This window comes from Nicotiana tabacum, chromosome 14 (assembly GCF_000715075.1).
Source record: "Nicotiana tabacum cultivar K326 chromosome 14, ASM71507v2, whole genome shotgun sequence".
Classification (NCBI taxonomy): domain Eukaryota; kingdom Viridiplantae; phylum Streptophyta; class Magnoliopsida; order Solanales; family Solanaceae; genus Nicotiana; species Nicotiana tabacum.
Window position 1 is genome coordinate 34,827,286 of NC_134093.1, and position 72,089 is coordinate 34,899,374.

The 72,089-nt window shown below is 38.7% G+C and overlaps 2 protein-coding genes across 2 annotated transcripts; one reads left to right on the top strand and one right to left on the bottom strand.

Moving 5' to 3' along the window:
• The first annotated feature begins 18,266 nt into the window (after positions 1-18,266).
• On the top strand, positions 18,267-47,252 carry LOC142168882 (uncharacterized). The gene is made up of 2 exons (XM_075230051.1): positions 18,267-18,405; positions 46,540-47,252. The coding sequence occupies exons 1-2, from the start codon at positions 18,267-18,269 to the stop codon at positions 47,250-47,252; spliced, it is 852 nt and encodes a 283-aa protein (XP_075086152.1).
• An 11,391-nt stretch (positions 47,253-58,643) lies between these two features.
• LOC107804453 (heat shock factor-binding protein) lies at positions 58,644-66,965 on the bottom strand. Its single transcript, XM_075229484.1, has 5 exons — positions 66,798-66,965; positions 60,601-60,654; positions 59,991-60,014; positions 59,862-59,904; positions 58,644-59,093 (listed from the first exon to the last, which is right to left on the bottom strand). The coding sequence occupies exons 1-5, from the start codon at positions 66,948-66,950 to the stop codon at positions 58,951-58,953; spliced, it is 417 nt and encodes a 138-aa protein (XP_075085585.1). The 5' UTR covers positions 66,951-66,965; the 3' UTR covers positions 58,644-58,950.
• Between the last annotated feature and the right edge of the window lie 5,124 nt (positions 66,966-72,089).

Sequence of the window (72,089 nt, forward strand, 5' to 3'; positions counted from 1 at the left end):
AGATACATCACGGACCTTCCTGCCCGCATAGCTCTTCTGCCTAGACTGCGCTGTGCAAAGCCGCTCCTGAATCAATTTCACCTTATCTAATGCATCCTAGACCAAGTATGTACCCACGAGCCTAGCCTCACCCAGCTCAAACCATCCGACCGGAGATCTACACCTCCTCCTATATAAAGCCTCGTACGGAGCCATCTGAATACTCGACTGATAACTGTTGTTATATGCAAACTCCATGAGTGGCAGAAACTGGTCCCATGAACCCCCAAAGTTAATGACACAAGCGCGCAACATGTCCTCCAATATCGGAATAGTGTGCTCGGACTGCCCGTCCGTCTGAGGGCAAAAAGTTATGCTCAACTCAACCTGAGTACCCAACTCTCGCTGCACGGCCCTCCAGAACTGCGATGTGAACTGAGTACCCCTATATGAAATGATGGAAACTGGGACACCATGCAGGCGAACAATCTCTCGGATGTAAATCTCAGCTAACCGCTCTAAAGTGTAAGTAGTACCAACTGGAATGAAGTGCGCAAACTTGGTCAGCCGATCCACAATAACCCAAATAACATCGAACTTCCTCGAAGTACGTGGGAGCCCAACTACGAAGTCCATGGTGATCCTCTCCCACTTCCACTATGGGATCTCTAATCTCTGAAGCAAGCCACCCGGCCTCTGATGCTCATACTTAACCTGCTGACAGTTGAGACACCGAGCTACAAACCCAACTATATCCTTCTTCATCCGCCTCTACCAATAGTGTTGTCTCAAATCTTGGTACATCTTCGCGGCACCCGGATGGATGGAATACCGCGAGTTGTGGGCCTCCCCAAGAATCAACTCCCGAAGCCCATCTACATTAGGTACACATATCCGGCCCTGCATCCTTAACATGCCGTCATCACCAATAGTCACATCCCTATCATCACCTCTCCGAACCTTGTCCTGAAGAACGAGCAAGTGGGGGGTCATCATACTGACGCTCCCATGGAGATCACACAAGCCAACACCCGACTCGGCTCCGAAATATCCAATCTCACAAACTGGCCCGCTAAGGCCTGAACATCCAATGCCAAAGGTCTCTCTGTTGCCGGAAGATATGCTAAACTCCCCAAACTCTCCGCCCGGCGACTCAAAGCATCGGCCACCACATTGGCCTTCCCCGAATGGTACAAAATAGTGATATCATAGTCCTTAAGAAGCTCCAACCATCTCCGCTGACGCAAATTAAGATCCTTTTGTTTAAATAGATGTTGCAGACTCCGGTGATCAGTATAGATCTCATAATGAGCCCCATACAAATAATGACGCCAAATTTTCAAGGCGTGAACAATGGCTGCTAACTCAAGATCATGGACAGGATAGTTCTTCTCATGGGTCTTCAACTGGCGCGAGGCATAGGCAATCACCCTACCTTCCTGCATCAAAACACAACCAATGCCTATCCTTAAAGTATCACAATACACGGTGTAAGAACCTGAAGCTGATGGCAGAACTAACACTGGAGTTATGGTCAAAGCAGTCTTGAGCTTCTGAAAGCTCTCCTCACACTCATCCGACAACCTGAATGGAGCACCCTTTTGGGTAAATTTGGTCAAGGACGATGCAATAGATGAAAATCCCTCCACAAAGCAATGGTAATAACCCGACAAACCAAGGAAGCTCCTAATCTCCGTGGATGAGGACGGTCTAGGCCAACTCTGCACCGCCTCTATCTTCTTCGGATCCACCTGAATACCCTTACTGGACACCACGTGTCCCAAGAATGCTACTGAACTGAGCCAAAACTCACACTTGGAGAACTTTGCATAAAGCTTCTCCTCCCTCAATCTCTTTAACACAATCCTCAAATGCTGAACATGCTCCTACTGGCTACGAGAGTACACCAGGATGTCATCAATGAATACAACAATGAATGAGTCCAAATAGGGTTGGAATACATTGTTCATCAAATACATGAACATTTCTAGGGCATTGGTCAGCCCAAAAGACATCATTAAGAACTCATAATGGCCATATCGGATCCTGAAAGTGGTCTTAAGAATATCCGAATCCCGAATTTTTAGCTGGTGATAACCGGACCTCAAATCAATCTTGGAGAACACCCTCGCTCCCTGAAGCTGGTCAAACAAATCATCAATACGAGGCAAAGGATACTTGTTCTTGACTGTGACCTTGTTCAACTGCCTGTAATCAATGCGCATCCTCATGGAACCATCCTTCTTCTTTACGAATAGAAGCGGTGCACCCCAAGGTGACACACTAGGTCGAATAAACCCCTTATCAAGGAGTTCTTGAAGTTGTTCTTTCAATTCCTTCAACTCCGCCGGTGCCATACGATACGGTAGAATCAAAATGGGCTGAGTGCCCAGCACCAAATCAATACCGAAGTCAATATCCCTGTCAGGCGGCATGCCCGACAGGTCTGCAGGAAACACATCCGAAAAATCACGTACCACCGAAACAAAATCAATGACAGGAGTCTCTGCACTAACATCCCTCACAAAAGCCAAATAAGATAGGCAACCCTTCTCAACCATGCGCTGAGCTTTCAAATATGAAATCACCCTACTTGGTACATAATCTACAGAACCGCTCCGCTCAACCCTCGAAAATCTCGGCATAGCCAACGTCACCGTCTTAGCGTGATAATCTAGAATAACATGACATGGAGATAACCAATCCATACCCAATATCACATCAAAGTCAACCATACTGAGCAGCAAATGGTCCACTTGGGTCTCCAGACCCCTAATAGTCACCACACATGACCGATATACGCGGTCCAAAATAGTAGTATCGCCCATAGGAGTAGACACATGAACAGATAAAACTAAAGACTCACGAAGCAAATCCAGAAAATGGGCGAAATACGAGAAAACATATGAATACGTGGAATCAAGGTCAAATAATACTGAGGCATCTCTGTGACAAATTGAGACAATACCTGTAATCATAGTATCTGAAGCAATAGCACCTGGTCTGGCAGGGAGGGCATAGAAATAGGCCTGGCCACCCCCTAATCTGCCTCCCCCTCTAGGGCGACCCCTAGCTGACTGGGCAGGTGGTGAAGTAACTGGTGCTGAAGTCGAAGGCTGACTTCTCTGCTGAGATAGACCTCCATGACGACGAGGACACTTCCTCCACATATGCCCAAACTCCCCACACTCAAAGCAACTCCCTGGTGCTAGTGGCGGGAACTGAAGGGAGCCCCGAGCACCGGGATAACTAGTAGAAGAACCTGGCATAGAGGAGCCCTGAACTGGTAGAGCGCGGGACGAACTCTAAGCTAGAAGGGCACTAAGTGATGAGTGGCCCTGATGAGAACTGTGAGAACCATGGCCAGATGATGCACCGCGGTGAAATGGCCGAGCTGACTGAGCCTGTCTAAATGACGACCTCTACTATGCTGAAACTGACCCCTAAAAAAAGGCACCGCTGAATCCACCCTATCCACGAGGCCTCTTGGCCTCCCTCTCAACCCTCTCATGACCGCGAACCATCTCAATCAGCTGAGCAATGTCAACAACCACATCAAAAGTAGCACCCGAAACCCTCTCTCTGGTCATGAGCAACTGTAGCTGATAAGTGAGACCATCAATAAACCTCATGATCCTCTCCCTGTCCATGGGAACAAACCAGATTGCATGACGGGCCAACTCGGAGAACCACATCTCATACTGTGTCACAGACATATCACCCTGGCGAAGCTGCTCAAACTGTCTGCGCAGCTCCTCTCTGCGGGATCGAGGCACGAACTTCTTCAAAAAGACCACGGAGAACTACTGCCAAGTAAGGGGTGCTGCACCAACAGGCCTACGCCTCTCGTAAGTTTCCCAACATCTGAGCGCAGCCCCAGAAAACTAAAAGGTAGTGAATGAGACCCCACAAGTCTCTAGAATACCAGCAGTATGGAGTATCCTCTGACATCTATCCAAGAAGTCCGGGGCATCCTCTCTCTCTGTGCCAATGGAAGGTGGTGGCTGGAGTGTCCCAAACCTCTCCAACCTACGCTAATCATCCTCAGGCATAGCATGAACCACATAATCTTGTGCAGTTGTAACCGGCTGGGCTGGTAGTGCCTCCGGTGTCTGAAGTCCCTGAACAACCTGCTCGGGTGTGCGAACGATGGGAGTCTGAGTGCCTCCCCCGGCCTGAGAAGTGGATGCAACCGTCGAGATAGAGACTGCCTGATCAAGGCCGGTACACACTGTCAGAATCTAAGCTAGGTCCTCCTGAAGGCCTGGAATCACAATAGGCATAGGTGGTGCCTGAGCTGGTGCATCAACAATTGGAACCTGGTCCTGATCTGGGACAACTGGTGGATCTGCAGGTACTGCCCCGACTGCTGTACGGGTTGCACCTCTGCCCCTACCGCGACCTCTACCGCGGCCTCGGCCTCTCATGGCCCTAGCTAGTGGTACTATTGGCTGGCCCTCCTGACCGGTAGCACGAGTCCTCACTATCTGTAAGAGAATGAAACAACATATGTTTAGTTACTAGAATCAATAGATTCGCACGACAAGAATTCAAGAATGTGGAGTTTCCTAAAGGTTCTACAGCCTCTCGAAGATAAGTACAGATGTCTCCGTACCAATTCATAAGACCCTACTAAACCCGCTCATGACTTGTGAGACCTATGTAACTTAGGCTCTGATATCAATCTGTCACGACCCAAACTAACCCTGTCGTGATGGCGTCTATCGTGGAACTAGGCAAGCCGACTCATTTCCAAAACAAACCGATATTTTTATTTCAAGGATAAATTTCAAGGCCATTTAACATAAAAACCTTCGTAAAGGAGTTCAAATCAAAATAAAAGTGCGGAAAAGAAAAGTCCGACATCGGGGTGTCACTAGTCATGAGCATCTACTATAATCTGTCTAACAATATCAAGGCTAACTCAGCCTGGAAAATAGCCAAATACAACTAAAGGAAGATAAGAGGGAGAAGAGCAGAGAAAAGCAGGGCTGCGATCGCCAGGCAACTACCTTGCTATCCCCTAGAAAGATCTGCAACCAGAATAATCAACAACGGCTGCCGTGTCCAGCTATACATGGATATGCACACAAGGTGCATGGAGTAACGTGAGTACGTCAATTCAGTAAGTAACAACAATAAATAAAGACTGAGCAGTAGTGACGAGCAATAAAGCATATAACGTTCATATCATGAAATTTCAGTAAAATACCACATGCTTTAAAAATCAGGATTTGAATCAAAACATCTCGTTTAAACTCAGTTCCAGTAAAAATCATTTAAAGATATTTTTCAACAGTTCTCAAATAGAGGAAAAAATAAGTACACAGGTGAGCAAAAATGATGAAATCATAAACAGCCCCTCGGGCAAAGCATCACTCATATACAACCCCTCGAGCAAACCTCACAGTCACTCGTGCCACTCGGGCATACCTCACAATCACTCTTGCCGCTCGGGCATACCTCACAATCACTCTTGCCACTCGAACATACCTCACAATCACTCTTGCCACTCGGGCATACCTCACAATCACTCATGCCTCACAATCACTCGGCACTCGGCACTCGCACTCAGTAGGTACTTGCGCTCACTGGGGGTGTGTACAGACTCCGGAGGGGCTCCTTCAGCCAAGCTCTATATCAAGCCAAATCATGGCATGAATCACTCAGGCCCTTGGCCTATATCAAACATGCTGCAGCGTGCAGCCCGATCCCATAAATATCCTCACAAATCAGGCCCTCGGCCTCACTCAGTCATAAACCTCTCAAGCCACTCGGGCATTTAAGTAAAAACAGGGCATTCAACCCAAAACAACATTTATATGCATCAAAATAGAGTAATAAAATTGAGTTATGCAGTAAACAAGTATAACCATGACTGAGTATAAATTTTCAATCGAAACGGTGAGAGGATAGTAAGAAAAGGCCCCTAAGGGTCCAAACAGCACTGGCACATGGCCCAAAACATGGCATTCAGCCCAAATTTATAGAAACTCTTTCTAAAACATATAAATATTATATAGTTTCAACAAAATATGCAACTTCACAGTTGCTACGGGATGGACCAAGTCACAATCCCCAATATTGCACGCCCACACGCCCGTCACCTAGCATGTGTGTCACTTCCAAAATAGTAAAGTGATACAAAATTCGGGGTTTCATACCCTCAAGACTAGATTTACAATCGTTACTTACCTCAAATCGGTCAAATCTCTACCCCGCAATGCTCTTGCCTCTCGACTCTGCCTCCAAATGCTCCGAATCTATTCACAGTCAGTACTATACCGTCAATATACGCTAATGGAATGAATTCCACAAGAAAAGCTATCAAATTAGCCCAAAACCCTAAATTGGCTCAAACCCGGCCCCCGGGCCCACGTCTCAAAATCCAACAAAATTTACAAAACTAGAAATTTCATTCACTCACGAGTCCATACATACAAATTTTATCAAAATTCAACATCATTTGGTCCTTCAAATCCTTAAATTACTCTCACCTAAAATCCCAAGCCCTAACCCCTCATTTTCACTAATCACATGATTAAACAAAGGGAAATCACCATACATACAAGTATTAGGGCTCAAGCACCTTAACTCACTGATAGCCCTTGAATCACCCTTCATATATCACTCCAAAAGCTCCAAAACCCGATTTGAAATGGTGGAAATGAACTAAATTCGCGAAGGGTTCTATTTATGGTTTTTACCCAGGTTTTTCGCACCTGCGGACAAAGTTCACGCTTCTGCGCCATCGCAGGTGCAGAACTCACTTAGGATCCCAGGTTCTGCATCTGCGGCCAAAAACCCCCGCGCCTGAGAAAGCGCTTCTGCGACGCTTGCCCAGCATCCCCCTTTCCACATATGCGCCCCAGGTTTCGCACCTGCGGGCTCGCAGATGTGACCTCCAACTCGCACCTGCGCATCCTTCCTAGCCCAGCACTGCCCGCTCCTGCGGACTTCCCATGCGCACCAGCGGCCTCGCACCTGCGACTCTTCCTTCCGCAGGTGCGGAAATAGCAGAAGCAGCAGTTTCAGCTGCATTTTCTAACTTCGACAAATCCGTTAACCACTCGGAATCACCCCAAGGCCCTCGGGACCTCAACCAAAAATATAAACAAGTCATATATCAATATACAAATTAGTCGAACCTTCAAATCACTCAAAACAACATCCAAACACCAAATTACTCTCGGGTTCAAGTCTAAGAACTTCTAAATTTTCAAATTCGACATCCGATGACGAAACCAACCAAACCACGTCCGAATGACCTCGAATTTTGCACATATGTCACAAATGACACTACGAACCTACTCCAACTTCCAGAATTCCATTCCAACCCCGTTATCAAATTTTCCACTGCCGGCCGAAATCGCCAAATTTTCAACTTTCGCCAATTCAAGCCTAATTCAATTCCGGACCTCCAAGTCACATTCCAGACGCGTACCCAAGTCCAAAATCACCTAACGAAGCTAATGGAACCATCAGAATTAAATTTCTGAGATCGTTTACACATAAGTCAACATCGGGTTGAGTTTTCCAACTTAAGCTTCTACTTTAGAGACTAAGTGTCTCATTCCACTTCGAAACTACTCCGGACCCAAACCAACTAATCCGGTATATTATAATATAGCTTAAGAGCATAAAGGAAATAGAAATGGGGGAAACAGGGCTATAACTCTCGAAACGACCGGCCGGGTCGTCACATAAAGCATCTAAGGTATGATTTTTATCTCCTTCCTTTGCAATTTCGAGTTGGATGAAGGTATGAAATTAGACACAAAATTTGGGGGTTGTTCTTCTTTGTAATAATGTGTTTGTGTGTCCCAACCCCATGAACCCCATAGGAATGGTGTCTCTAATGTATGAACACGTGGTGGTAAAGAATGCCCAAGCCGATTTGGGAGGGTGAGGCAATCCCTCACCCCTACAAGCACTCACATGGAACTAGTGAATGTTAAGTGTTTCCTATAATGCATCAATGGCTTTCTTTATCCCCATTGGAGCCCGAGACTCTGGGATTAATAAACTAGTGTTATGTAGTCATACACCACGTTAAAATCTTAAGTGTGAGGTGCCTCACTGGTAGCCCAATGCTTCGAAATTGGAGGAAGCACCCATGTGTTGTTGTTTGATTCTCATGATTAAGAAAATACAAGGTGAAGTCTGAGTAACCTCAGAAATTTGGGCAAGACCATGTATGTCATATCGTAATGTAGTTTTAACTGATTGATGATTACTTGTGTAGGAACGAATATGCCTCCGAGAAAGGACACCGACAAAGGAAAGGCTACTTCCACTGCTCCAGCTAAAGCAAAGGCGACCTCCGCACCTCCCCCAAAGAAGAGAAAAGGGGGAGAAGCTACCTCCAGTCAAGGTGAAGGAGCAAAAGTTGTGGAAGCTGTAGCAGCCATGCGTCCACAACCCCAAGGCCAATGGGAGTTTGGCATTAGAATCATACCCCCGCATACTAAGGATTGGTACAGGCGTTGTAGGCCTAAACATGTACATCCGGAAGCCGCTATCCATGAGTGCCGACTGCAAGCAAAGTACCAGGCTATTTGGAGTTGAGCTATGTATTTAAGAACACAGGGGATATTAATCTCAATCTAGTACGGGAATTCTATGCAGGGTTTGATCCACAGGATACCGAACAGCTGGTGCCGATTCGTGGACGGTTGATAAACTTTTCAGCCACAGCCATATGTAAATTTTTAGGTGCTCCGGATGTTCCTGTGGAGACATTGGACTACGTCATTTGCCGTCCTACATATAGAGAGCCGAGACACACGTTATGTGGTATCAATTCTATGGCAGTGTAGATCTGTGATAAGAAAACAAATCGGCATAAGAAGTTCCCAAAAAAGAAGATGAGGGCGGAGGCTCAAGTTTGGTTGAAACTTATTAATGCACGGCTCCTACCATGCAATCATGACATGCTCATTAGCCGAGAGAGGACTTGTGTGCTCTCATGACGGGTCAAATGGTGAATGTGGGTCATCTGATCCGCTACCAAATGTCTTCGGTAAGAACGAGTAAGAAGGTCGATCGAATGCCATTTGCCAATTTTTTGACTCAGTTATTAAGACACGAGGAGGTTGAGGAGGAGATAGAATTTGACCACAGCATCGATCAGCCCATACGACAGACGGACATTACTAGCATCCGGGTGAAGGAAGAGATTGTCATTCTATCATTGACAGGTGCCGAGCGCAATGCTCGTGATGATAGTTTTATGGCCTATTTCTATGGGATGATGGATTTGCAGCTGAGGATAAGGGGTCGGCCGGCCACTATAGCGGAGAGGGACATATTGGAGGAGCGGTTCCCTCTCAACGCTCATACTTAGCAACTAGTTGGGCTAGGTGATGGATACAGACTTCCGGATGACAAGGATATTAACACACCTGAGCAGTCCGAGGCTGAGCCGGACTAGTCAGACGATGAGGACAATGATGATGATGATGATGATGATGAGGCACAGGAGGAAGAGTGGGTAGCCTCAGAGGATGAGGGCGACGACGCAGCATGACCAGGGAGTTGTTTTTTTCCTTACACCCTACTCATTTTTCTTGTTTTGTCATTTTGTGCATGCACTGAGGATAATGCATGATCTAAGTATGGGATGGGGACTTGTAAATATTAGTAGTTTAGTTAATTGTTTTAGTTATTTGTTAGTTAGAAAAAAAATATATATATAGAAAAAAATTGGGCTCTTCCTGGCGATGGATCTCCTAGACAGGTTTCTTGAGGGAAGTAAGTCTAAAGAAAAACAAACCAAAAAGATTTTCTTATAGGTAGTGTAGTAATTCCCCCGTGGTTTTTCTTTGGGCCGCGGTTCTTTTCCTAGGGATTTTAGTTGAACCGGGTGTAGTTAGTTTTAATTTTTAGGAGTAGGAACCACGGGGCTATGCATTTAATTGCAGCAATATCTCTTAGCTTTGTTAAGCCTTGAGAATAGTTAGTACTATGGTTGTGATGCTTAGGCTCGGTTTTTGACTCTAGTATAAGTACCTTAAATCAGAGATTCTTAATTTTGCTTAACTGCTTGGACTGGAGTGTCGCGATGAAACCAATCCTGAGTGAGTTATGCGCCATGTCTGTGTGAGGTTTTGTAGGTAGTTTGTGTATTGCATTTGATGTCTAGTACTTGCCCCGTGTGTGTGCAAAGCGAAAAAGTAGTCTTGTTGAGTCTAGAAAGTGATATAGGCGTTTCTTTGTTAAGCCAGATATATATAGTTTACCCACCTAAATATTGTGTATCGTAGTTAACCCCTTTGAGCCTATAATCATGTTTCTTTGGTAACCACATTACAAGTCGTACCCCCTTGTTTGAACTAACCATAAATTTGAACCTTGTCACCTCTCATGAACACTTGAATTGTGATGAATTATGTAAAAGTTAAAGTGTGGGGGTGGTGTGTTGGCTTTTGAGTGGAACAATTGAAATGAGGAGAAAGGTGCATTGTCTCTAAAACAAAAAAAAAAGTCAATAAAAGCCACTTGAAGAGAAAGAAGAGAGAAAAATGATAATAGTGTATTGTATGAAAAATAATTCTTGATGATGGTGGCTAGTGATATACTTGTGCTTAAAGAAGTATGGGGTAATATAATTTGAAGTGAAGGTGGAATGTTGGGTTTGACATAAGTATGGGCTGTTGTATTAAGGTATATGTATTAAAGTGTTTAAGGGAGGTGTAGTCACTCATATCCAAATATATCCTACCCGACCCACAGCCTACATTACAACCAATGAAAGTTCTACTTGATTTTAAACTGAATGAACTCGATTAGTAGAGTATCATACTACGCGCAAGCCTATGGTGCATCATGTGTGGCATATGAATGTTATTTCTGAGAGCGAGTGAATTTATCCTATCTTGAGTTCCTACGTTCTTAAAATTCATTGTGTATGGAACTAAGCTCTTTGATTGGGTGAGGGCACGTGATTCATAAAGGAAAGGTAATGTCGTTGACCTCCATATAGAGTAAGTGAGTGAATTGTGAATAAGGCATGGTATATGTGAGTCCAATCTTGAGGCGAGGATGTTACACCTTTGGGCTTAGACTATTTTAAATATTCTTGGTGTAAGGAGTTAAGGGAATTGTTTATAAAGGTTGTGTCTATAAGTGTAGTTTGATTGCTCGAGGACGAGTAATGTTTAAGTGTGGGGTATTGATGTGTGACTATAATTCCATAGTTTAGCACATTATTCGCCTTGCATTTTATATGCTTTAATGATAAATTACACTTTATTTGCGCGTAATGGAGTCTATTTTATGTGTAGGTGAATTGGAGATGAAAGTAGAGCAAAAGGAATAAGTAAAGTCTAAAGCGTGCTCGAAAACAGTTGAAAAGAAGAAAGAAAGAAGTGAGCAGTCAACAAATGAAAAGCTGGCAAAGCCAGGCCTAGAGCAGGCATTAAAGCAGGCTGGGCGAGCCCCTTAGCTCGCGTGGGAGCTAGCGACGCCAGGCCTAGGGCGAGCTCCACCAGGTGTTGAAGCTGGCGACGCTAGGTCTGGGGCGAGGCTTTAGCTCGCGTAAAGCCTCGCGAGGCCAGGTATGAGGCGCACATTCCGAACTTTAAAGGCTTATTTCGTCTCCTGGTTTGACTAGGACTTGGCATACGCATTTAGGTTATTTTCCTACACATATAAATAGACCTAAAATGCCATTTTTGAGGGATTTTTGGCAATTGGAGGCAAGGATAGCTCGTGGAATAACCGTTGGGAGCTAGACTCATTGATTTCTACATCCCTTTATCCTTACTTTGTAATTTAATTATGCAAAATATTTCGGATATTGTTACTATGAGTATGAGTAGCTAAACTCCTAATCTAGGGTTTTGATGGAACCTATTGAAGGATGATTTTCTTGTTACGTTAATATAGATTTGCCGTAGTATTTTCTCTATTTATTCAACTATAATATTATTGTGGTTGATTGAAGGGCCCTCAATTGGTTGTGCCTATTTAGTATGTATTACTCGAGAGAGAGTGCATATTTAGGTAGTTGTTGAACAACATCACTCCTAACGTATATGAGAGATCAATACGAATGATTTAAAGGTGGGATTAGGGATAATGAAACCTTGGTGCAATCCGAGTGAGCCGTACTTAATACCAGCTAGCGTAATTCGGGAGAATATGTTTAGTAAATTGTGGTAATTACTCGGGAGAGAGTTACGACAGTCAGAGTGCTCATGATCGATAGAGAAGACTTAAGCGAATTTATAGAAAACATAGCGAAAAAGATTTCGATAATAGGGGAAATCACAACCTTAGATCATTCCAATTCTTGTCTACCACCCGTTAGTAGTTAGTTATTAATTGTTGCACTTTCATTATGTAATATTTAATTAGTAAACATCCAAATTGTTACTTAAATATTTCTGCAGATTGATTGCGTGAGTTCGTGCGAGTTTAGTAGCTGTGTTTGATAGGTTAATTCCCTGTGGGATTCGACTCCGGACTTATTAGCCGGAATATATTTGCAACGACCGCTTAGTTATGTTTATAAGGCATAGTTGGGCGTGATCAATTGGCATCACCGACTTTGTGGTATTAAAGTTTCAGAATTGGGAGGTCCATCCTCTCTTTGTTCATGCTGCCAGAAAGGTTTCATTGTGGGTTTCTTTAATTTTATTTTAAATATTTTTAAATTTATTTCCAGCAATTTCTTGAAAAAAAGATCTTAAAGAACAAAGTTGATATCTTGACGAAAAATTCATAACTAGCCATTTTTACTGTTGGTCAATCAAATTTAGCCACATAATCAAAAGTCAACTATATTTAGTCAGTAAATTAGCACGGGAACAATTTTTTGATAGAAATACCCCTACTCTGTTTATAAAAGTTACGCGGCATGACCTCATACTCTGTTTCAGCAGAATCTCGCATCCTCAATCTACAGATTGAATTAAGCTCTCACGATTATTCTTCTGATCCTTCAAATTTTCTGGTTTAATCTTCTTATTCTTCTCAATGCGTTAATCTACGATTATTCTCGTTTGTAATTCAGATCGTAATTAATAATATCTGCATTGTTACATATTATTATAAATTTTATATGAAAAATATTTATTCTGTGCTTGATTGTATAATATATAAATATAATTTAATTTTCAGTACTTTATGCAGTCATAAAACACCAAAAATGTCTAGTTCATTAAAAACACACAGTTAAAGTAATGGCAAATGTGTCACGACCCAAAATCTCCTAAAGGCCGTGATGGCTCCCAACGTCGCCGTCAGGCAAGCCAACGGTGAATTATCGACTTAATTACTCAGTTTAAAATTTATGAAATCATAAATCCCATTAAATAAATAAAATAAATATCGAGTACTCGTAGGAGCCCGTAAATTCTCCTTATAAATTTTTGTACAAAGTGTAAATTACAAGGTAAAATGATAATAATTACGTGAACTATAATAATGAACATCCAATAAGAACCCCCAAAACCAGGTGTCACAAGTGCATGAGCATCTACCAAGAAATATAATGAAATACAATATCTGTATGGAATACAAGTTAGACAGGAGAATGTAAATAACTCTGATGGAGACTCTGTATGCAGCAGATCGTAACATGGAATGCAGCTCGCCATAAAGTCCCCTCAATAGCCGCGCCTCTGCGCCCAAAAGACCACCAGAAATATATATATATATATATATATATATATATATATATATATATATACACACACACACACACCTGCACAAAAAGTACATCACGTGTAGTATGAGTATGTAAATCAACGCGTACCCAGTAACTATCTAGCCTAACCCCGGAGAAATAGTGACGAGGGGTCGACGTCGACACTTACTAGTGGTCCAATAATTCAAGTACAACAGAAAGTAAGCAAGTGTGAGACATGGTAAAAACACTGTAAACAAATTTAAGCACTTGGTACGATTCTCCTCTGAACAGTAAACGCAAGCCCTCAATAATCGGTCACCTCCTCAACCGGAGTATATATGGAAAATGACCCCCACCAGATAGATTGTCACAACTTAAATCAGGAAAACTCATGGATACGATGGCTTCTTGTCAAGTATTATACATGACGCTGCCGAGGTGAACGACCAGATCCCATAAGAGTAGTTACAGAAATGTCGAGGCGTACAGCCCGATCCCATAATAATGTGTGCACTGCCGAGGCGAACGGCTCGCTCCCATGAGAATATGAAGCTTTAACGGGTCTTTGACCCCACTCATAAAGATACGTATGAGTTATAAAATGTAAAAAACTTTTCAATAAAAATACACAACGCGCTAGAATTTCGTAAGGGAAAACCCAAATTATTCTGCGGATTATCAAGTAGCTCGTCACCTCTCTACAATAGCGAGTTTATCTATAATGACCCGACCGGTCGTTTTGCTTTCTAGATCCTCGTTTCCCTAAATAAGACTCCCCGTATATTCTTTTACTATTTTATGATTTACGGGGATGGTTAGTTCGGGTTTGGAAGGGTACGGGTTAAAATCAGAACACTTAGTTCCTTAATATTAGCGTAAAATGGTTAAGTTTGACTTGAGTCAACATTTTGAGTAAACGACCTCAGAACCGGGATTTGACGGTCCCAATAGGTTCATATGATGATTTTGAACTTGGGAGTATGTTTCGGATCGGGTTTTGGATGACCCGGGAGCGTTTCAGCGCTTAATATTGAAAGTTGGCGCATAGAAGGTTTTCGAGTTCTTTAAATTTGGTTTGAAGTAGGTTTTGGTATTATCGAGGTCCGTTTGGGATTTCGAGCTTGGGAATAGTCCCGTATGGTAATTTATGACTTGCACGCAAAATTTGTGTCATTTCGAGTAGTCTACGTATGATTCGGCGCGTTCGGAGCAAGTTTGAAGAACTTGAAGTTCATGAGATGATTTGATTTGGTTTGGGGTGCAATTCTTAGTTTTGATGTTGTTTTACATGTTCTGAGGGGTAGAGCGAGTGTGTCTCATGATTTCATACTTGTTGGTAGGTTTGGGCGAGGCCCCGGGGGCCTCGGGTACTATTCGGACGAGGTGCCGAACATGGTTGAGCTTGGAAGGAAGGCTGGAGCAGCAGGGGTTCTGGTTCAATCGCACCTACGAAGAACCTGCCGCAGGTGCGAGCTCTCAGAAGCGAGCTATTGACCGTAGAAGCAGCCTGAGTGGACTGGCCAATGGTCGTAGAAGCGGAGCAGGAACCGTACCTGCGAGTTCACAGGTGCGAGGAAGGCGATTGCAAAAGCAGAAGGGGACCAGCCAGCCTGGGTGCGCAGGTGCGATGCTTTTGCCATAGAAGCGGGCTCGCAGAAGTGAGGTTTCGCCCGCAGATGCAATGGAAGACCTGGGCATGGTCTGCATCTGCGATGATTTTGTCCGCAGAAGCGGAGTCCCAGGTACGATAGTGCGATCGCAGGTGCGAAAACCCCTGAAGGCAGTGAGGTCCATTTAATGTCGGGACTTAGGCTATTTTGGTTTATTTCTTTCACTTCTTGGACTATTTTAGAGCTCTTTAAAGAGGGATTTTCACCAAGCACTTTGAGGTAGGAAATTTCTATATAAGATGAGTTTAATACATGCATTTTGCGTAGATTCTTAACACATAAATTGTAGAAATTGTGGGTTTTGTTTAAAAATTTAGGTTTTGATAAAAATAGAATTTAACCACAAAAATAATTATGGAATTGGGTGAAAATTATATATTTGAGTTCGTGAGGTTATGGATAACAATTATCTTCAAATATTTTCGAAATCTGAGCACGTGGGCCCGGGGTGAATTTTGGGGATCTTCCAATTTGGGTTGGGTAATTACTCTAATAGTTAAATTATGAACTTGTGAGTGTATATTGATTAATTTATATAATATTTGGCTAGTTTCGGGTTTTTTGGAACCAAGTTGAGGATTTAGAGCGGATTCGTGGGCCGAAAGTGAGCTGGTGAACGAGGTAAGTCTCTTGACTAACCTTGTAAGAGGGAACTCATTCCCTTAGGTGTATCTTGTTGTCTATTACTTGTGTGGGGAGCTAAGTACGCACTAGATGATGAGAGTCTGTGCGTAGCTATATTCCATGATATGTTCGGATAGTCTTAGATCCACATCATGACTTAATTGTACCATTGTGTTTATTATGTATATTAATTGTTTTGAATAGAGTTGAGGCTAGGGATTTTAAAGTTGTAAATTTTAAATTTAGATTTCTTATTTTTGGGAAAATTGAGGAAATACATAATACCTCTGAGAAATCCATGTCCTCTCGCGACGCAAGTACATCCGCGAGCGAGGTATACTTCTCTACTCTCATGGGAGTGGGCCATTCTCCTCAGCAATATAATAAATGCATCAATGGTTTGTGTCGTTCTGACCCTTGGCAGTGCACATAATATTTTGGATTGGGCCGCAGGACATCGACATAAATCGTGCGTGATAATACTTGAAGCCCGATTACACTTAATATTATTTTATGGCTTGAGAGGTTATAATCTGTTTAATGATCAAAATTGATTTGGAACTAGTAAGTGTTAGTTGGAGACTTTGGAATTTACTATCAGTTAAAGAATTGCTTGCTATTGTGTTATTATTATTATTCACATATTCCATGCCTATTTAGAATTTCTGTATTTTATTTGCTGGTCCATAGTAAGTGTCGATGTCGACCCCTCGTCAATACTTCTTCGAGGTTATACTGGATACTTACTAGATACATGTTATTTATGTACTCACGCTACACTTCTGCACTAATCGTGCAGGATCTGAGGCAGGTGCATCTGGTGTCCATTTAGGCGCGCACCCCCATTATCCGGAGGCTTAGTGGTGAGCTGCTCTCTGAGTCGGTTTTGCAGCACTCGCAATCTCTCTCTTTTGTATTTACTTTCTGTCTATCTCACTTTCAGACAATAGCTTAGGTATTTTGTATATTCTACTAGTTGCTTATACACCAGTGACACCCGGTCTTGGGAACATGCTAGTAGACACTTTATGACTTTTGAGTATTTATTACATCAAATTTTCTCTTTTATTAGTTTACACTTTACTTTATTAATTTTTCCACTTTTTTTTACTTAATAAATAAAAATCAACTACTTTGAAATTATTAAAAAGGAATAAATATATGACTAGTTCACGGTTGGCTTGCTTAGTAACGACGTTGGGCGCCATCGCGTCCTATGGGAGATATTGGGTCGTGACAACATAGTATCAGAACACTAGGTTCACGTAGGTCTCACAAGTCATGAACATACCTCATAGAGTCTTGCAGATTGTTGCGGAGACATCCGTACATATCTTTTAGAGGCTATAGGGTGTTAGGAAGCTACTCTTCTTTCTTCTCCTATCGTACAATTGCTATTTTGCTAAGTATCTTTCTCTTATTCTCTCACAAATGGTGAGAACGCACGCGGTAGATGTACCCGACCGTGAAGGAGCTGCTCCCCTTGTTGCTAGAGGCCGAGGCCGGGGGAGGGCTCCAGCTCATGGTAGAGGACGAGGGCATCCTAGAGTTGCTCCAGTTGTTCCACCAGTGGATCCAGTGGAGGATTCTATTATTGAGGAGCAGAGCGAGGTGCCCGCAGTGGAGCCGGCCCTAATGGATTTCATGTCTGCGCCAGGATTCCAGGAGGACATGGGTTGTATGCTGCGGTTCATGGATTCTATGACTCAGGCTGGTTTATTTCCAGTAGACCCAGCCACATCTCAGGTGGGAGGGGGAGCACAGAACCCTACCGCTCAAGCTCCAGGGCATGCAGTTGTCGTGTATCAGACCCCAGGCGCACTACCCGTGGGCGGAGCTCACCCAGTTACAACAGCTATATCTGAGCCCAGACTAGTTGCGACCGGCGAGCGGCAGAAGCTATTGGATAGATGGACCAGGCTACATACTCATGCCTTTGGAGGTGAGTGGCATGAGGACCCCCAAGACTTTATTGATTGCAGGGATAGACTGCACTACATGAGGATATTGGAGTCCCACGGGGTGGACTTTACCACCTTTCAGCTGGAGGGCAGGGCCCGTAGATGGTGGCAGTCCTATCTTCTTGGCAGACCAGCAGGATCTCCTCCCTTGACTTGGGACCAGTTCACACATATCTTTCTGGATAAGTATATTCTACCCTCTCAGAGGGAAGAGTTGCAGTTTCAATTCGAGCAGCTCCAGCTGGGTCAGATGTTAGTGACTGGCTATGAGTCGACCAATTCCCTGAGTTGTCTCGCCATGCACTTATGATACTTCCCACCGATGCAGAGAGAGTGCGCAGGTTTGTTGTGGGTTTGCACTCTGGTATACAAGCCACTATGGCCCCAGAGGTCAAGATGGGGACTTCTTATGAGTTGGTTGTAGAGATAGTTCAGAGGATCGAGGGTGTTCGTCAGCGGAACCGAGAGCAGACATCAAGGGACAAGCGGTTTCGGTATTCTGGAGGGATCAGTGGTGCTCCGTCTAGGGGTAGAGGTCAGATCGTGAGGGGTCAGTCTAGCAGGCCCACATATCCAGCACCGCCGCCTTCTCGGGGTGCTCCAGTGCAGCCCTATTTTAGCGCTATTCCAGAGAGCTCCTACCGCCCGCCAGCTATTCAGGGTTCCTCTAATGGGTATTCAGGCCATCACGGTCAGATTTCAGGTCAGCAGTCCACCGTTCTGAGGGGTTGTTTCGAGTGCGGGGATCCTAGCCATATGAAGAGATTTTCCCCAGACTTCAGAGCAAGGCAATGCAACATGGTCATCAGCCTATGATTACAGCACCAGCTGGCACACCAGCCGTTCGGCCACCCAGAGGTAGAGGGCAGGTGGGTAGGGGTCGTCCTAGTGGCGGAGGCCAGTCAGGTGGTGCTCCAGCTAGGTTCTATGCTTTTCCAGCCAGACCAAATGCCGTGATCACATGTATTATTTCTATCTGTGGTAGGGATGCTTCGATACTATTTGATCCAGTGTCTACATATTCATATGTTTCATCTCTATTTGCTCATTTTCTAGGTGTTCCTCGTGAGTCCTTGGGTGCTCTTATATATGTGTCCATACCAGTGGGCGATTCTGTTATGGTAGATAGGATCTATCGGTCCTGTATCGTGACTTTATTTGGTTATAAGACTAGAGCAGATCTTCTGTTTCTTGATATGCCGACTTTGAGGTCATCCTGGGCATGGACTGGTTGTCTCCATATCATTTCGTCCTTGATTGCCATGCCAAGATTGTTACCTTGGCAATGTCAGAGTTGCCTAGATTTGAGTGGAAGGGTTCATCTGTCAGTGCATCTAGTCAGGTTATCTCTTTTATGAAGGCTCGACACATGGTCGAGAAGGGTTGTTTGGCTTATCTAGCTTATGTTCGGGATACTACTATAGAGACTCAGGTGATTGATTCAGTGCCCGTGGTCCGGGAGTTCTCCGATGTATTTCCTTCTGATCTACCAGGCATGACACCGATTGTGATATCGATTTATATATTGACTTGGCTCCAGGTACCCAACCTATCTCTATTCCACCGTACTGCATGGCTCCGAAAGAGTTGAAGGAGTTAAAAAAACAACTTGAGGAATTTCTAGCAAAGGGGTTTATTAGACCGAGTGTGTCTCATAGGGGTGCACCGGTATTGTTCGTGAAGAAGAAAGATAGGACTATGCGGATGTGCATTGATTACCGCCAGTTGAACAAAATTATCATTAAGAATAAGTACTCGTTGTCACGTATTGATGATTTGTTTGACCAGTTACAGGGTTCTAGGGTGTTCTCTAAAATCGACTTGAGATCGGGGTATCATCAGCTAAAGATTCGTTATTCGAATGTTCCTAAGATGGCCTTCCGGACTAGATATGGCCATTATAAGTTTCTAGTGATGTCCTTCGGCTTGACTAACACCCCAGCGGCGTTTATGGATTTGATGAATCGGGTGTTCAAGCTATATATTGACTCGTTTGTCATTGTCTTCATTGATGACATATTGATCTACTCGCGTAGCATGGAGGAGCATGAGCAACATTTGAGAGTTGTGCTTCAGACCTTGTGGGAACAGAAACTATAAGCTAATTCTCCAAGTGTGAGTTCCGGTTGGATTCTATGGCATTTTTGGGCATGTTGTATCAAGCGAGTGTATTAAGGTAGATCCCAAGAAGATCGAGGCAGTTCAGAGTTGGCCTCGTCCTACCACAACGACCAAGATCAGAAGCTTCTTGGGGTTAGTAGGTTATTATCGTCAGTTTGTGAAGGGCTTTTCATATATTGCAGCACCTTTGACTAGATTGGCCCATAAGGGTGCTCCATTCCGATGGTCCACAAATTGAGAGGTGAGCTTTCAGAAGCTCAAGACCGTATTAACTACAACACCGGTGTTAGTGTTGCCTTTCGATTCAAGGATGTATATTGTGTATTGCGATGCTTTACGCGTTAGCTTGGGTTGTTTATTGATGCAGGAAGAGCGAGTTATTGCATATGCTTCATGTCATCTAAAGCCCCACGAGAAGAATTACCCCGTACACGATTTGGAGTTGGCCGCGATAGTTTATGCTCTCAAGATCTGGAGGCATTATCTTTATAGGGTGTCTAGTGAGATTTACACCGATCATCGCAGCTTGCAGCATTTGTTCAAGCAGAGGGATCTCAATCTGAGGCAGTGCAGGTGGCTTGAGTTACTAAAAGATTATGATATTACCATCTTTTATTATCCAGACAAGGCAAATGTGGTTGCGGATGCTTTGAGCAGAAAGGCTGAGAGTACGGGTAGTTTGGAATTCATTTCAGCAGAGGAGAGGCCATTAGCTTTAGACATTCAGTCCTTGGCCAACGGACTTGTGAGGTTGGATATCTCAGAGCCCAGCTGAGTTCTTGCATGTGTCGTTGCTCAGTCTTCATTATTCGAAAAGATTAATGCTCGTTAGTAAGATGATCCGCACTTGTTGGTTCTCAGAGAGACGGTACTACAGGGTGGTGCCAAGGAGGTTGCTATCAGTGAGGATGGTATCCTGCGACTCCAGGGTTGTCTATGTGTCCCTAATGTTGATGGGTTGAGAGAGAAGATTCTAGAGGAGGCGCACAGTTCTCGGTATTCTATTCATCCAGGTGCTACGAAGATGTATCGCGACCTGAGGCAACACTATTGGTGGCAGCGGATGAAGAAGGACATAGTTGAGTATGTAGCGAGATGCCTAAACTACCAGCAGGTTAAGTATGAGCATCAGAGGCCAGGTGGCCTACTCCAGCAGATGGTTATACCTGAGTGGAAATGGGAGCGCATTACTAGGGACTTGGTAGTTGGGTTGTCGCGGACCTTAAGGAAGTTCGATGCAGTTTGGGTCATTATCGATAGGTTCACCAAGTCAGCACACTTCATTCTGGTTGTGACTACGTATCCTTCAGAGAGATTGGCCTACATTTACATTCAGGAGATTGTCCGGTTGCATGGTGTGCCTATTTCCATCATATCAGATAGAGGCCCTCAGTTTACTTCGCATTTCTGGAGGTCAGTACAGAGTGAGTTGGGAACTTAGGTAGAGCTCATCACAACATTTCATCCGCAGACTGATGGGCAGTCTGAGCAGACGGTTCAGATCTTGGAGGATATGCTCAGAGCATATGTTATTGACTTCGGAGGGCAGTGGGATCGACTCTTGCCTTTGGCCGAGTTTGCTTATAACAACAGTTATTAGTCCAGTATTAAGATGGCTCCATTTGAGGCTTTGTATGGTCGGCGATGTCGTTTGCCCATCAGATGGTTTGAGCCCGACGAGGCTAGGTTATATGGTACTGATTTTGTGAAGAATGCATTGCAAAAAGTGAAGTTGATTCAGGAGCGACTTCGTACAGCACAGTCCAGACAGAAGAGTTACGTGGATTGAAAGGTGTGTGACTTATCATTTATGGTGGGCAAGAGGGTTCTCTTGAAAGTCTCACTGATGGAGGGAGTCATGAGGTTCGGGAAGAAGGGCAAGTTGAGCCCAATTTTTATAGGTCCATTTGAGGTGTTGAGACGAGTTGGGGAGGTTGCTTATGAGCTTGCTTTGCCTGCTAGTCTATCGGGGGTTCATACGGTTTTTCATGTGTTTATGCTCCGGAAGTATCATCCCGACATGGAGCATGTGTTAGATTACAACACGGTTCATCTAGATGAGATCCTGGGTTATAAGGAGGAGCTAGTTACCATTGTTGACAGACAAGTTCGCCAGTGGAGGTCCAAGACAATTTCCACGGTAAATATTTAGTGGAGGGGTCAACCAGTCGAGGAAGCGACTTGGGAGACCGAGGAGGGCATGCGGAGTAGATATCCACACTTATTCAGCACTCCAGGTACGATTCTAGACCCGATCGAGGATGAACGTTTGTTTAAGAGGTGGAGAATGTAATGACCCGACCGGTAATTTTTCTTTCTAGATCCCCGTTCCCCCAAAATAAGATTCCCCGTATGTGCTTTTATTATTTTATGACTTGCAAGGATGGTTAGTTCGGGTTTGGAAGGGTTCGGGTTGAAATTGGAATACTTAGTTCCTTAATATTGGCTTAAAATGGTTAAGTTTGACTTGAGTCAATGTTTTGAGTAAACAACCTCGGAACCGGGATTTGATGGTCCCAATAGTTTCCTATAATGATTTTGGACTTGGACGTATGTTTGGATCGGGTTTTGGATGACCGGGAGCGTTTCAGCGCTTAATATTGAAAGTTAGTGCATTGAAAGTTTTCGAGTTCTTTAAATTTGGTTTGAAGTAGGTTATGGTGTTATCGAGGTATGTTTGGGATTCCGAGCCTGGGAATAGTCCCATATGGTGATTTATGACTTGCACGCAAAATTTGGTATCATTCCGAGTAGTCTAAGTAGGGGTGGCAAGTGGGTCGGGTCCGGTCCTAAGTGGGCTTCGCGGGCCCGGTCCTAAGTGGGCCGGTCCTATGCGGTCCGGTCCTAAACGGTCCTGGGCTTTGCGGGCTTATTGCTGGAACCGGCTCGGGACCGGGACCATGAACTAACGGGCCCGGGTTAAGTGGGCCGGTCCCGGGCCTAAACAGGCCCAACAGAAACTTTCTATTTTTAATTTTTTTTTATAGAAGTTAGAGAAAAAAATAGTAATAAAGATATATAAGCTATATTCGATTTATATACTATATATACATCTTAAAATATATATATACTATATTATATATACATAGTATACATCTTAAAATATACTATATATACATCTTAAGATATACTATATATATATATAGTATAGTATAGTAGATCTTAAGATATATATACATCTTAAGATATATAAGCTATATATATATATATATATATATACTTATATACTATATATATATAGTATATCTTAAGATGTATACTATCGAATATGACTTATAAACTATGTATATATATATTATTTTCATATATATATATATATATATATATATATATATAGTTATAGTTATAGTTATAGTTATAGTAGTTATATACACACTATACTATATATACATAGTATATTCGATATACTATAGTATATATACATATATATATATATACACACACACACATACTATACTATATATACATAGTATATAAGTCATATTCTATAGTATACATCTTAAGATATACTATATATACATCTTAAGATATATATATATATATATATATACACACACACTATACTATATATACATCTTATATATACACACACTATACTATATATACATAGTATATAAGTCATATTCGATAGTATACATCTTAAGATATATATAATATATATAGTAAGATGTATATATATTATAGTATAGTATAGTATATACTATATATACAACTTAAGATATATAAGCTATATTCGATATATTCGATATACATATATATATATAAGCTTATATATATACTATACTATACTATAATATTATACTATATATATATATATATATATATATATATATATATATATATATATATATATATATATATATATATATATATATACTATACTATGTATACATCTTAAGATATATAAGCTATATTCGATTTATATACTATATATACATCTTAAGATATATATATATATATATATATATATATATATATATATATATATATATATATATATATATACACACACACACTATACTATATATACATAGTATATAAATCATATTCGATAGTATACATCTTAAGATATATATAATATATATAGTAAGATGTATATATATTATAGTATAGTATAGTATATACTATATATACATCTTAAGATATACTATATATACATGTATATCTACTATATATATCTAGTATATCTAGTATACTATGTATATATAGTATATCTTAAGATGTATATATAGTATAGTATATATAGTATATCTTAAGATGTATATATAGTATATCGAATATAGTTTATATATCTTATGAGATGTATATATAGTATAGACTATAGTATAGTATAAATATAAGCTTATATGTATACTATACTATACTATAATATATATATACATCTTACTATATATAAGCTATATTCGATTTATATACTATATATACATCTTAAGATATACTATATATACATGTATATCTACTATATATATCTAGTATATCTAGTATACTATGTATATATAGTATATCTTAAGATGTATATATAGTATATCTTAAGATGTATATATAGTATAGTATATATAGTATATCTTAAGATGTATATATAGTATATCGAATATAGTTTATAATGCTCATCAATCCAATGACTGGTAACAGTAAGGTAATCACAGTCATTACCACTTCTACCAATATCAGTTGTAATAGCAAGACGACAATTTATATGAGTAAATAAATAGCGCAAATATTGTTCATATTCATGTTTATATTTATAAATATCACTCTTTACGGTTGTGCGAGGAAAACCTTTATAAGTAGGATTATAAATTTTTCTAATATAATGCACAAAGTGGGGGTTAGAAGGAAAACTGTAGGGTAAACATATAACAGTAACCATTTTTGCCAATTCTTCCCGATCTTTTTTGGATCATAATATAAAATACCACCGGTAACAGTGTTAATTCCCGGTTGAAATTGATTTGACCCGGTACTAAGGTCAGCCTGACTAGGTGCACTTGTCCCCTCGACCAAAGCTTTTATACAAAAATATCTAACTTTATCTTGAGGGTGTAGCAATATGTGTCTAGTCAAACTCCCTCTCCCTCCCGACTTCGAACATATTTAAAAACTAACTCTTTGCCACAAGTTTTACACTTAGCCCTATTTTTTTCTCTTAGTTGAGTAAAAAATTGCCAAACAAGAGATGTTTCTGCCCGTTTAGGAGGTTGTCTAGAAAGAGTAGAGGCACTAATAGGAGGGTCAGATGGGGGATCATCTAGATTATTATTAGTTGGGTTAACTTCAGGAGCAGGACTAGTGGGTGTATCATCATCCGGTTGCGTTTCATCAAAATCTATTTCTTCATCATCATTTTCATCAATAGTTGGATTACCATAAAGAGCATTCATATATTCATGGTTTAATTGTTCACCGGGTGCTATATTATGGAAAAATTGACTCTCGGTAAATTATAATAAATTATTATCGCTATCAAAAATAGGAGGGGTAGGACGGGTAACATGTTTGGGTCGGGGAGACGGGGGAAGTGGAGGAGGAACATACTGGCCACTAGATTCACCACTCTTCGATTTTCCCTTATTTTTACAAAACATATTTTTTAAGGAATAAGCCATCTTAATTAATCAAGCAAAATAAATAAAACAAACAAAATTATAATATTAAAACTTAAGAGTTGGAACGAGTTTACCGAATTGACGAACAACTTGTTGGAAATTGATTATCGTTGAAGACTTCAATTCACCAACTTCACAATTATTTCACAAATTGTAACAATAAAGTAAGCAATAGTAGAAGTAAATTAGAGAGAGATTGTGATAGATTGATGATTTTATAAGAAAAAATAAAATAATAATGGGGTATTTATAGTTGAAAATAGGGAAAAAGTATAATTATAAAAAGTTTGGGATTAAAACAAAGTTGAGGGGTTAAATGGCTATTTCATAAACAGCCAACGGCTATTTTTGACAGTCCAAGGTTTTTTTTAAAAAACAATAGCCGTTGGGCCCGCTAGGCCCGCTAAGGGACCGGGCCGGTCCCGGGCCCTGGCGGGCCAAACGGGCCCGGGCCTGACGGGCCCAATCATAGGACCGGCCCACGAGACCGGACCAGGCCCGCTAAAATCGGACCAAACGGTCCTGGCCCGTTTAGCCGTTTGGCCCGTCTGGCCAGCGGTCTTGGGCCGGTCCCGGGCCTGGACCGGCCCACTTGCCAGGCCTAAGTCTAAGTATGATTCGACGTGTTCGGAGATGGAAGAACTTGAAGTTCATGAGTTGATTTGATTTGGTTTAGGGTGCAATTCTTAGTTTTGATGTTGTTTTATGTGTTCTGAGGGGTCGAGGGAGTCCGTTTCATGATTTTGAACTTATTGGTATTTTGGGCGAGGCCTCAGGTGCTGTTTGGACAAGGTGCGGAACATGGTTGAGCTTGGAAGGAGGGCTGGAGCAGCAGGGGTTCTGGTGAAATCGCACCTATGAAGAACCTGCCGCAGGTGCGAACTTGCACAAGAGAGCTATTGACCGCAGAAGCGGCCTACGTGGACTGGCCTGTGGTCGCAAAAGCAGAGCAAGAACCGCACCTGCGAACTCGCAGGTGAGAGGAAGGCGATCGCGGAAGCGGAAGGGGACCAGCCAGCCTGGGTTCGCAAGTGCGACGCTTTTGCCGAAGAAGCGGGATTGCAGAAGTGAGGCTTCGCCCGCAGATGCGAAAATGGAAAACCTGGGCATGGTCCACACCTGCGATGATTTTGTCCGCAGAAGCGGAGCCGCAAGTGCGACAGTGCGATCGCAGGTGCGAAAACCCCTGAAGGCAGTGAGGTCCATTTAATGTCGGGACTTAGGCTATTTTGGTTTATTTATTTCACTTTTTGCACGATTTTAGAGCTCTTTGAAGAGGGATTTTCACTTAGCACTTTGAGGTAAGTAATTTCTATATAAGACGGGTTTAATACATGTATTTTGGGTAGATTCTTAACACATAAATTATAGAAATTGTGGGTTTAGTTGAAAAACTGAGGTTTTGATAAAAATGTGATTTAACCACGAAAATGATTATGGAATTGGGTAAAAATTATATATTTGAGTTCGTGAGGTTATGGGTAACAATTATCTTCGAAAATTTCCGGAACCCGGGCATGTGGGCCTGGGGATGAATTTTAGGAATCTTCCAACTAGGGTTGGGTAATTACTCTAATAGTTAAATTATGAACTTTTGAGTGTATATTGATTAATTTATATTATATTTGGCTAGTTTAGGGTTGTTTGGCACCAAGTTGAGGATTTAGAGAAGATTTGTGGACCGGAAGTGAGCTTGAGAACGAGGTAAGTCTCTTGTCTAACCTTGTAAGAGGAAACATATCCCCTTAGGTGTATCTTGTTGTGTATTACCTGTGTGGGGAGCTACGTACGCACTAGTTGACGAGAGTCCGTGCATAGCTATATTCCTTGATATGTCCGGGTAGTCTTAGATCCACATCATGCCTTAATTGTACCATTGTGTTTATTATGCATATTAATTGTTTTGAATAGAGCTGAGGATAGGGATTTTAAAGTTGCAAATTTTAAATTTAGATTTCTTATTTTGGGTAAGAATTGAGGAAATACATAATAACTCTGAGAAATTCATGTCCTCTCGAGTCGCAAGTACTTCCCCGAGCGAGGTATACTTCTTTACTCTCATGGGAGCGGGTCGTTCGCCTCGGCAGTATAATAGATGTATTTATGGTTCGTGTCGTTCGACCCTCGACATTGCACACAGTATTTTGGATCGGGCCGCACGACCTCGGCATAAAATTATGCGTGATAATACTCGAAGCCCGATTATACTTGATATTATTTTATGGCTTGAGAGGTTATAATCTATTTAATGACCAAAATTGATTTGGAACTAGTAAGTGTTAGTTGGAGACTTTGGAATTTACTATCAGTTAAAAAATTATTTATTCACGGCTTTCTATTGTGTTATTATTATTATTCACATATTCCCTGCCTATTTAGAATTTCTGTATTTTATTTGTTGGCACATAGTAAGTGTCGATGTCGACCCCTCGTCACTACTTCTTCAAGGTTAGACTGGATACTTATTGGGTACATGTTATTTATGTACTCACGCTACACTTCTGCACTAATCGTGCAAGATCTGAGGCAGGTGCATCTGGTGTCCATTCAGGCGCGCACCCTCATTATCCGGAGACTTAATGGTGAGCTGCTCTCTGATTCGATTCTGCAGCACCCGCAGTCTCTCTCTTTTGTATTTACTTTCTGTCTATCTCACTTTCAGACAATAGCTTAGGTATTTTTGTATATTCTACTAGTTGCTTATACACTTGTGACATCGGGTCTTGGGAATATGCTAGTAGACACTTAATGACTTTTGAGTATTTATTTCATCATATTTGCTCTTTTATTAGTTTACGCTTTACTTTATTAAATTTTTCACTTTTTTTTACTTAATAAATAAAAATCAACTACTTTGAAATTATTAAAAAGGAATAAATATATGGCTAGTTCACCGTTGGTTTGCCTAGCAATGACGTTGGACGCTATCACGACCTATAGGAGGAATTGGATCGTGACACTATCACCCTAGGCAAGTCTAGTCTAAAGTCGTAACGCGAAATAAAGGAATTAATTGAGCAAAGAGAACTCAAATAGTACAATTATAGCATGGCATGAACCTAAGTCTACCCGGACATAAACAGGAATTCTAGCATACGCACGGACACCCGTCACCTCATACGTGCGTAGCTCCCAAACATCTCAAACCAATACCCATCGATTCAAAACTAGTCAAATAACCATGAAAATCAATAAAAATATACTCCAACATCATAATTAATTAATTAATTAATAACAATTCACAACACCGCTCAAAAAGTCAATAAAGTCAACCCTCAGGCCCACATGCTCGGATTCCAAAAATTCTTGAAGAAAATCATTACCCTTAAATCTACGAACTCAAATATATAATTTATTCCTAATTCCATTTTTAAAATCGTGGTCAAAATCCAAAAATACCAATTTCTAGGTTTTCTCTTAAAATCCCAAAATTCCCACAATTTTCTATGTATTTACAAGCCCAAATTCGTATATTTAACTCACAACTTGTAGAAATTACTTATCTCATGATAGATGATGAAATGGCACTCCATAATCACTACAAGGCCGGCTCCCATGGAAGAAATGAAATGAAAATGAGCCAAACCCACGTACTTAACAAGGCCCTCTGCCTAGCGATCATCACACCTGCGGACGAATTTGCACGCCTGCGAGCTCTCTTCTGCAAGAAAAATCTTGCTCCTGCGGAATCCACTGCCAGCAGCCCATCGCACCAACGGAAATTCTTCCGCTCCTGTACAATTGCAGGTGCGGCACTGCCTCGCGCATCTACGCATTTCCCTGCACCTGCGGCTGTGGCGTCGCTTCTGCGCATATGCAGGTGTGCTGCTCTTCTTCGCTTCTGTGACCACATGCCCATCTTGACCAAGTCGCTTCTACGAGTTTCATCTCGCTTCTGTGACCAAGGCTTCACAGGAGCAGTTGCACCCGTAAAACAAAAATTCCACCAACTACAACAAGGCTCAAATCGATCCGAACCCCGTTCGAAACTCACCCTAGCCATTCGGGGACTTAACCAAATATACCAACACGTACCAAAATATGATACAAACTTAATCGAAGCCTTAAATCACGCCAAACGACATCAAAACTACGAATCAACGATCGAAATCTTTCTTTAAACTTTCAAACATTCAAACTTCACCGAACATGTCTGAATTACACTTAAGCATCCCAGAATGATGCCAAATTTTGCGTGTGATGGTAGGCTATAATCTCGTGTTTTAGTCTCTTATTGCACTCCAATTTACTGGACTTTATTTGTTTTGAGCTTTAATCGTTAGTGTTTTGCACTTATTGTGTGTTTATGCCTTGTAGAAGTGATTCCGAGCTATATAGATGTTATGGAATGAATTTTAGTGATTTGGAGCTTTGAAGTCTGAGAAAAAGCCCAAGGGATTAAGACGGGATTGCGTTCAGGGGTCAAAAACCACATCTGGATATCAAAAGGCAAGGAAACTTTTGTACTCTGAAAAAGCCCCACTGCCTCGGTGTGTGGGGGCACCACGCATGTGCAAAATTCCTGCTGTCTGTTAGAACTAGCTCTTTGGATTTCCCCATAAATTCCCCGCATGGCGCGTCGCCCCATGCTGTGTGCCTGTGCAAATTTTACATAGTAAAAATCCTATTTCGACTAGGAGAAGGTGATTTCATCTGGGCCCGACCCTACTTAGTATAAATATATGGAAAACATTATTTTTGGAACTTTTGACACATATTAGACCTAAGGAGGCTAAGGAGGAGTTGGAAAAGCAAAAGCATAAGGAGTTTATCATTCAATCCTCACTCAAGACTCGAGTTTGGATCGTGTTATGTTTTCCTTTACTTTAAACATATTTGTGATTAATTGCTCCATATCTATGGAGTAGTTCCCTTTAGGGTTTGATGGATTTGGTGTATTGATATTTGTTTATGGATTATAACTCTAGTTTTATGTATTGAATCATTTTGGATGATTTAACAGTTGCATCTATATTCACTTGTTCATGTAATCGAGAGAGGCATAACTTGTGATATATTTGCATTATATTGTTGGTTGAGTTCATTAATTCTTCTAAGTAATCGAAAGAGGCTAGTTGATTTATTGATTAAATCTAGTTAGGAGGATAATCGAGAGAGGTTCTCCTAAAGACCAATCCACTACGCATTCTTACATATCTTCACGTGCTTAAATTGGTTCATCTTGTGAGGTTGAGACTTAATCGAGAGAGAAGTTTATACTAAACGTTTGAACTAATAATTGAGTGAATTCGAGAGACTCAATTAACATTAGAAGTGAATTATCTAGAGTTAGATCCCAAACAATTATCTTGCACCTATCCAATCAACCCCTATTCTCTCCCACTGATAACTTTCTTGCTTACATTTGTTGCGATTGTCATTAGTCAATAGCTTTAGATTCTTAGTTAATTGTAGTTTTAATCACACAAACCTCGATTGTTGATTCTCCTGGATAACAATCAAGCTAGAAACTACGAAAATATTGTTTAACTCCAATCCATGTGGATACGATATGATATTATACTATACTATCTTAGACTAGCGAGCATAATTAAATTGGTGTTTCGAGCTCGTCAGCGTGCAAGTCACAAATCACGATACGAACCTATTCCAAGACTCGGAACCCCAAATGGACATCGATGACATAAAGTCCACCTCAAACCAAACTTAGGAAGTTCTAAAACCTTCAAAATGCCAACTTTCCACATTAAGCGTCGAAATGCTCCCGGACCACCCGATACTCAACCCGAACATACAGCCAATTCCGAAATCATCATACAAACCAATTGGAACCTTCAAATCTCAATTCCGAGGTCGTTTACTCAGAAGTCAAACCATGGTCAACTCTTCCAACTTAAAGCTTTCGAATTTAGAACTTTCTTTCCAATTCAACTCCGAACTTCCCGAAATTCAATTCCGACCACACGTACAAGTCATAATACCTTAAGTGAAGCTACTCAAGGCCTCAAACTTGAACGACGTGCTAGAGCTCAAAACGACCGATTTAGTCGTTACATTCTCCCCCACTTAAACATACGTTCGTCCTCGAATGTGCCAAGAACTATTCCGGAGTTGTCCAAAATCATTGTTTAACACCTCGTGCACCTACCCATGCCACCACAACCAGTGTGAGCACATTAGCTCGAGCCAGACTGAAGATCCTCCCTTTTATTTAGTCAATAAGCCTTAGAACCAAATTCCAACATTCGAAATTCTCAACAAGACCTGATTCTAACATACGAACATCGTATCAATCCCTACACACTATACCAAAACCTAATCATGAACTTATGCTGAGATCACACCAGGAACCGCATAAATCGTCTACCCGTAATAACATCCTCCAACCACAATAGCTGCAATTTCACGAATTTGATGCCCGCAATACACCTCATAACATATGTAAGCCATGTTCCGACCCTCGAAATACTGCCATGAAAAACGAGATGTGTAGAAACTCATAACCACCCGTTAAATCAATAACTCACGGAGTTCCTCCGCTCGACAAGAACCACCACCTTATTCTGAACTGAATAATGACATTTTCCCTTTAATATACCTTTCATAAATCCGACCGCACCGATTTTAGGTCCAATAACCTCGTCTCACCCAATACAAGCTGCTCAGGCAATAATCCACATCAAATGCTAACCAAGATCTCATATGACGCCATCAATGCGCTGTCAAGCTACAACTTGAATATGACACATAATGAGGAACGAACTCTGGGAAAAAACTACCCAGCCTGCGTAATGAAAAAACAAATAGTCAAACAGATGCTATGAACCCTTCTCAGAGAATGAGAAACAAAATACACAAGAATAGATATAGGGAACCATATTCAACATCTCACTGTTGCGGCGTGCAACCCGATCCACACATGATACCGTTGCGGCGTGTAACCCGATCCAAACAACATACCTATGGCAGCATGCCACCCGATCCACACATAATAATAAATAAGGAAATACCCATCAAGCCATAATGCTTATACCTACGAAATACCTGAATATCAACCACAAACACGCCAAGTGCGAAAACACAACCCTGGGGAGACGGATAACGCCATGCGTTACAAAAGCTCAAACACGGCTAAGGTGCAATAACGACAAGCTACACAGGACTGTGAATAGTCAAGTCATATCACAACCCACATGGCATAATATAGTATAATAGAGAATAGTTGACGACAGGAATAACATCTAAAACTCAAAGACTCCTCCATAAGCAGTACTATGTTGAATGAACACATCCGATCTGACGTAAATCTACTAGCGGACCTCAAGCCGATTCCGATCATCTCGTACTTGGCCACTAACCTTCCAAGGATCCACAATGACCCTATTCATGACACATAAGAACAACCGTCAAATCCAGAACAACTCCCACAGTCCACAACCAAATAAATAGAGTGCCTCTCAGTCACAACCTCTCCCATTGGCGACAGTACCAAAATCTCCATACCTGTTTTAAATCTCTAACAATCGAATGACTAACACGTCACACTTATACGATCTTCCCATGGGATATGCTCCCACAACCCTCCGCACCAGGTAGTAAAATCTGAACATTAATGGCTATCGACCATGCTATTCTATAATACTGGCCAAGCATCCACATTTCAATACCCAACACTCCTACCACAAAACAGACCATCCTCCGGCTGCCCGAAGACAGTGCCATCATACTCTGAACATTTGAAATCCTCACCCGCTCCTCCGAGCTCGCGACATTCTTAACAACACTGAACCGCAACCTTGATCCTCAACTTCCAATTTCCAATACCGTTCACTGCACTTATCATATCGTTATGCGAGAGTGCAAGAATTTCATAACAACTCTTGAATCACCACTGGAATAAACACTTCATCATCCAGAACCCCTTTCACTCAACACATTTCAGAGGAACAATTGTAACACGCAACCGAATTCCCATAACCGCAGAAAATACAAACCTCAAGTTGTAGTCTAAACTCCCATAATTCTTCCGGGATCCATTTACACATAACAAGGCCATTTGAATCAACTACCTCCCAAATAAATCAAATTATGGTGGTTGTCAAGCCCGCACGTACAACCATAAACAGGCTGAATAACTAACACGCTGAAGGAACTGATCATTGCCGCAATCATGCTGATTCAAACCATTGCCAACCGACCTAACTTCCTCCAATTTACTCTTGACCTGCTTTAGAAATAATAATAACTTCATTCAAAAACCAAACAGACTCAATCAGCACTCATCCCGAGTGACCCGAATCACGAGACCACATCGTCTCAGTACCTATGAACTATCTCATACCCTCCTCATGCGCACCATAGCATCTCTATTCTGAAAGACCTTCCACAAATCCGAAACTGTTTCTCCCATTTTTCCAACACTGCCCCGCAGACCCGATGATAACATAGAAACTTCTCCAAGTATTCTTCATACTCTGCTGCAAAATCCCGATCTTCAGTCACATAACGAACCCAAAATCCATACACACCGCGCTTACCTTCTCGAACCCATTAGAGCCATTGTTGAGAGTCACCCACTCTGACCTGGTCCCGAATATAATCAAACTCTCTCACTCTGTTAGCATATGAACACCCCCAAAGAAGCAATCAGATTAATTATTTTCCTTTTACATCGCATCCACAAGAAGCATAAACTCTGAGTCTTCCCAAAACCTACACATGAATCGATAAGTCAAAATATAGCACATATTCATCAAGTTCTTTGCTCAAATTACCCCTGGTGTTTTCTTTTCTTAGTCATAAATAATCTACCAATGCACTGATAACTAGAAATTGCACAAGCAGACAACCACACGATCTAGTCGTAGACGGTGGGCTCCCCTACTTAACTTTAAGCTACAATCACATAAATCTAGAACCCACAAGGATTCCTCCTTCTCAATTTACCATGATCCCGCACCGTTAACCTGCCAAATTTCTCGAAATCCCTTATTAAACTTTTCATGAACATTCTGAATTATCAGCCACAATCGCATATTTGACCTTCTACTGAGTAGTAAGTAGAATTCTTTGTAGAAACTTTATCAAAATCACGCAACAGCTAACCTGCCCAAAGGATATAACCCACATGTGGAACTCCATATCAAAACCTTCCAACGACGCTGCACTGTGTACCACTACTACAAAATCAGTAAACCCTCTTGAGCCCGTGCTCGACCACCGACAGTAAAAGTCTGCTCATTCCCCATTGATATCAACTGAAAGTCCGATAATATATCCCAAGCTCGAAGTCACATCGCATCCCATAATGATAATCAAGCTTTTATACCCCTCTTCATTCCAAGCAAACTTCTTTCCGTCATATTCAACCTTCCTTAGCACTGTAGCCACCATTCCAAATAAAATTTGTAGACCTAGTCACTTTCTACCATGATTCCCAATCGCTCTAAACTTTCCTCAAAGCATGTGGCTTTCCTACCACAAAATCCATATGCTACTATGCCACTCCCACTTTGGTTAAACCATCTCCTTTAAGCAACTTCTCGACCTCTGCTTTTCATATTTGACCTGCTAGCAATTCAATCACCGCGAGACACATCCCGCCATGTCCTTCCTCATCCTTTGCTGCCAAAATTCTACCTCAAATCATAATCCATCCGTAGCATCTGAACGGGTAAATTTCCACCAACTATAAGCATCTTTGAAGATCATATTTCTCGAGTCATCAGCAGTAGAAACACCGATTCGATTCTGAAACCGCTACACACCACCATATCTAACAACCACTTCTCATGCACTATTTCACAACACCCTGCCCTGAAGGAAAACCACGGAAGACCATAACACCAACGAACCTTAATGCGTTGAAATAAGGACGACGATACCACATCACCAATGAGAATTCCACCATGCTCGAAAATATCAAGTCTCGTTACTCCATCAACCAAAGCCTGAACATCCATTGTCCGATTGCCTTTCCTCCGCTGGAATTAAATGCCAAACCTTTAGACCATGCAATGAGAAATCCTTCTTTCGAGTCATTCACTGCCTCGCTATATAAACAAGCACCCTACCATTACACCAACACTGTGGGATAACAACGCATGAACATCATGATAGTCTGTGCATATCCTCGAAACTATGGGAAATACATATGTTGGGCTGAAATGATAGAACACCCTTCCGCAAAGCGACGATAATAGCATGCCCGAATACGTAGGGAAAAATATCCTGCATCACACCTGCAGTACCACTACAACTCCTCGATGCCTAATTGATAACAAGCGCTCCTCGGCGCATAAGATTAAGTAGGAAGGAAATGAAAGCATAAGCTCCAATGGAATCAAACTGCACGTAGAGGAATCAAGAAGGGAAGTGCTCCTAACAGTCCTATAGCCTCTCGAAGATAAGTACATATGTCTCCGTACTGATTCGCAAGACTCTACTAGACTTGCTTATGACTCGTGAGACCTAAGTGAACCTAATGCTCTGATACCAAGTTATCACGACCCAAAATCCCCTAAAGGCCGTGATGGCGCCCAACGTCGTCGTTAAACAAGCCAACATTAAATTATCGACTTAATTACTCAGTTTAAAAATTCTGAAATCATAAATCCCAATAAATAAATAAAATAAACATCAGTTACTCGTAGGAGCCCGTAAATTCTCTTTATAAATTTCCGTATAAAGTGTAAATTACAAGGTAAAATGATAATAATTACGTGAACTACAATAATGAACATCCAGTAGGAACCCCCAAAACCCGATGTCACAAGTGCATGAGCATTTACTAAAGAGTACAATAATAATAATAATAATACATCTGTCTGAAATGTACATTAGACAGGATAAAGTAAATAATACGATGGAGACTCTGTGTGCTACGATACGTAGCCTGGAATGTAGCTCACCATAAAGTCCCCTTGGCAATTGCACCTACGCGCCAGGATGACCACCAAATGAACCTGTCAGATCCTGCACATTTAGTACAGAAGTGTAGCATGAGTACGTAAATCAACGCATATCCAGTAAGTATCTAGCCTAACCCCGGAGAAGTAGTGACGAGGGGTCGACGTCAACACTTACTAGTGGTCCAATAATTCAAGTACAACAGAAAGTAAGCAAGTGTGAGGCATGGTAAAAATAGTGTAGACAAATCTAAGCACGTGGTACGATCCTCCTCTAAACAGTACACGCAAGCCCTCAATTATCGGTCACCTCCTCAACCAGAGTTTATATGGAAAATGGCCCCCACCAGATAGACTGTCACAACTCAAATCAGGAAAACTCACAAATACGATGGCTTCTTACCAAATATTACGCACGACGCTGCCGAGGTGAACAGCCTGATCCCATAAGAGTAGTTATAGAAATACCGAGGCGTACGACCCGATCCCATAATAATATGTGCACTATCGAGGGTCGAACGACACGAACCATAGAATCATCTATTATACTGCCAAGGCAAATGGCCCGCTCCCATGAGAATATGAAGCTTTAACGGTCTTTGACCCCACTCACGAAGATACGTGTGAGTTATGAAATGTAAAGAAGCTTTTCAATGAAAACGCAAAACGCGCGAGAATTTCGTAAGGTAAAACACAAATTATTCCGAGGATTATCAAGTAGCTCGTCACCTCTCTACAATAGCGAGTCTATCACCCTAGGAAATTCTAGTCTGAAGTTGCAACGCGAAATAAAGGAATTAAATGAGCAAAGATAACTCAAATAGTACAATTATAGCATGGCGAGAACCTAAGCCTACCCGGACATAAGCAGGAATTCTAGCATACGCACGGACACCCGTCACCTCATACGTGCGTAGCTTCCACAACATGTAGCACATAAGAATATAACACCTATAGGGTAAATTCCCCCCTCACAGGGTTAGACAGGAGACTTACCTCGCTCTGAAGTTCCATAACCAACTCCAACACCTCTCTAGCACCTCAAACCAATGCCCATCGATTCGAAACTAGCCAAACAATCATGAAAACCAATAAAAATATACTCTAACATCATAATTAATTAATTTATAATAATTTCCAACACAGCTCAAAAAGTCAATCAAGTCAACCCTCGGGCCCACGTGCCCGGATTTCAAAAATATTTGAAGAAAATCATTATCCATAAAGCAATGAACTCAAATATATAATTAATTTCTAATTCCATTTCCAAATTGTGGTCAAAATCTAAAAATACCAATTTCTAGGTTTTCTCTTAAAATCCCAAAATTCCCATAATTTTCCATGTATTTACAAGCCCATATTCGTATATGTAACGACCTGGCCGGTCATTTTGAGAATTTAAGTCTCGTTCGGCGGCATAAGGCCCTGAACAGCTTCATATTATGTGTATTGACTTGCGTGCGTGGTTGAATTTTGGTTACCGGATATTTCAGAGTGATTTGGGACACTTAGTCCCTAAAACGAAAGTTTAAGTCTTGGAATTTTGACCATAGTCGGAACTATGTGAAGACGACTCCGAAATGGAGTTTTGTCGGTTCCATTAACTCCGTTGGGTGATTTTGGACTTAGGAGCATGTCCGGATTGTAAATCCGAGGTCTGTAGCTGATTTAGGCTTGAAATGGCGAAAGTCGAATTTTTGGAGATTTGGACCGAAAGTGGACTTTTTGATATCGGGGTCGGAATGCGATTCCGAGAGTTGGAACAACTCTGAATGTTATTTGGGACTTGCCTACAAAATTTGACGTCATTCCGGGTTGATTTGATAGGTTTCGGCGCAGGTTTTAGGAGTTGAAAGATTTGAAAATTTATAAGTTCGATTCATGGTGCGATTCGTAGTTTTGACATTGTTTGATGTGATTTGAGACCTCGAGCGCGTCGTGTTAGGGTATAGAACTTGTTGGTATGTTTGGACGGGGTCTCGAGGGCCCTGGGTGTTTTTCGGACGAGTTGCGGATGATTTCCATGGTTTTGGGGAGGTCTAAATTCTAGTGTAATCGCACATGCGGACCTTGGGCGCAGGTGCGATGGTCGCAGGTACGAAGAATGAGGCGCAGGTGCGGGGAGAGCTGAACTTGGCAGTCTCCGCAGGTGCGGAGAATTTGTGCACATCAGCGGACTCGCACGTGCAGAGATGGAAGCGCATATGCGAGAATTGAGAGTTGGCCTGGGGTCGCAGGTGCGAGGAAGTTCCGCATCTGCGATGACCGCAGATGCGGAGAAGGCTCGCAGGTGCGAAGACGGTGGGAGTTAGTGACTTCCGCAGGTGCGACTGGTTAGACCGCAGGTGCGGTAGGCGCATGTGCGAGAAATGGTCGCAGGTGCGAGGATCACTGGGCAGAAAGGGGTTGGAATCGAGGGTTATTTCATTTTCACTCCATTTTTGATTTTAAGATCGGGAGAAGGCGATTCTTTGAAGGATTTTCAGAGGAATCTTGTGGGTAAATATTTCTTACTCGAATTTGGTTTTATTGCGATAATCTATAGTTGTTTTCTCCATTTAGTTTCGGATTTCTGGGGTTGAAATTGGAAAAAATTGAAAGAACTTCTTCAATAAAGATTTTGAGTTTTGAAAGGGGATTGGTGGTCGGATTTGAGTAATTCTTATATGGTTGGACTCATGAGTGAATGAGTATTCATACTTTGTGATTTTTACCCGATTCCGAGACGTGGGCCCGGGTCGACTTTTTAGGGCAAATTACGGAATTTTTGTTAAAATATTATTTTATTAATTAGATGAGTCTATTATCATTGTATTCATGATATGCAATTGTGTTTGGTTAGATTTGGACCATTCAGAGTCGGATAATTGAGGAAAGGGCATTCTTACGGACTGTTTGAGCTTGGTTCGAGGTAAGTATCTTGCCTAACTTTGTAGGGGGGGACTTCCCATTAGGATTTGAGTCTTCTATGTTGATTGTAGTCTGTGTACACGAGGTGACGAGTGCGTGCACATACTTATTTGTGGAAAGTTAGCCTTTTAGGGTTCTTAGGTCCTTGTATTCATTGAATATGCAGTTGTTCTTGTTATGATTATATATCTTAATTACTAGATTCACATCTACCTGCTTAATTAGAATCAATTGCTTCATGATCCACTATTATTGTTACTTGATTCATATGTGCCTTAATTGAAACTGTTATCTCTTTTATAGCCATGCTATCTTTTCATAACTGCTTATCTTTAATTGAAATTAATATTATTTTATCCTATAATTGTTCAGTCTTAATTGAGGTTATGATTATTTTTCCGCTGCTTATCCTTAATTAAATTGTTGAATATCCTTCGTAATTTTCTCAACCTTAAAAGAAGTTTAGATATCCTATATCTTAGTCGACTTGTTTTATTTGGCATTATTTTTTTGTGTTAGCTTCCTTGTTGTTGAAGTGTATATTGTGGGATCGTTGCTACACTTTAGTTCTCCCTTTGTTGAGTTGTTCTCTTTATACCTAGCATTCTTTACTGTGGTTATTCCTTGTGAATTGGTTCTACCGTTTCTTTGTAAATTAAAGTTCTTGAGTTGGTTTACTTGTCGTACTTTGTGTTATTGTCATTGTTGTTGTTGTACTTGTTGTGGTGATGCACGAGGTTTCTACCGTGCAGTTGTTATTATTGTGATGCACAAGGTTTCTGCCGTGCGGTTGTTATTATGGGGTTGCACGAGGTTTCTTCCATGCTATTGTTACCATTGATATTTGCACATGCGGCATGACAAGGCGAGATATGTATTTATATATATGGGTTGCGCATGTGGCGAGACAAGGTGGGAACATTATTATGTACGTGTGGCGAGACTAGGTGGGCATTTATGTTACTATTGCGCACACGTGGCGAGACAAGGTGGGCTGTATCAGGGATTGATTTGTGATGATTTATGGCCTGGGGGCATTCTTGTTGTTGATATTTGCGTAGTGGTATACGTACATGTGTGAGCTTTATCTTGTGAAAGCTGTGGGAAAATATTCTACGTGTTGTCCATTCTTCTTCTTCCTTATGCTTATTTGCTGGTATGAACTATGTTAGGACATTTGCACAAGCATACACAGAGTTAAGCACTCTTATCGGATAAGAGGTGTTCTTGATATTGTTGAGCATAGATGCTCACCCTCGTTTACTTGCCTTCTATGTGAGAATGACTCTATTGGCACGTGAGTCGTCAGTGCTGTTATGAGGTGTTATGAGGTCACATGATGCCAAGTGTTAGGCCTCAGGTATTGAGCCCCGTGAGTTGTTAATTCGTTCGAGGTTTGGTACCTCGTGGAGTTGTTGGCTAAAACCTTATGTAAAAGCGGTTGTAGTTACTGAGTTATTACTTGTCCTTGCTATATTCGTGATTTCGTATTTAGGTTGTGTTCCATTCACTTTGTCTGCATCATTTTCATGATATTCCGCTGATACTTGTTGTTTTCTTGCTTTAATGCCATTACTGTATGGTAAGCCATATGGCATAGTCTTTATGTAGACATCATACTTCTGTTATTCATGTACTTATATATGTTCAGTTTATTAGACCAGTGGGTGTCTTGATTGTTCCTCGTCACTACTCCACCGAGGCTAGTCTTGATACTTACTGGGCACCGCTGTGGTGTGCTCATGCTACTCTTCTACTGCATTCGCAGGCTTCAGAGTCACCTTCAAGTTTTCGTTTTGCACTGTTTATTCTTATTTCTGGACAGTTGTATCTAGAAGTTTTCTAGCGAACACTCTGTAGAGCTTATGACTTGTACTACCGGTTTTGGGAATTGTAAGAGATTTCTATTTAACTTGTTAGATGTTATTCAAACAGTGTTGTTTCAATTAATGTTAGGCTTACCTAGTCCCTAAGACTAGGTGCCATCACGATACCAAACGGAGGGAAATTTGGGTCGTGACAGTATATTTAACTCACAACTTGTAAAAATTACTTACTTCATGATAGATGATGAAATGGCACTCCATAATCGCTCCAAGGCTGGCTCCCATGGAAGAAATGAAATGAAAATGAATCAAACCCACGTACTTAACAAGGCCCTATGCCCAGCGATCATCGCACCTGCGATGAATTTGCACGTCTGCGAGCTCGCTTCTGCGAGAAAAATCTTGCTCCTGCGGAAGTCCACTGCTAGCAGCCCATCGCACCTGTGGAAATTCTTCCGCTCCTGCGCAATCGCAGATGCGACACTGCCTCGCGCATATCCGCATTTCCCTGCACATGCGGTTGTGGCATCATTTCTGCGCATACGGAGCTGTGATGCTCCTCTTCATTTCTGCGACCACATGCCCAGCTCGCCCAAGTCTCTTCTGCGAGCTTCATCTCGCTTCTACGACCAAGGCTTCGCAAAAGCGGTTGCACCAGCAAAACAAAAATTCCAGCAACTTCAACAAAGCTCAAATCGATCAGGACCCCGTCCGAAACTCACCCAAGCTACTCGGGGACTTAACCAAATATACCAACACGTCCCAAAATACGATACGAAGTTAGTCAAAGCCTCAAATCATGCCAAACAATATCAAAACTACGAATCGGCGATTGAAATCTTTCTTTAAACTTTCAAACATTCAAACTTCGCCGAACGCGTCCGAATTACACTTAAACATCCCAAAATGATGCCAAATTTTGCGTGCAAGTCACAAATCACGATATGAACCTATTCTAACACCAAAGTCCACCTCAAACCAAACTTAGAAAATTCTAAAACCTTTAAAATGCTAACTTTCAACAATAAGCGCCGAAATGCTCCCGGACCACCCGATACTCAACCCGAATAGACACCCAAGTTCGAAATCATCATATGAACCTATTGGAACCTTCAATTTCCAATTCTGAGGTCGTTTACTCAGAAGTCAAACCTTGGTCAACTTTTCCAACTTAAAGCTTCCGAATTTAGAATTTTCTTTCCAATTCAACTCCGAACTTTTTGAAATTCAATTCCGACCACACATAGAAGTCATAATACCTGAAATGAAGCTATACAAGGGCTCAAACCGCTGAACGATGTGCTAGAGTTCAAAACGACTGGTCAGGTCATTACAAAATGAATTAATTGCAGAATAAAATATTCAGTATAATATGCTGGACCTTTCTGAATTGATACATAAAACTTACAAACTTCTAGAATATTATACGGAGAGTATCTATGATTCAAACGCCAAGAATATATCTAAATGTTTAAGGTTCACCTATTATCATGAATAAAAAGCTGGAAATTTGTCGTTAGATATGTCAAAACTATAGACTCTCCAGCATATAGTATTGGAGATATCTTTGATTCAAACTAGAAAAAATGCTGCATAAAATGGTGTAGAACAAAACACCATTATAATATGCTGGATCTTTCTGAATTAATATGTGAAACTTATAAACTTCCAGCATATTATACTGGAAGTATCTGTGATTCAAACCAGAAGAACACATCTAAGTTTTTAAGGTTCCCCTAATGTCCTGAATAAAATGCTGGACTTTTGTGATTAGATATGTGAAAACTACAAACTCTCTAGTATATAGTACTGGAGGTATCTTTGATTTAAAACCAGAAAAAATACTGCATAAAATGGTGCAGAACAAAACATCAGTATAATATGCTGGACCTTTCTGAATTGATATGTAAAACTCACAAACTTCAACCATATTATACTGGAAGTATCTGTCACTCAAAGCAGAAGAACACATCTAAGTTTTTAATGCTCTGAATAAAATGTTGGACTTTTGTGATTAGATATGTGAAAACTACAAACTCTCGAGCATATATGTCACGACCCAAAATCCACTATAGGTCGTGATGGCGCCTAACGCCACCGTCATGTAAGCCAACAATGATTAATCAACTTAATTACTCATTTTATTATTTTCTAAATCATGAATCCCATTAAAGAAGTAGAGTAAAATCTAGTACTCGTGGAAAACCCGTGATTTTATTTTCCAGTTTTTGTATAAAATATAAATTACAAGATGAAATGATAATAATTACATGAACTACAATAATGAACATCCAGTAGGAACTCCCAAAACCCGGTATCGCAAGTGCATGAGCATCTACTAAGGAGTACAATAATAATACAATATTTGTCTGGAATACAAGTTAGATAAGAGAATATAAATAACTCTGATGGAGACTCTGTATGCTGCGGATCGTAACATGGAATAAAACTCACCGTAAAGTCCCCGCAACAGACATACATACATACATACATACATGCAACTCACCTTAAAGTCTCCTCAGTGACTGCGCCAATGCGCCAAATAACCACCAAATGCACCTGTCAGATCCTGCACATTACTATAGCATGAGTACGTAAATCAAAGCATACCCAGTAAGTATCTAACCTAACCCTGGAGAAGTAGTGACGAGGGGTCGACATCGACACTTGTTAATGGTCCAATAACTCAAATACAGTAGTAAGTAAATAAATATATGACAGGGTAATAAATAGTATAAACAAATATAGGTACGTGGTAAGATCCTCCTCTGAACAGTAAATTCAAGCTCTCAATTATCAGTTACCTCCTCAACCAGAGTATATATGAAATGGACCTCACCAGATAGGTTGTCACAACTCAAATCAGAAAAATGCATGGATACGCTGGTTTCTTGCCAAATATTAAGAACAACGGTGCCGAGGCGAACGACCCGATCTCATAAGAGTATTTTATAGAAATGTCGAGGCGTATGGCCCGATCCCATAATAATGTATACACCGCCAAGGGTCAAAGGGCACAAACCATAGATGCATCTATTATACTGCCGAGGCGAACAACTTGCTCCCATAAGAGTGTGGTACATAATCTTGCCGAGGTGATCGGCCCGATCCCATTAGAGTAAGAAGTTTTAACGGGTCCTTGACCCCACTCACGAATAAACGTGTGAATTATGAACTTTAAGGAAAGCTTTACGATGAAAACGCACAACGCGAGAGAAATTCATAAGGGAAGCACAAATTATTTTGCGGATTATCATGTAGCCCGTCACATCTCTACAATAGCAAGTCTATCACCCTATGCAAGTCTAGTCTCAAGTCGTAACGCGAAATAAAGAAATTAAATGAGCAAAGATGACTCAAATAGTAAAGTTATAGCATGGCGTGAACCTAAATCTACCCGGATATAATCAGAAATTCTAGAATACGCACGGACACTCGTCACGTCATACATGCGTAGCTCCCACAACATGTAGCATATAAGAATATAACACTTACGGGGTAAATTCCCCCTCACAGGGCTAGACAGGAGACTTACCTCACTCTGAAGTTTCATAACCGACTCCAACGCCACTCTAACACCTCAAACTAATGCACGTCGCTCCAAAACTAGTCAAACAATGTGCAAACCAATAATAATATACTCTAATACTCGCAATAAATCAATTTATAATAATTTATAACTCCGCATAAAAAGTTAATAAAGTCAAACCCCTGGCCCACATGCCCGGAACCTGACAAAACTCAAAATATCTGATAATCCATTCAATTTCGAATCCAACCATACTAGTTTCACTCAAATCCGACTCCGAATCGACGTTCAAAACTCAAAAATTCACTCTATGAAATTTTAGACAAAAAATCCCAATTTCTCTTTTTAAATCATCAACCAAATGCCAAAAACAAGGATAGATTCATTAAATATAATCAAAACCGAGTAGATAACACTTACCCCAATTCATATGGCGAAAATCACTTCAAAAATCGCTTCAATCCGAGCTCATAGCTCCAAATATGATAAAATGGCTGAAACCTCCGAAATATAGCTTCTGCCCAGGTATTTACCCTTCGCGATCGAGGAAAATACTTCGCGATCGCGAAGCACAACTTTTCTCAGCTCAAAATTACCTTCGCGATCGCAGAAAACCAATCACGATCGCGAAGAACAAGCTGCCCAACTCTGCCAGACAGCCTCTAGTATAATGGTTATAACTTTTTGGACAAAACTCTAAATGACGAATAGTTTGAATTTCTGAAAACTAGATACAACTTTCATTTTGGATCATCTCCAAATTCTTTATAGATTACAAGATATGAGCTTCCAAAGTCAGCCATGTGCAGCAGAAATTTCTTTTTCGCGAACGCGAATCTGTCTCCGCGAACGCGATTCACAGACCCCTTTCTCCCATTTTGCTCTTCACGAATGCGATCCAATGTCCGCAATCACGATGCACACTACTGTAACCAAAAACCAGCAATTAAAAATGGCCTAGAAAAGGTCCGAAACTCACCCGAGCCCCTCGGTCCGAACATGCCAACAAGTCCCAATACCTTATACAAACTTATCCAAAGGCTCGAAACGTCACAAATAACATAAAAATCATGAATCGACGATAAAAATATTTCTTTCAACTTTCAAACTTCCAAACTTCGACGAACGCGTCTGAATCATATCAAAACATTCCGGAATGACGCCAAACTTTACGCACAAGTCACAAATCACGATAAGAACCTATTCCAAGGCTAGGAACTCCAAACGGACATCGATATCACCAAAGTTCACCTCAAACAAAACTTATGAAATTCTAAAACCTTCAAAATGCCAACTTTTCATAATAAGCACTGAAATACTCCTAGGTGACCCAATACTCAACCCGAACATACGCTCAAGTCTGAAATCATCATACGAACCTATTGAAACCTTCAAATCCCGATTTTGAGGTCGTTTACTCAAAAATCAAACCTCATTCAATTCTTCCAATTTAAAGCTTACAAAATTAGAATATTTCCATCTGAATCAACTCCGAACTTTCCGAAATTCAATTCTGACTATCCGTACAAGTCATAATACATAAAGTAAAGCTACCCAAGGCCTCAAACCACCGAGCGACATGCTAGAGCTCAAAATGACTGATCGGGTCATTACACGACATGTTCTTTATTGTCAGTATTTGATTACTATACCAAGATACCACTTACAAGTTAATATTCTGTTTAAAGATGAAATATTAATGGAGTGACTGGTACCTTGAGATGGGTTTTATCTTTATTCAAATTTATTTTTATTTTGGCTTTAAGTTTTATGTGAGCTTATTTCGTTGTTTGTTGTTCTGTGATTCAGTTGAAATTACTCCTGCAAATATTACTGCCTACATCAATTCAATTCCAATGTTGAATGGCACTAACTTCAAGTCATGGAAAAAGAATCTTAACATAGTTCTTGGAGTCATGGATCTCGACCTTGCGTTAAAGGTTGATTCTCCACCACCTCTTACATATAAGAGTACCTCGAATGAAAATAGAAAGATGGAAAGGTGGGAGAGATTAAATCGCATGTGTATGATGATCATGAAGAAAGCTATTCCAAAAATATTCAGGGGCACTATGTCTAACAAGGTTAAGACGGCTAAAAGATTTATGGCTGAAATTGAAAATGTATTTGTCAAGAGTGAAAAGGCTGAGATTCATACACTTTTGAAAAGTCTGATATCAATGAGGTATCAAGGTAAAGGTAATATCAGAGAGTACATCATACAAATATTTCATCTTGCTTCTAAGTTGAAAGCACTTAAGTTGGACCTTTCTGGGGACTTGCTAGTGCATTTGATTTTGATATCCCTTCCACCACAGTTTAGCCAGTTTAAGATGAGCTATACTTGTCAGAAAGAGACTTGGTTTCTAAATGAGATCATCTCACACTGTGTTCAGGAAGAAGATAGACTGAAGGTGAAAAAGATAGAAAGTGTTCACTTAGCCGCTATGCCTAAGAACAAAAGGAAGCACAAGAAGATAAAGAATAAGGAAGTTGCGGATACAGCAACACAAAAGAAATAATATCACGAACCAACTACAGATGGTTGTTTTTTTGGTAAAGCTGCAAGCCATAACAAAAAGGATTATACCAACTATCACTCATATCGTGCAAAGAGAGTTATACCTCTTAATTTTATTTGTTCCAAGGTTAATTTGACTTCGGTACCAAGACACAGATGGTGGACAGATTTCAGTATAATAATTCACATCACTGTGCCTATGCAGGGTTGCCTGAACTATCGAAAGCCTAATAATGGTGAAATATATATCTACGATAGTGACGGCAAGTCGATGGAAGTCGAAGAAATTGGAACTTTTAGATTATTGTTAAGAACCAATTTTATTTGAATTTGAACGAGACCTATGTTGCACTATTTTTTGATGGAATTTGATTTCTATTTCTGTATTAGAGAAGTTTGGTTATTTTTATTTATTGAAAATGAAAAAAATTAGTCTCTTTCGTAATTCAAAATTGGTTGGTCCCGGTTCTTTATCAGGTTACAATAATCTATACTTAATTGATATAATTTCTTCGTTCAATGAACCTTGCATATTAACATAACTGGTAATAAAGGTAAATTAACCATCCAGTAGTCAGCTTCTTTATGGAACGAGAGATTAGGTCATATCTAATGGAGAATTAAGAGACTTCTGTCCAATAATATTTTTTATTCCCTTAATTTTTCAAACTTTTATCCCACTACTAAGGCTATATTTTCCAACAATGTGAGTACTTTGAGGATGTTGAGTTTGCGGGGGAGGGGAGGGGGGAGAGTTAAGGACTTTGTCTTTGAAGAGGAACATATTGATATTCATCTAATTATTATTGTTAGCTCAGGAACAACTTTCTATACCTGACATTATTCAAGAAGCAAATTCGGATCAAAGACAATATCATTTTACCCGTCCTTCAAGAAGTATTCCCAACAAACTCTACAACCTTAAGAATAAATTTCAATAAAGAAAATCATCTATGGACTTAAGAAAGTATCTCATTAATAGTATTACTAATTTCATCAAGTTATTGTCTTATTTGATTTCGAGATAAATCTTGTTAATCATTTTGTATACCACAAGTTTAGTGGAAGTAAGAATATTTTTTTTATTGTCTGATGTATGATCAACTTTGTATACATCTGAATATTTCATTTAATTTAGGAATGTTGGGCAGATATTTAAATAATTTATAAACTTATCTTTTGAAAGCAGCTTAAAGGTTCAAAAGGTAATTACAGAGAACAAATATTTTATACTCACAAAAAGGAAGTCGAAAAAGTTAAAGATAATCAGATATTCAGATATCGACTTCACTAGATACTGATATAATATGACATACTTGGTTGATTAGTTATATAAGGAAGAGTGTTAAACGAACACACACAACTCTTTTCACCATATCAGTTAATTTACAACACACTATGTATCATCTGATTATCGAATATGATTGCAGAATTTTGTCACTGGCTGCGAGTCTATGGATAAAGTTGAAAGGACACTTAAGTTATTTTTTGACAATAAGCTAGTAGTCTTGTATTCCAATACACAACAGAAATTCGGTAAAGTCAAAGCACATTGACATAAAGTTCCTAGTTGCTAAAGAAAGAGTTCAGAGTGATTAGTTGTCTATAGAACATATTGGTACAAACTCCATAGTTGTGGATCCACTTACTAAGGGACTACCTCCCAAGGTTTTCATGAGCATATTGCTCATATGGGTGTCATGTCATTGAAGGATATTCAGTTTCAGTGGTAGTTTATAACCTCTTAAATGTTCTTTATAGTCACAATTTAGTTTCAGTTTAAGGTTTCAAGTTATGGTTTCGGTTTAAGGATATTGAGGTTATTTCTGCAAAAATAAAGTATTCAGTGTATTTTTCACTCTTACTTGTTTTTCAGTTGGACTAGTTGGAAATATACATAGTTGGATCACATTGCATGTAATTTTCATGCTACACATCCATACTTGATCTATGTCATTTGATTATATTAATATTCGTGATCAAGGAAGGTTTAGTTACGATAAATGTAACAAAAACTGCCTTGGTCCAATACTGGCATGATTAATTGATGGACGAGATCGTTCGAAAGTAGTTTAGTTTATGGTAGCAAATATGTTTGAGCTCATAAGGTGACATTGAGTCCAATATGCATTATATATATATATGTGTGTGTGTGTGTGTGTGTGTGTGTGTGTGTGTGTGTGTGTGTGTGTATGTGTGTGTTGTCGAAGTGGGAGATTGTTAGAGCTTATGGACTTTCACATATATTTTATATTAAGAATAATTGTATGTTGGTTGCTATCGTTAAAAGGTTGACCCAAATTAAAAGTGATCTGCTAAAGTTTAAAGTTAAATAGGTGTATAAGACACCTCCAAAAGTATTTAATTTAATGATGGACTAAACTATAAATGGATTACGGTCCCTAAATCAGACGTAAGATTCTTTTCTAATATCCCATTGGTGGAAAAGGGAGAACCGTCTTCTGTGCAATTCTTACGTCTTGATTTAAAAGACCACTGACCGCAAGACGAGCAATTTCATTCGTTCCTATGGATTTAAGTACGCTTCCGCATCTAGTATTTGTTCTTGATGATTTGACATGATAGGTCTTGGGTAAAAGATGATGGTGTTATCTTAGAGTATTTTTGGTTCCAACACTCTCATCTAATAAAATTTTCAAAATTTTATTAGTTGTTGGTTTTACTTGTACATGTCGAGTGGTAGTTTTTAGTTATATATATATATTTCTTTGAAGTTTAGTCATTATTTCAGTTATTATTTCAGTTATTCTGCAATTATTAGGCTTACCTATTCTTGGAGACTAGGTGCCGTCATGATATCTTATGGAGGAAAATTTGGGTCGTGACAAGTTGGTATCAAAGCTAATGTTATCATATATACTATGAGATCGTACTCAAATATAGCTAAACTAGAAGCATCTTATATGGTATTTGCGGATTTTTTTAATGAAAGCTACACCTTATACATTATCATGAATGAATATTAAAAATCATCTTACCATTTTAGCACCTATCATTCTTCTCAAAGTATCGTGCCACTGGAAGTAAGTTTATTCTGAATATTTTCGGGTTGAATATAGATTGTCATCCTTAGCAGTTTTGAGATAGGACGAGAAGAAATTGAAGAAAAATTTAAAAAGGGAAAAGGTCCAAATTTATCCATCTACTTTTAAATATTGTTTACGTCTATCCTCCGTTATACTATTCGGCCAAATTTACTTATACATTATACTATCCGGTCAAATTTACCCTTACCATCAATAAACTTTTAAAAATTATCCCTCAGTCCGTCAGGTGATCCAGAATTTTTCAAATTATTTTAATTAAGTCACTTCTTCTTCTTCTTGATCCACTATTTTCGAAATAATTGGCATTTTCCTGCTTTTTTAATTGAAAAAAGAGAAATAAATATTAAAATAATACAATGGTCAGTAAACAAAGTATAGTAAATTGAAGAATCTAAATTAGGTAGCTTGTCTAAATTCCAAAAGTATTTACAATTCCTCAACTTTAATGAATTTGTTGCACCAAAGATATGCAAACTTTGCAAGTATTAGTGATAGAAGTTGAAGTTTCTTGGAGACTTTATATTTGTTGAATTCAACTTTGCTTTAATCAAATGCCTACACATTGTGTACTCTTATGTTAGTCGATTGAACTCTATATTAACCAGGCAATAACAAAATATATTCAAATATACGTGTACATATATGATGAGCATCTGAATATAATACACAATAAATAGACCATCTGAATTCTATGGTGGGTATATGGTTGAAAAATAAATAAAATGCTAAATCAATTCCAAACTCATTATCACAAGAAGAGAATTGAGTGCAGTGGTAATTAAAAATATCCACGAATAATTTGTATCAATAATAATTTTTAAAAATAGCCGAGCAAGAAGAACAACAAGTGATTTAAATAAAAGGAAATTGAGATTAAGGGGTAATTTTTAAAAGTTTACTGATGGTAGGGGTTAATTTGGCCGGATAGTATAACGGTAAGGGTAAATTTGACCGGATAGTATGACAGAGATTAAATGTAAACAATATCCGAAAGTAAAAGAATATATTTGGCCTTTTTCCCGAAAATAAATTATCTTCATAGTAATAATAATAATGACAAGTCATGCGAAAAGGAAAAAAGTCAGCACTAAATTAGAATCAATTTCTTGAACGGATTATAAGACTTCACACTACTTGCTTTTAAATGCAAATACAACTTGATATACCAACGAGGGTTGTGGTGGAGTGATAAGTAATCATTCATCCTTAACCAGAAGTCTTGGGTTCGAGTCCTTAGATATGTAGTCGCATTTGTTATGGAACGCTTTAACCCTAATGTGGGACTTTCCGACGCGAATTCGGATTTAATCGGGCTCCAATATAAGTACCGAATACCGGATGGGAAATCAAAAAAAATAGCTAGCCATGACTTTTAATTTTTTCTAGAGACAGATATTTTGTCAATATATATTTGATGGAAAATAAATAAAAAGAAAAGAAAGGCGCCGCAAATAAAGCCGAAATTAACTCCATCATAGTAGAAGACGAAAAAGAAAGACCAAAACGGCGAATACATTTGTATATATTTTAGAAATTATTAAAAATACAAAATGGAAAAAGAATCTGTCCATGAATACATGACACGTGTACCAACAATTGCTTCATCAATCAGTAACCACAGCTCATCATGTTGTACCATCTTTTTCCATTTAAATGTAATGATGTCCCACTTCAAAAATCAAAATCAACACGCCTTAGATTATTCTTTTTCTTTCGAACAACACGCCTAGATTAAAAACCAAATTTTATTTTTCAAATTCAGTCCAAAAGCAACACAAATACAGAATTTTTACAAAATTTATATATTTTGACATTTCTTAAGCTGAAGTTGGCAATATATTTTGAGAAATTAATTGTTTGAAATGAAAAATACACACATTAAATGTAAAAATTAGAATGTTCAGTGTAATGATAAGCTGTTTGACCCGTGCATTGTAAATTTTTCACTTCTTTCCATTGTTGTTATTGTTTGACCAAAAATGTAAATTTTAGTTCAACTAATTAAATTTATGCAAATAAGGGTTAATATGAATTAATAATAATATTCTAAAGACGAAATTTTCGTTATGGTGATAAATGACACGTATATCTATTTCGAAGGTTATGATGGAGCACAATAATAATGACAATATTCAAGGACCTAAAAAAAAAAGAAATATAGCATTAAATAATGATGAATAACAATAAATGATATTTATGTAAATAAAATGTATGGGTATCCGAGAAAGGATGAAATCGATGGATATTCTTTCTGATAATGATGAATGGTAGATCAACCTTTGAATATTTGAGCTATTCTCGGATCCAGTAAAAAATGTGGATAAGAATCTTAGTAAAAAGGTAGTTTTTGTATGCCTGTAATAAGATCAGATTCTCTAAATAAAGTCAAAGTGTATTTTACAAGTGAATATCTCATGTCTCATATCATTGTGTCTCTTTCTATTTATAGGGAACATGTTCCTAGAAACCCTACTAGTACAAGTACAGAGAATATTCACTAGAATATTCTCTTTAGTGTCCTATCTTGAAACTAACCATTATAACTATGTCAAGGGTATTCGACCTCGGCCTCGATCCTTGATGACTCCTCGACCTCAGTCCTTGCTGACTCTTCGACCACGACCTTCATTGTTTCCTTAAACCACTCTGACACGTGGCGACCTGGGAATGTTTCACTAATGCCATCCTGACTTAAGTATTCTAGAGATAAATTTTGACACATACAGTTATCATTAGGGGTGTACAAACCGAACCGAAAAAATGCACCAAACTGAAAAGTCAAACCAAATTGATTAAAAAACCCGACTTGGTTTGGTTTGATTTGGTTTGGTATTGAGTAAAAAAACTCGAACCAATCCGACATATAAATATATAATTTTTATATATACTTTTAAGATTTTATATAGAATTTTATTTAAAAAATGTCTAGAAATATTTGGAATTCTCTTGCGGGATATAAATTTTAATAGAATATGAAGTGCTCCATATTTATTGACCTTAAATAATGGGTTGTATGATCACTTTCTTATCAAGTGTTACAGAAATGCGTCTATTTCTTTGTTCTTCTATATTCATATCATATGTTAAGATCTATTAAATTCTTATATCGTTTTCGAATGTGAAGTGATTATTAATATTTATGTATCATATTGATTTTTATGTTTAATTACTAAATTCGATTAACTTGAAAGTGTACATCAACGAAAAATTATTGTCAGACGACTAAAAAAATAACTATTATGTGTTACTAATAGAATTCTCCCATAAGAATATTTTAATCGATAATATGTTTGTCAGTTTTTTTTATTTTTACTAAATATATATTTACTTATCAAATATTTAACAAAGTAAGATTGAAATAATATTTAAGTAACAAAAAAACTCGAAAATCCGATAAAACCGAACCAATCCAAACCGATATAGTTGGTTTGGTTTGGTTTTGATAAAAACCGAATCAATCCGATCCATGTACACCCCAAGTTATCATATTGCGACTCTTTCAATTATTTTATCATCTTATTTTGTTGTTGTTACTGCTTGTTATTTATGTTTTTTTATTTTTTCTTAAACCGAGAGTCTATCGAAAACAACATTTTTACCTTTACAGTATAAGAGTAAGGTCTCGTACACTCTACTCTCTCCAAACTTTCCTTTGTGAAATTATACTGAATTATTATTCAGTTATTGTTGTGTTGCCGCTCCTTATATTGTCTAGCCATAACTATGGGGTAGTTGATTACAAGTAGATACTTACGCGCATCGTGAATTTATACTATATAAATTCATTATAGTTAAGTGATTAATAAGGCGTATATTACTTAACTATGATTGAGTACTAAAGGTCTATTATATGTACAAACAAATGTTTCGATCTTTAAGTTTTTATCAACGGTGATAGATATTCATTGTCCGATATGAATAATAGGTGTATAACACATATTCATCTGATACTAGCGAGACACATAATAAAAAGACAAGTCACATACTTTATCTGTTTTGTAAGTATGTAATTTAAAATAATATAATGGTCTAGAATTTTGCTAATGCCCTACTCCTCGAAATAGGTAAGTCGAAATGATCACCTGAACATGTTACTCGACTTTTTTTTCCCTAAGTCGTACTTCCTTCATGTTTAAGCATATTCTTCAAATTGCTATTTGATTCAAAGTCAATTAACATCAAAAGTGATAGTTTCAGCAGATGGAATACCCAGTGGATAGTAGTTATTAACTCATCAAAACATCACGAAAGAATGGAGATGAGTTAGGTCAAGAGATTTCATAGCAAGCAAATATTCTTTCCGTTTCAATTTAGCTGATGTAGTTTGTCTTGACACATAGTTTAATGGAAAAAAAAAAAACTTTTGAAATATTTGGTCCTAAAAGTTTAAAGGACAAAAGTTTTATGTGGTTATGACACTTTTGTAGCTATAAAAGTTTATCATCAAGAGTAAGAGTAAAATAAAGAAGTTTAAAGTTAAATTGTTTCTAAATATAGAAATGAGTCATTTTTTTTTAAACGAACTAATAAAAAAAATATGTCATTTAAATTGAAACAGATGGAGTAGCTTTCCAATTCTCAACCAAACATATAAAAGAGATTTTTAAATCTATCTTTCAATTTTGTTTTTGTTAAGTTTTTAGTAGCAATTAGCAACCTTTTCTTCTTACACTTTACATAACATTTCGAGTTGTTTTAACTTATATACCAACAATGTCAATATAACAACTACTACCACAGTTTTATTCACAACTCATATCAATTATAATTATAGTGGGCGTTTGGTCATAAGAATTGTAAAATTCCAAAAAGAAGTGATTTTTTTTTTTTGAAGTGAAAATAGTATTTGAAAATTAGAATTGTGTTTTGGTATGAATATAATTTTGGGCTGTTTTTGAATTTTTGTAAGTGATCTGAGTAAAAATTTTGAAAAATAACTTTTTGGTATTTTTAAAATTTTCGAAAAATTTCAAAATTCATCTTCAAGTGAAAATTGAAAATTTTATGGCCAAACACTCATTTCAAAAAAAAGTGAAAAAATTCTTATGTCCAAATGGGCTCATAGTTTGTTTTGATTAGAACAATTATAAGAATATCTATATATCTATGTTGTTGTACATATGTCAACTACATAACACCCACGACCGTTAAGTCACACTGGAGGAAAAGTGTGAAAACACTGTAGAACCGTGTAATTTGGGAGAAATTTAAAAAAAAATAATATATATATATATATATATATATATATATAACACCCTTAGAAAAGAATCCAGATTAACAAATAAACAAAGGAAGAAGAAAAACTCAGTTTTATAGCCGTCCCTTGTACCATCATAACTTCCACTATCATTATTATTCCTCCTACACTAAATTTAGCCTTTGCATTATTTAGAAGCAAAATGACAAAAATCAGATGGCACTCTCGTTATTATTCCCAATCTGAAAGGTCTTTTTTTTTAAAATCCTTATCCCCACTTATAAATATAGCCCACTCCTTTATTTCTCGTTTTCAACTTATTACTTCTTTATATATTTTTCTCCCTAACTTTTTCCATCAAAGAAACAAAACTTTCTCTAGAAAATTCCTCATTTTCTCAGAAAATCCCAAAACCCACAAAAATGGCGATGGTGAAAGTGAACTCTTTCACCATTCTGTTGATCTCTTCGATTTTCCTCATCGGAGCGGCAGCGGCAGCAGCTACTGGAGCCCACGAGCTCGGCTTTTATCCAATGACGCTGTCCATGACGTCATCGGCTTCATCGATCTATGAGGGTTCGATCGGTGAGTTCTTGGCCGAAAACGGAAGCGACGAGGAGTTTTCGATGGAGTCTGAGAGCACCCGGCGCATATTAGCGTACCGTAGGAGATACATTAGCTACGGTGCGCTGAGCAGGAACAGAGTTCCGTGTTCGAGAAGAGGTGCTTCGTACTACAATTGCCGTCCCGGAGCGCAGGCGAATCCTTACCGACGTGGATGCAGTGCCATCACGCGATGCCGCCGTTGAAAAAAAAGTAAAGTTTGAAATTTACTGTATTTAAATTTTTTTACCGCGCACTGGTAAAAGTTAAAATTCTTTTTGAGGTTTGTACTATTGTGATCTGTTATCGAGGATGGTTTGTGGGTTGTGGCATAAAGTAAGGCTTGTTGTTACTTGTATTTGGGAATTGTGGTAGAGAACATTCTTGTAGTTTGTTGTATGATGTTGTAATATTAATTTATCATTCCACTTAATATATTTATTTGAAATAATGTTTTAGCACTTGGTATTCGTTTTTGTTTTTTGGATGATTAAGTTGAAGTAATTTGTCTTGGCAAGTGAATTTTGAAGTAAATCTAACTGTACTTTTTCTACTGGAAGATTCCTGTCTTGTTCGAAAATGTGCCTTACATTTAGGTTTGTACTTTTTTGAGGTTATGTGAGAACAGTACATGTGTTATGTGTAATATACAACTAATAGCTCTGCTGTTTCCATTTAATTCTCTAATAATTGGCCTACTTAAAAATATCTAGTTCACTACTCCCTTTATCCCAGTTCACGCGTCTACTGTCCAAAAAAATATTACATTTTCTTATTTAGAAATAATTAACTTTAATTTTTTTATTTTATCCTTATTGAGATATGGTCAAAGAAATATTTATAACTAGTTTTAAACCACAAGTTTTAAAAGTCTTTTTTTCTTTCAACTTAATTGCGAGTAAAACACCACCACATAAATTGTTTTAGATTATAAGTTACAAAAGTTTTTCCTTTTTTTATTGCTAGTTAAACACGGCCACAGAAATTGGGTAAGGGAGTGCTATATTGTTTTATTTAGTGGAAGCTTGAGCCCGGATGAACCTTTACCACAATAGGTGGCTAATACCTATCTGGTCCTTAATTTAAGGTTTGATACAACTAAAATATTTTATGTTCATTTTTAAAATTTGGGGGGGTTAAGGAGCTCGTAACATGAGAAAGAGAAAGGAAAAATACTTGTGTGAATCAAAATTTGCAATCCTAGCATCACCAAACTGTATTATTTTCTGAGGCTTCAGTTACTCAAATTTTCTAATTCCATCCAAAGAACTTTCCCTTACTTGCAGGAAAAAGAATGACTTCAAAATACAGCAAGATTGCAAAAAAGAAAGAGAATTAAAATGTCATAATGTTGGCTGTTGAATTCATATTTCATTGAGCCTTATGTATCTTTAAATGAAAATTATGTGAAATTATCTTTTAAGTGAACAAATTGTGTATATATTTCTTTACTAAACTCTAGAAATAATTAACCTATTAAGCCAACCACAACACAATTATCAGTTTTCCGTTTTCAACGGAGAGAGAGACGGTAAGGGAGAACATAGAAATCGATTATCTACATAGTAATAATTCAACTAACATAAATGATGAAAATGTGCAATTCAGCATCAATGCAGGAAGGCATTAAAAATATCTAATTGTGTGTACCTAAAAGAGAGAAGGGAAAGGGGAGAAAGAAAAGAATAAGAGACACTCTCGTATAGTCATAATTTGATTGTTGGGACAAGACGACAAGTGTTGTAATCACATCCTCATCAAAATTTCAAACTTCAACGACTCACGAGTTACTCTCTTTTTTTCCCCCTTACACAGACAAGACATACACAAGTGAATCCTGTCATTGTCATCTTTTATATATCCCATTTACAACTTGGATCCACCCATTTGGCATCTTCCTTTATTCGCACATCCTTTTCTCTACAGTTGTCAACCATCTCTTCCATTTTCACATTTTATCCAAATATTTTTATATAATAGTAGCAAATATAGTTAAAAATTAGAAAGAAAAAAGAATAATTTTAATAGAAATGCAGCACCTAACTAGGAGAAACGAGCACAATCCACCCCTTTCTTCACTCTATTTAAGTACTTTTCTCTGCCCAAATTCACCCCTTTAGAGGTTCATGAACTATTCAAAGCCTCGGGGTAGCAGTAATTTGCTTTATGCTACGTGAAACTATACAAAGGAACAAGAAGATAACTATTTCGCACTCACATTTTACCCACATATTTACTGTGTAACTGCGATCCTTTTGATGGCAATAAGTTAAGAACTAAAATTCTATACAAATTCACAGCAACTTAAACGCAGTAATATAATCCCATCGTCCTTTTAAAGAGAGTAATAGGATATGGCACCAAAACTATTAGTACTAATAAGATACTCATTCACTCTACTTTCTACCTTTCTCTACTCAACCCACACTCACATTATAAAAGGGAAAGAGACGATATTCCGAAGAAGTTGACAAAGAACGACAGCTAGTTCACGGAAGAATAATAACTTCTCTACGTTTAACTATTAGAGATAATAATCAGTAGATTAAAGCAAAAGAGGGCTTTGACAAGAAAACTGGCCCTCGTTTGAAGAGGGCCTAAAATCTCAACAATATAACCCTTCGTTATACACCCTTTAACATACTATCATAAAAGCATAATTTGATAACCAAATCAATGACCAATAGCACACGTCTCTCTTTCCAGAACCAGAGAATCCAGGTACAGAATGCAGCTATCAAAACCAAAAGGCATAACATCCAAAAAAGGATAACACTCTTTTAAAGCTAAACAATTGTTTGATAAACCACCTCGATGTATCGTCAGTTACTTTATGTAGAATCCTCAGCAGATTTTGGTTCATCTTTTGACTTTAGTGTGGCCGAAGGCGATGGAGAACCTTCCTGGCCCATTTCAGTTCTCAAATCGTTGATGCTCTGCTCCAATTCATCAATCCGGTTCCCCATCTCATCAAGTGCAGCATTGTCAAGGACTAAACAGACTTTGTCCAAGTTGATCTCACAAAATGTAGATGCAACATATAACATACTAGAGATAACAACGATCAACACAGACCTATTTAGACCAATTTGACAGGGACACTATATCATGTAGAAATATTCACCATAAACGAAAGAGATAACAGAAAACCAAAAGTGAGATACAAAAGCCAACCTATACACTGATACACATCACCTGCCTTTTCTGCAGTAAGACATTGAAATAAGCAACCCTATCTTGATGTATCAAGTGCAATATCTCTTTCATAAATTTCATGAAACTAAAGAAGGCTAAATTCTGGTTGAGTAACCGAAGTCATACGACCAAATCTTAATGTTACTAATGCAATATCCCTTTCATAGAATTTCATGAAACTAAAGAAGGTTAAATTCTGGTTGAGTACCAGAAGTCATACGACCAAATCTTGATGTCACTAGAGAATTATCCCTGTCATAAATTTCCTGAAACTATAAAGAAGGATAAATTCAGTTTTGATCACCAGAAGTCATACTAACTTAAAAATTAGGAGAAAACAGAGCTGAAGTAGAAAAAGTTGACCCCCTCGAGCCTCACAACTACGGGCACATTTATGGATTCTTGAAATCAAGAGCTGTATGACATGCTACGTACGACCTACTTCACTAGTTAGATGACACCCGTGCAGCGACTAATTAATGTAGATTAGGACCAAGAATCAAATCAGTTACTGGATAACAAGGGACAACAAATAGGAAAAGGATATTTTTTGAGATGATTGATTCAGACATTGTCTGAAACCTGGTTTGCTGCAAAGAGAAAACAATATCAATTAGAAGATAAATCTGATAAAAACTAGGGAAGAATCCTACTGGTGCAGAGAGAGCAGGCTCACCATTTGCTGAAGAAGATTCTGGACCTGCAAGAGCAGAAAGCAGGTAAGGAAAAGTTAGCTAGCAAAATGGATGTGATTATTTGTGATGTCACATATGACATTAGTTCTAGTGAACAACACAACGATATATAAGGCCAATAAATAAATGGCAGGCACCCAGTGTCTCATATGTCAGCCAGCAAGAATTGCATCAATATGTTGATAAGGTACCTTGGTATCCAGATATGAATAATTATGATCCTCATGGTGTACATAAGAAATTGGGTGGGTAAAGGGCATATAACAAAAAAAGTTTTCTCAATCAAAAAATAAATTGGCTTAGATGTCATTGTCCTGACATCATGGAACCACATTTATTTTAGATAGTTCTTTAAGGGACAGGCTAGCATGTTAGAATTACATTGATGATGAAAAGATCATACTGACAAAAATATTCATTGGAACCAAATGAATCCTTGGGATCTAACTTTAACAAGGAATCACACTTCAGTAACTCAGCGGTTAGCACATTGAGATGGACTAGAAACCTTTCCAGAATAATAGTGGAGTGAAGATTCAGTGTTTAACATCAATTGAAAAATCCAGAGTATTATTCATCATAAAAACTTACAAATACAGTCATATCAGCAGTGCTTTGTTTTGTATTATCTGCATCATGCCCGTCCTGCAAAATGATCCAGAAACTATGGGTCATAAGGGAGCAGAAGAAAAGTAGAAAGGTATAAATTAATTGCAGTTTCAACCTCCATATAGCTAAGTCCTTTTAAAATCCAGAAATCTGTATCTCTTATATTTCCACAATAACTAGCTTTCAGCAAGAAGAGCAATCAGAAGTTCTCGGATCACAATATATCTTCTTAACTCTCCCACTCTCAATTAATCAGTCAGATTTTTTATTACGCTAACATACAAAGATGTACAGTGAAGAAATTGTCTTATGTCTAACAGAAATGCAAAGGAAAAACCAATTAGCAATATGCATCCTTGTAACTGTTTTCACATAGACCTAGTACTTTATATAGCTCTTTATGATGTCTACAGAAAAGTTATTCTAGACACCCTTTCATATGTAAATCAAAATTTGGTTATAGGCAGCTCTTGACAAACCATGTTGTTTATGCCGATTGCAGTACTATTTTATTTCAATGCACTCAGCAGCAATCAATGGTATATTCAGATTAATGATCGCACTACTTGCTCAGTTTAGTTCATCAACTTTACTGATTGAAGTTCAACTAAACAACCTAAAAAGTTCGCCATGATACTCGTTTTCAAAGTGCACAAAGCTTGAGCTTATGAGTGAAATCACGAAAATCCAAGTTGAATTGGCAAGAACGCAAAATAAGGGCATAAAAGAAGGAAGTGCATTGTAGCCCCCCAAACAACAAGCTATCACCACAACAAAGGTGCCTTATTCTTTTGCAAGTTCCTTAAACAATCGCAAGTGTCCATATTTCTGACTACAAAAGAAAACTATCATCTCTCTCTCCCTAAGTGTGTTCGTTCCCACTTCCTCTTGCACGAAGTCACCACCTAACAAACATCATCACTTGTTTCACATTACTGTATAATTATAAGCCAAACACTATAAAACAGTAGAGTGGTTTTTATTTGTATTAACTAAGCAATGCATGCATCGCAGCCATTATGAAACTGGTAAAAAAATCTTTTAGGCTATTAGCATCTATATAATCCAAAAGAGAAGACATAAAACACCTGATTTTACTCATTCGCAACCATATAATCCAAAAGAGTTAAAGATATAAAACACCTGATTTTACTCTGAAACTCTAGGATAATATATACAAATTCACTTCAATTCAAATTCACTTCAAAGGAAAAACCAATTAGCAATATGCATCCTTGTAACTGTTTTCTCATAGACCTAGTACTTTATATAACTCTTTATGATGTCTACAGAAAAGTTATTCTAGACACACCCTTTCATATGTAAATCAAAATTTGGTTATAGGCAGCTCTTGACAAGCCATGTTGTTTATGCCGATTGCAGTACTATTTTATTTCAATGCACTCGGCAGCAATGGATGGTATATTCAGATTAATGATCGCACCACTTGCTCAGTTTAGTTCTTCAACTTAACTGATTGAAGATCAACTAAACAACCTAAAAAGTTCGCCATGATACTCGTTTTCAAAGTGCACAAAGCTTGAGCTTATGAGTGAAATCACAAAAATCCAAGTTGAATTGGCAAGAACGCAAAATAAGGGCATAAAAGAAGGAAGTGCATTGTAGCCCCCCAAACAACAAGCTATCACCACAACAAAGGTGCCTTATTCTTTTGCAAGTTCCTTAAACAATCGCAAGTGTCCATATTTCTGACTACAAAGAAAACTATCATCTCTCTCTCCCTAAGTATGTTCGTTCCCACTTCCTCTTGCACGAAGTCACCACCTAACAAACACCATCACTTGTTTCACATAACTGTATAATTATAAGCCAAACACTATAAAACAGTAGAGTAGTTTTTATTTGTATTAACAAAGCAATGCATGCATCGCAGCCATTATGAAACTGGTAAAAAAATCTTCTAGGCTATTAGCATCTATATAATCCAAAAGAGAAGACATAAAACACCTTATTTTACTCATTCGCAACCATATAATCCAAAAGAGTTAAAGATATAAAACACCTGATTTTACTCTGAAACTCAGGATAATATCTACAAATTCACTTCAATTCAAATTCACTTCAAAGGAAAAACCAATTAGCAATATGCATCCTTGTAACTGTTTTCACATAGACCTAGTACTTTATATAGCTCTTTATGATGTCTACAGAAAAGTTATTCTAGACACACCCTTTCATATGTAAATCAAAATTTGGTTATAGGCAGCTCTTGACAAACCATGTTGTTTATGCCGATTGCAGTACTATTTTATTTCAATGCACTCGGCAGCAATGGATGGTATATTCAGATTAATGTTAGCACTACTTGCTCAGTTTAGTTCTTCAACTTTACTGATTGAAGATCAACTAAACAACCTAAAAAGTTCGCCATGATACTCGTTTTCAAAGTGCACAAAGCTTGAGCTTATGAGTGAAATCACGAAAATCCAAGTTGAATTGGCAAGAACGCAAAATAAGGGCATAAAAGAAGGAAGTGCATTGTAGCCCCCCAAACAACAAGCTATCACCACAACAAAGGTGCCTTATTCTTTTGCAAGTTCCTTAAACAATCGCAAGTGTCCATATTTCTGACTACAAAAGAAAACTATCATCTCTCTCTCCCTAAGTGTGTTCGTTCCCACTTCCTCTTGCACGAAGTCACCACCTAACAAACACCATCACTTGTTTCACATAACTGTATAATTATAAGCCAAACACTATAAAACAGTAGAATAGTTTTTATTTGTATTAACAAAGCAATGCATGCATCGCAGCCATTATGAAACTGGTAAAAAAATCTTCTAGGCTATTAGCATCTATATAATCCAAAAGAGAAGACATAAAACACCTGATTTTACTCATTCGCAACCATATAATCCAAAAGAGTTAAAGATATAAAACACCTGATTTTACTCTGAAACTCAGGATAATATCTACAAATTCACTTCAATTCAAATTCACTTCAAAGGAAAAACCAATTAGCAATATGCATCCTTGTAACTGTTTTCACATAGACCTAGTACTTTATATAGCTCTTTATGATGTATACAGAAAAGTTATTCTAGACACACCCTTTCATATGTAAATCAAAATTTGGTTATAGGCAGCTCTTGACAAACCATGTTGCTTATGCCGATTGCAGTACTATTTTATTTTAATGCACTCGGCAGCAATGGATGGTATATTCAGATTAATGATCGCACTACTTGCTCAGTTTAGTTCTTCAACTTTACTGATTGAAGATCAACTAAACAACCTAAAAAGTTCGCCATGATACTCGTTTTCAAAGTGCACAAAGCTTGAGCTTATGAGTGAAATCACGAAAATCCAAGTTGAATTGGCAAGAACGCAAAATAAGGGCATAAAAGAAGGAAGTGCATTGTAGCCCCCCAAACAACAAGCTATCACCACAACAAAGGTGCCTTATTCTTTTACAAGTTCCTTAAACAATCGCAAGTGTCCATATTTCTGACTACAAAAGAAAACTATCATCTCTCTCTCCCTAAGTGTGTTCGTTCCCACGTCCTCTTGCACGAAGTCACCACCTAACAAACACCATCACTTGTTTCACATAACTGTATAATTATAAGCCAAACACTATAAAACAGTAGAGTAGTTTTTATTTGTATTAACAAAGCAATGCATGCATCGCAGCCATTATGAAACTGGTAAAAAAATCTTCTAGGCTATTAGCATCTATATAATCCAAAAGAGAAGACATAAAACACTTGATTTTACTCATTCGCAACCATATAATCCAAAAGAGTTAAAGATATAAAACACCTGATTTTACTCTGAAACACAGGATAATATCTACAAATTCACTTCAATTCAAATTCACTTCAAAGGATAAACCAATTAGCAATATGCATCCTTGTAACTGTTTTCACATAGACCTAGTACTTTATATAGCTCTTTATGATGTCTACAGAAAAGTTATTCTAGACACACCCTTTCATATGTAAATCAAAATTTGGTTATAGGCAGCTCTTGACAAACCATGTTGTTTATGCCGATTGCAGTACTATTTTATTTCAATGCACTCGGCAGCAATGGATGGTATATTCAGATTAATGATCGCACTACTTGCTCAGTTTAGTTCTTCAACTTTACTGTTTGAAGATCAACTAAACAACATAAAAAGTTCGCCATGATACTCGTTTTCAAAGTGCACAAAGCTTGAGCTTATGAGTGAAATCACGAAAATCCAAGTTGAATTGGCAAGAACGCAAAATAAGGGCATAAAAGAAGGAAGTGCATTGTAGCCCCCCAAACAACAAGCTATCACCACAACAAAGGTGCCTTATTCTTTTGCAAGTTCCTTAAACAATCGCAAGTGTCCATATTTCTGACTACAAAAGAAAACTATCATCTCTCTCTCCCTAAGTGTGTTCGTTCCCACTTCCTCTTGCACGAAGTCACCACCTAACAAACACCATCACTTGTTTCACATAACTGTATAATTATAAGCCAAACACTATAAAACAGTAGAGTAGTTTTTATTTGTATTAACAAAGCAATGCATGCATCGCAGCCATTATGAAACTGGTAAAAAAATCTTCTAGGCTATTAGCATCTATATAATCCAAAAGAGAAGACATAAAACACTTGATTTTACTCATTCGCAACCATATAATCCAAAAGAGTTAAAGATATAAAACACCTGATTTTACTCTGAAACTCAGGATATATACAAATTCACTTCAATTCAAATTCACTTCAAAGGAAAAACCAAATAGCAATATGCATCCTTGTAACTGTTTTCACATAGACCTAGTACTTTATATAGCTCTTTATGATGTCTACAGAAAAGTTATTCTAGACACACCCTTTCATATGTAAATCAAAATTTGGTTATAGGCAGCTCTTGACAAACCATGTTGTTTATGCCGATTGCAGTACTATTTTATTTCAATGCACTCGGCAGCAATGGATGGTATATTCAGATTAATGTTCGCACTACTTGCTCAGTTTAGTTCTTCAACTTTACTGATTGAAGATCAACTAAACAACCTAAAAAGTTCGCCATGATACTCGTTTTCAAAGTGCACAAAGCTTGAGCTTATGAGTGAAATCACGAAAATCCAAGTTGAATTGGCAAGAACGCAAAATAAGGGCATAAAAGAAGGAAGTGCATTGTAGCCCCCCAAACAACAAGCTATCACCACAACAAAGGTGCCTTATTCTTTTGCAAGTTCCTTAAACAATCGCAAGTGTCCATATTTCTGACTACAAAAGAAAACTATCATCTCTCTCTCCCTAAGTGTGTTCGTTCCCACTTCCTCTTGCACGAAGTCACCACCTAACAAACATCATCACTTGTTTCACATAACTGTATAATTATAAGCCAAACACTATAAAACAGTAGAGTAGTTTTTATTTGTATTAACAAAGCAATGCATGCATCGCAGCCATTATGAAACTGGTAAAAAAATCTTCTAGGCTATTAGCATCTATATAATCCAAAAGAGAAGACATAAAACACCTGATTTTACTCATTCGCAACCATATAATCCAAAAGAGTTAAAGATATAAAACACCTGATTTTACTCTGAAACTCAGGATAATATCTACAAATTCACTTCAATTCAAGCTCCCCCCTCCTTTTTTCTTAAAGGATATTCCCTCTCCTTCGTTTTAGCTAGCATTACCACTATTTGGGAGTTCAAACATTTTTTCCAAATTAAAACTTTTTCACAGATTTCACAAATATTTATAATTCTAAAAGTTTGTTACACAGTAACTTATTTAATTAGTTTCTAAATATGTAAAATTTATTTTTAAAAATTATGGAATAAATACAAAACAAAATGGAGACAGAATTTAGTCTGTTTCATTCTGGTACACCGAAGTGAGTATGCAAAATTGAACATTGAACATTTTATCTAAAAATGTTCAAAATTAGATTCTCGTACTCCGAAATGAGCTAGATATGCAAAATTGAACAACGAACATTTGAAATGTAATATGTCCATTGGATAGAAATAAAGAAAACTAAACATTGAAAATTTTATGTTAAAATTGATAATATTCCAACACTTAGATCACGATGCGAAATACATAGCAGAAATCACAAAATTTCACGGATCGATTCATATATAAACCCTAAAATGAGCAAAATTGAGAGTGTGCATTTGTAAAGGTTGAAGATTTGAAGTAATATATGAATGAGCTTTTACCATGTGTTCGGCGAGAGAGAAGCTTCTGGACAATCGCTTTGGAACAGAGAAAAGAGATGGGGAACACAAAATTGTGAGGAGGGTCAAAATTTTGAAACCATATAATTTGAAATTTGAAATGACCAAACTGGGATGGGCCCTAATGGGCTCCATCTCATTCAATAGCCATAGCCAAAGTAATAGGCGTGAGCTAAGAAAATTTTATTTGATTTGGTAGCCAAATTTATTGAATTTCTTTGGTTTTATAGACAACTTTGTTGAATTTCTTTGAGTTGGTAGCCAATTTTGTTAAATTATCAACATTAAAGGGAAAAAAAAAAAAGTGTGTGCAAATTGTCAAATATAATAGGCTTTAGAGAGTGAGGCTTCGGCTATAAAAGGAGAGCTTCAACTCTCATTTTTACATACCAACAAATAGAGAAAGAAATAGTGAGGTTTCACAGATAAGGTTTAAGAAAATAGTCTGTGAAAAAAATAGAGAGTGAGCGATATTGTAGTGAGGTGGGAATATCAAAAGATGGTTATTTCTTTTGAGTATTGTAGTGGTCTTTGGAGTATTTTACTCGAACCTATAAAGTGTAAAATTTATTGCTATAGTGATATCAGTTGCTCGTCTCGAGGTCGCGATCTTTTTCCTTATTCAAAGGATTTTTTACGTAAAAATTTTGGTGTCGTTGTCACTCTTTTTCTTGCTAATTACCGTATCTTAATGTTACGTGATTATTCCGCTTCTATTACTGTGAATATTTATTTTTATAGGAGATTTATTTCCAACAACTGGTATCAGAGCACAGGTTCTGCTCGTTCACAGAAACACTATTCAATGTCGGTAGTACTATACTCAGTGAAAAATAAAAATGTTCGGAGTAAAGTATGAGGTAGCAAAATTTAACGGAGATAGCGTTTTCTCAACATGGCAAAGAAGGATGAGAGATCTGCTCGTCCAACAAGGATTACACAAGGTACTAGATGCTGATGCCAAAATGCCTGATACCATGAAAGCTGAGGATTGGGCTGACTTAGATAAAAAGTGCAATTAGGTTACACTTATCAGATGATGTGGTAAATAACATCATCGATGAATACACCGCACATGGCATTTGGGCAAGGTTGGAAGCCTATACATGTCCAAAACGCTAACAAATAAATTGTACCTGAAGAAGCAGCTATACGCCCTACACATGGGTGAAGGTACGAATTTTTTGTCACATTTAAATGTGTTTAACGGACTAATCACATATCTCGCCAATCACGGAGTGAAAATTGAGGAAGAAGATAAAACCATCTTGCTATTAAACTCGTTGCCATCTTCGTACGAGAATCTGGCAACAACCATCCTACACGGTAAGACTACCATTGAGTTGAAAGATGTCACATCGGCTCTTTTACTCAATGAGAAGATGAGAAAGAAGCCTGAAAGTCAAGGACATGCTCTCATCACAGAAGGTAGAGGCAGGAGTTATCAAAGGAGTTCGAGCAACTATGATAGATCCGGAGCTCGTGGAAAGTCTAAGAACCGATCCAAATCAAGAGCTAGAAATTGCTACAATTATGATCAACCAGGTCACTTCAAAAGAGATTGCCCAAATCCAAGGAAGGGCAAAGGTGAAACTGGTGGCCAGAAGAATGACGACAACACAACCGCCATGGTGCAAAACAATGATAATGTTGTCCTCTGTATAAACGAGGAAGAGGAATGTATGCACTTATCAGGTCCAGAGTCGGAATGGGTGGTTGATACATCAACATCTTACCATACCACACCGGTAAGATATCTTTTTTGTAGATATGTAGCGGGTGATTTTGGCCTTGTGAGAATGAGTAACACAATTTACTCAAAGATTGCGGGGATTGGTGACATTTGTATCAAGACAAATGTCGGATACACATTGGTTCTGAAGGATGTGCGACTCTTTAACTCTTTGGATACGAGAACTATTTTGCAAATCAAAAGTGGAGACTCACCAAGGGATCATTGGTGATTGCAAAGGGAGTTGCTCATGCCACGTTGTACAGGATAAATGCAGAAATATGCCAAGGTGAATTGAACGCGGCACAAGATGAGATTTCTGCAGATTTGTGGCACAAAAGAATGGGTCATATGAGCGAGAAGGGATTGCAGATTCATACCAAGAAATCACTCATTTCTTATGCCAAAGGTACAACGGTAAAACCCTGTGACTACTGTTTATTTGGTAAGCAGCATGGAGTCTCATTTCAGACATCGTCTGAAAGAAAATTGAATATACTTGATTTGGTATATTCTGATGTTTTTGGTCCAATGAAAATTGAATCGATGGGCGGTAACAAATATTTTGTTACTTTTATTGATGATGCTTCACGAAAATTATGGGTTTATATTTTGAAAACCAAAGATCAGGTGTTTCAAGTTTTCCAGAAGTTTCATGCTATGGTGGAAAGGGAGACAAGTCAAAAGCTAAAGCGTCTCCAAAGTGACAATGGAGGTGAGTACACATCAATGGAATTTGAAGAGTATTGTTTGAACCATGGGATCAGACATGAAAAGACAGTTCCTGGAACCCCACAACACAATGGCGTAGCCGAAAGAATGAACCGCACCATTGTGGAGAAGGTGAGAAGCATGCTCAGAATGGCTAAACTGCCTAAGTCATTTTGGGGTGAAGCAGTTCAGACAGCCTGTTACCTGATCAATAGGAGTCCATCAGTTCCGTTGGCATTTGACATCCCAGAGAGAGTTTGGACCAACAAGGAGGTGTCCTACTCGCATATGAAGGTGTTCGATTGCAAAGATTTTGCACATGTACCAAAGGAGCAGAGAACAAAGCTGGATGATAAATCTGTTCCTTGCATATTCATCCGATATAGAGATGAAGAATTTGGATACAGATTGTGGGATCCCATAAAGAAGAAGGTCATCAGAAGCAGAGATGTAGTCTTCCGAAAAAGTGAAGTTGGAATTGCTGATGATATGTCAGAGAAGGCCAAGAATGATATTATTCCTAACCTTGTTACTATTTCTTCTACTTTTAACAATCCCACAAGTGCAGAAAGTACGACCGACGAGGTTGCCGAGCAAGGGGAGCAACCTGGTGAGGTTATTGAGCAGGGGGAGCAACTTGATGATGATGTCGAGCAAGTGGATCACCCCACTCAGGGAGAAGAATAACCCCAACCTATGAGGAGATCAGAAAGGCCAATGGTAGAGTTATACAGGTACCCTTCTATGGAGTATGTCCTCATCAGTGATGAGGGGGAGCCAGAAAGTCTTAAGGAGGTGATGTCCCATCCAAAAAAGAACCAGCGGATGAAAGCCATGCAAGAGGAGATGGAATCTTTGCAGAAAAATGGCACGTACAAGTTGGTTGAACTTCCAAAGGGTAAAAGACCACTCAAATGTAAGTGGGTCTTTAAACTCAAGAAAGATGGAAATGGTAAGCTGGTCAGAAACAAAGCTCGATTGGTGGTAAAAGGCTTCGAGCAGAAGAAAGGTATTGATTTTGACGAAATTTTCTCACTTGTTGTCAAAATGACTTCTATTCGAACAATCTTGAGCTTAGCAACTAGCCTAGATCTTGAAGTGGAGCAGTTGGACGTGAAAACTGCATTTCTTCATGGAGATTTGGAAGAGGAGATCTATATGGAGCAGCCAAAAGGATTTGATGTAGCTGAAAGGAAACACATGGTGTGCAAATTGAATAAGAGTCTTTATGGGTTGAAGCAGGCACCAAGGCAGTGGTACAAGAAGTTTAACTCATTCATGAAAAGTCAAACTTACACAAAGACATATTCTGATCCATGTGTATACTTTAAAAGATTTTCTGAAAATAACTTTATTATATTGTTATTATATGTGGATGACATGTTAATTGTAGGAAAAGACAAGGGGCTGATCGCAAAGTTGAAGGGAGATTTGTCCAAGTCTTTTGATATGAAGGACTTGGGCCCAGCACAATAAATTTTGGGTATGAAGATAGTTCAAGAGCGAACAAGCAGAAAGTTGTGGCTGTCTCAGGAGAAGTACATTGAACGTGTACTGGAACGCTTCAACATGAAGACTGCTAAGCCAGTCAGCACACCTCTTGCTAGTCATCTAAAGTTGAGCAATAAGATGTGTCCTACAAGTGTGGAGGAGAAAGGGAACATGGCTAGAGTTCCTTATTTTTCAGCAGTCAGAAGCTTGATGTATGCAATGGTATGCACCAGACCTGATATTGCTCATGCAATTGGTGTTGTTAGCAGATTCCTTAAAAATCCTGGAAAGGAACATTGGAAAGCAGTCAAGTGGTTACTCAGGCACCTGAGAGGTACCATGGCAGATTGTTTTTGCTTTGGAGGATCTCATTCAATCTTGAAGGGCTATGCAAATGCTGATATAGTGGGTGACATTGATAAACAGAAAATTCACTACTGGATATTTATTTACATTTTCAGGGGGAGCTATATCATGGCAGTCTAAATTGCAGAAGTGTATTGCACTTTCAATAACTGAAGCAGAGTACATTGCCGCTACAGAAGCTGGCAAGGAGATGGTATGGCTCAAGCGGTTTCTTCAAGAACTGGAATTGCATCAAAAGGAGTATGTCGTCTATTGTGACAATCAAAGTGCAATAGACTTGAGCAAGAACTCCATGTATCATGCAAGAACAAAGCATATAGATGTGAGATATCATTGGATTCGTGAGCAGGTGGAGAACGAATCTTTACAGGTCAAAAAGATTCACACGAGTGAAAATCCTGCTGCTATGTTGACCAAGGTGGTACCAAGAGACAAGTTAAAGCTATGCAGAGAACTTGTCGGCATGCACTCAAACTAGAAGACAGTGCTACCTCCTCTAGATGAATGAGACTGGATGGGGAGATTGATGGGTTCCATCTTATTCAATAGCCAAACTAATAGGCATGTGCCTAAAAAAAATTTCTTTGGTTTGGTAGTCAACTTTGTTGAATTTCTTTAGTTTGGTAGCCAACTTTGTTGAATTTCTTTGGGTTGGTAGTCAACTTTATTGAAATGTCAACATTGAAGAAAAAGAAGAAAAAGTGTGTGCAAATTATCAAATATAGTAGGCTTTAGAGAGTGAGGCTTCGGCTATAAAAGGAGAGCTTCAACTCTCATTTTTACACACCAACAAAGAGAGAAAGAAAGAGTGAGGTTTTACAGACAAGGTATAAGAAAATAGTCTATGAGAAAAATAGAGAGTGGGCGATATTGTAGTGAGGTGAGAATATCAAAAGAGGGTTATTTCTTTTGAGTGTTGTAGTGGTCTTTGGAGTATTTTACTCGGACCTACAAAGTATAAAATACCTTGCTAT

What these genes read in the sequence shown, in the direction of transcription:
- LOC107804453 (XM_075229484.1), bottom strand. Translation starts at nt 66,950, where the DNA reads ATGGAGCCCATTAGGGCCCATCCCAGTTTGGTCATTTCAAATTTCAAA. An exon ending in TCTCTCTCGCCGAACACATG is followed by an intron (nt 60,655 to 66,797) that starts GTAAAAGCTCAT and finishes ATCATTTTGCAG; the next exon opens with GACGGGCATGATGCAGATAA. An exon ending in TGAATCAATCATCTCAAAAA is followed by an intron (nt 59,094 to 59,861) that starts ATATCCTTTTCC and finishes ACAATGCTGCAC; the next exon opens with TTGATGAGATGGGGAACCGG.
- LOC142168882 (XM_075230051.1), top strand. Translation starts at nt 18,267, where the DNA reads ATGGGGACTTCTTATGAGTTGGTTGTAGAGATAGTTCAGAGGATCGAG. An exon ending in TGCTCCGTCTAGGGGTAGAG is followed by an intron (nt 18,406 to 46,539) that starts GTCAGATCGTGA and finishes TCTGTGATTCAG; the next exon opens with TTGAAATTACTCCTGCAAAT.